This window comes from Anomaloglossus baeobatrachus, chromosome 4, assembly GCF_048569485.1.
Source record: "Anomaloglossus baeobatrachus isolate aAnoBae1 chromosome 4, aAnoBae1.hap1, whole genome shotgun sequence".
Taxonomy (NCBI): Eukaryota; Metazoa; Chordata; class Amphibia; order Anura; family Aromobatidae; genus Anomaloglossus; species Anomaloglossus baeobatrachus.
Genome location: NC_134356.1, coordinates 700,471,520 through 700,543,608, shown reverse-complemented (window position 1 = coordinate 700,543,608; position 72,089 = coordinate 700,471,520). Strand labels below are relative to the sequence as shown.

General features: G+C 47.5%; 1 protein-coding gene across 1 annotated transcript; it reads left to right on the top strand.

Annotated features, from left to right (window-relative positions):
• Positions 1 to 11,987: 11,987 nt before the first annotated feature.
• Positions 11,988 to 61,397, top strand: LOC142302192 (beta-1,3-galactosyltransferase 5-like). Its single transcript, XM_075343279.1, has 3 exons — positions 11,988 to 12,146; positions 26,227 to 26,793; positions 60,481 to 61,397. Exons 2-3 carry the CDS (start codon positions 26,232 to 26,234, stop codon positions 60,960 to 60,962), a joined length of 1,044 nt encoding a protein of 347 aa, XP_075199394.1. The 5' UTR covers positions 11,988 to 12,146; positions 26,227 to 26,231; the 3' UTR covers positions 60,963 to 61,397.
• Positions 61,398 to 72,089: the final 10,692 nt, after the last annotated feature.

Below are 72,089 nucleotides of genomic sequence, written 5' to 3'. Positions count from 1 at the left end.
CAAACTTTATTTTTAAGGTACCTTAAGTACTATTAAACACATATTCAATCAGAATTAGATCCTGAAGTTTCCCCAGAAAAATTACACTTGCAGAGCATGTGATGAATAAAAACATAAAATACCAACCTTATTGAGTGTGACGTGTTCACATACCATGAGCCTGAGAGATTAGCGCAGTTATATCTGTCCTCCTGAAGCTCTGCAATCCAACTGTGGTATGAGGTTTCACAGAGCTGCTAGAGACAGGAGACTACCTGGAGGGAGGGGATTTCCTCACAATCTGGTGAGGAAGGAGAAATGAAAGTAAAAGAGATGTGCATGTCAGGCCTATTGTATGTGACGGAGGGTTAATAAAAGTCGTGATGCCAGTGAGAGTGGAAAAAATGCAGCCATGGCTCGATCTTTTTCCAGACCGTGAGAAGCGTGAGCTGGTTCGGGAAGGTTTTACTCATGGGTTTTATGTTCCGGAGTTTTCTGGTTCGGGTTGTTGTATTTTTGGAAATGTAGCCTCAGTTAAGGAACATCCTTTGATTGTTAAGGAGAACATTTCTAAAGCAGTGGAATCGGTAGAGTTGCCGGCCGTTTAGTTCCCCTCCATTTGGTGATTTTCGCGTTTCCCCGCTAGGTTTAGTACCTAAAAAAGAGAAGGGAAGTTTTTGAGTTCTTCATCACTTGTCGTTTCCTGCAGGAGGGTCTCTTAATGATGAGATTGACTCTTCCAGGACGTCAGTAAAGTTCGCGTCTTTTGACATGGCGGTAGCTCTACTTAGGCGTTTCGGTAAGAATGCGTTATTGGCAAAGGTGGACACTAAAGCGGCTTTCCGGTTATTGCCAGTTAGCCCGTCTGGTTTTAACTCTTTAGGTTTTTGTTTTGAAGAAACATTTTATTATAACGTGTGTTTACCGCTGGGTTTTTTGCTGTCATGCTTGTATTTTGAGGCATTTTCATCTTTTTTACAGTGGGTGCTGCGGTTTGAGGTTCCTGTAGGGGGGGTTATTCATTATTTAGATGATTTTTTTTGTTTATAGGTGATTGAAATTCTTCAGTTTGGATTTGTTGAAGAAATGTGTTGATTTGGCTTGTTTGTTTGGAGTCCCTTTAGCAGACGAGAAGACGGTCTTTCCTTGCTGTAGGTTGGAATTTTTAGGGATTGTGATTGATTTAGAGAAAATGGAGTGTTTATTACCTGGAGAAAAAGTGGCAAAACTTAGGCGGTTGATTGAGGAAATGATGGGTAAAGAAAAAACTTGTTTGAAGGACTTATGTGACGCCCTGGACCCCAGGGGTCACAGGTAATTACATCAGCCACATACACACACACCCCCCACCCCCTGTGAGGTCACACACATGTCACCCGATAGGGAAACCTGATGCCTCCCCCAGGGCCAGTAGGGCACACCAGGTGGGTGGAGTCCGGCGGAAAGACACGCCCACCGAGGAGACTACTGTCCTGGGGCAGGAAGTTCAAACAGTTAATTAAGTTTTGGAGTTTGGAGTGGACAGTGAGTGGTAGTGGAGCAGCTGTCAGGGACCCGGGTAGGAGCCTGGGCCCCTTTGAAAAACGTCAGGCAGGCAGGCGGTGGTGGCCGTCTGCAGGAGTACCGTTACAGCAACCAGCGGAACCGTATGGACCGGGCCTGGGTTGTGGCCCGCCGGTCCCGAACCGGGGAGTCAAACGTGTACCAGAGCACCACACAGAAGGGTACTCAGACCCCGTCCTAGCTTAGAAGCCACTGAATTTAGGCAAATTGACTGATTGCTGGCCGGACCTCACGGGTTCATCCACAACCAAAGTCCTGAAAGAAGGCAAAAGCCCACCGAGACCGGGTGAGCGCCACCACCAAGGGGCAAGCACCCGACGGGCCAGCGCCTGCGGGCAACCGAGGGCTCCTCCGGCAACTCAATGCTGGGGAGCGGGCTACCACTGCTTAGGCAGGGGGGCCGAAACACAAACATCCAGAGGTGCATGGGAAAAGGGGCCACCATCAACCCCACAGGGGACATCAGCAGCCGGCCGCGGGGACCGACCACTACCGAACTTTGGTTTACCAGTGACTCCGTGTGAATTAATCGTGAGTACACCAGTGCCAACCGGGCACGACACACTACACTGCGGCACAGTGGCCTGCACCCCGACTACAACAACCACCAACCCAAACAGTCCCCCACCGGGCCCCGGGACACACCGCCCGTACCCACGGAGGGGCTAACATCTTGGCTGTGGCCGCAACACCGATCCCGGACGAGCCCACCATTACTTCAGGCGCAGCGGTGGTGCTTCTCCCCGTCACCATGACCCGTGGGTGGCGTCACGACCCGTTACACGACCACCATCCACTCATCGCCTACTCCACCTTAACAAGAGTGACGTGGCCCCCGGTCCGGAGCCGCTCGTGCCACCGACAACCCAAGCCCGGACCTCGAGCGGCTCGGCCCAAGCAAGCGGAGGAAGCGGCTGGGCCCCTCTCAGGGCGGTACATGTACAGTCACTATTAGGTTCATTGAATTTTGCATTAAGGATTATCCCGATGGGTAGAGTATTTTCCAGGAGTCTATATGATGCCACAAGAGGACTCAAATCCCCCCGGTCTCATATGAGGCTCACGAGGAATATAAAGGATGATTTATCGGTTTGGTTAGAATTTTTACGGGATTTTAACGGTATTTCTTGCTGGCAAGAAGATTTTAGATCTTCTGAATCTTTGGATTTGCACGTTGATGAGGTTAGTCCAATGGGCTACGGTGTAGTTCTTAATAGCCGTTGGTCTGCCTGTAGTTGGCCGGAGTCTTGGGTACGTAACAATGTCACAAAAAATATTGTAGTTCTGGAACGTTTTCCCATTTTAGTTGCTATTGTAGTCTGGGGTCATCTCTTCGCAAATAAGAGGATAGTCTCTCAGATAGTCAAGGGGTAGTTTTTTGTATCATCACCCTGTCGTCGAAATGTTTTTGGGCATCAAAAATGTTGAGACATCTTGTTTTAATGTCTCTGAGGTTTAACATCTGGTTAAAAGCGTCATTCATTGAGGGAAGGAATAACAGTTTAGCCGGTTCTCTTTCTTGTCAGCAGCGGGAGACGTTTCGGCTTCTGTTACCCGATGCCGACCGGAACAACACCCCTTGCCCTCCTCATGTATGGGACATTCTGTGGGATCATTGACTGGTGTCATGAAGGACTCCTTGGCTGGTAGAGCATGGGCGGGTTATTCAGTCGCATGGAAGAAATGGTACGATTTTTGCTTGTGTAAAAACGTGAATTTTCTTGAAACAAAAAGGGATTCAGCGTTATTATTCGTACAGGAATTATTGAGGGAAAGGATCAGCTATGCTTCTTTGGGAAGAGTTATTGCGGGGGCTTCATTTTTTAGGAGCTATACGGGAACCCCCCACAGAATAGCTTGTTTCCTGTAAAACAGGCTTTAAAGGGGATTAAAGAGGTCTGGCCTCATTCCGATACGAGGTGTCCAATATCTTTTCATTTATTGGGAAAGCTATGGAATGCGTTACCGCTGGTATGTTGTGACCAGTTTGAGACGTGTTTGTTTAGAACGGCTTTTACCCTTATGTTTTTTGCTGCGTTAAGGGTTAGTGAGTTGGTGATCATCAGCAAAAATCAGCCGTCGGGTTTATCTGTGGGTGACGTGGTTTTATCACTCATCAATTACTGATCACTTTAAATAGGTCTAAGACCGATCAACTCGGTAAAGGTTGTGTCATTACGTTGAATAAAATTGTGGATTCGTGCCTGTGTCCATTTAATAATGTTCTCACTTGGCTTCAATATCGCCCTATGGCGCCTGGTTCCTTTTTGGTTCATGCTAATGGGGAGCCAGCTACCATATTTCAATTTAATAGTGTGTTAAAGAAATGTCTTGTTATGTTGAATATTGGTCCGAAGAAAATTTCTTCCCACTCGTTTAGGATTGGAGCTGCCACGGAAGCGGCCATGCTCGGGCTAGGCGATGACACAATAAAGTACATTGGACATTGGGAGTCAAGGAGGTTTAAGTCTTAAATTCGTCCTACTTTATTGTTTTAACCATTCTTCATTTGTAGGACTATTGACGGTCTGGATAGTAGGCCATTCCTTCATTTATTGGGCTCAGAAGAGAGAAGAATCTACCAGAACATTTATCATTTCAACAGGAGTTGCTTCAAATATTTTGGTTTGGGTATAGGGGCTTGCGATGGTTACGTTTGGTGGATGTGTTGAACGAGTTGTTGCTAGCGGCCCCTCCCCCATCATTCACTTGGGAGGTAATGACATTGGTAAATTGAGCACACTACATATGTTATTTCAGATGCGCAGAGACTTTTGGGTTTGTTTTCATGAATAAAATAAGAAAAAGGATTAATAGGGAGTTTGAATATTTTTAGGACCTAAGGCTATGTGTCCACGTTGCTTTTTACCTGCTTTTTACCTGCTTTTTTGCTGCTTTTTCAACTGCAGCGTTTAATGCCGAAATGGATGTGTTCTGCTTTTCAAGCAAAGTCTATGGGAATTTGGGTTTCTTGTCCGCACTTTGCAGTTCAAACTGCAGCCTTTTTCTGGCAGAACTTTGGACAAAAACTCAGCTTTGCAGTGCAAAACCCAAATGGCAAAAACAATTGACATGTCAATTGTTTTTGCCATTTGCGTTTTGAACTGCAAAGCAGAGTTTTTGCCCAAATTTCTGCCAGAAAAAGGCTGCAGTTTGAACTGCATAATGGGCACAAGAAACCCAAATTCCCATAGACTTTGCTTGAAAAGCAGAACACATCCATTTTGGCATTAAACGCTGCAGTTGAAAAAGCAGGTAAAAAGCAGGTAAAAAGCAGGTAAAAAGCAGGTAAAAAGCAACGTGGACACATAGCCTTAGATGGTTTTCCATATCGTCATGTGGACCTGGAAGATTTTACTCCTGGTTTATCCAGGCAGGACGGGATTCATCTGTCGGAAATAGGTTTGGATATGTTTAATTTAGCTTTGCAGTCTGTGATTGAGAAGTGAAAAATACAACTAACCATATGAAAAATGGAAAAAAAAAATTGGTAATATTGCATAACTGCTGAGGATTATTATGAAAAAAAGAGATATTTAGCTAATGTATTGATCAATTCATTACTGCCCCATAACCACTTCACGGTAATTTCTTATTTATGGGGTCCCTAACCAAATGTTACCTCTATGTGCGGTTAAAACCTGCTTGTGTGCATGGGTACCTAACCAAATGTTACCTCTATGTGCGGCTGAAACCTGCTGTGTATGGGAAGCCAGGGACCTGGCTATATAGGAAGTTGAATAATCATGGCTAAAGGGCGGGACTGGGTTCTCAGACAGAAAAAAACCTGCATAACAATCAAAATGACTGCTGGAACTCCACTGTAAATGTGAACAGGGTGCTAGCCAAAAAATACATAATCTATATGAAGTGAAAGCTGCACACCAAATTCAGAGTAATGTGAACAAGCATAACTGCTTTATGATACATAAAGAATGAAAAATACAACTAGCCATATGAAAAATGGGAAAAAAAAATTTTGGTGATATTGCATAACTGCTGAGGATTATTATGAAAAAATGAGACAGAAAAAACCCCCCCTGCATAACAATCAAAATGACTGCTGGAACACCGCATATAGAGGTAACATTTGGTTAGGGACCCCATAAATAAGAGATTATTATTATTATTATTATTATTTATTATTATATTACCGTGAAGTGGTTATGGGGCAGCAATGAATTGATCAATACATTAGCTAAATATCTTTTTTTTTCATAATAATCCTCAGCAGTTATGCAATATCACCAAAAAAAAGTTTTCCATTTTTCATATGGCTAGTTGTATTTTTCATTCTTTATGTATCATAAAGCAGTTATGCTTGTTCATATTACTCTGAATTTGGGGTGCAGCTTTCACTTCATATAGATTGTGTATTTTTTGGCTAGCACCCTGTTCACATTCACAATGGAGTTCCAGCAGTCATTTTGATTGTGATTGAGAAGTGGCTGTTTGGTGTGTGTGTGGGGGGGGAGGGGGAAGTGTCACAACTGTTTAGTCGTGCCCTGGTGGAAAAATCACCCAGGTCTTTTGGGTGGATTTGGTTGACGTTTTTAGTTGGTTTTATAATGGACTATTATTATATGTGTCAGTTTAAAGAATTTTCTAAATGTTATTGGTATGTTTGGTATTAATTATAATCTATTGGTAACTCTTAATAAACCATCGCTGCCTATGTGTCATTATTTATTTTAGGGTAAGTGTTTATTTTTAAGTATGCCTTGTGCTACCATGATCTACCATGTGTGCCTGCAGCATTGAGAAGCAAACACTGCACACACCATAGATCAGGACACAAACACACGGGAGTCAGAGAAACAGCTGGAGGAGCACAGGCTCCGGGGCGGGGAGGGAATCAGCGCCGGGGAGATTCATTTTTCATACCTCAGCAGCAGCACAGACAGAGACTAGTTTCGGGCAGCGCGCTCCGCTCTGTAATGCTCACGTCACGTGTTAGGATGGTAGGAGGGAAAAGCAGCGAGGTGGGGAGAGAGTGGGTGGGCGGAGCCACGGGATACAGACCTCCCGCCCGGGGCAACAGGACAAACTCTACAAATCGTGATAGTCCCACTGTATCCGGGACGGTTGGGAGGTATGGCTACCCCAATACTCAGGAGAGTGATACACTTTGGGTGACTTCCAGGAGAGACTGAATAGTTTGTTCAGGGTGTACCCCCTGACTGAGAATCAGAAAGCAAACCTCTTAATCGGCCAGCTAACGGGTGCAGCCCAGCGGGAGGTCAAATCCTGGCCAGAGGCTGACAATGGAATGGGGAAACAGATCCTGACAAAGCTAATAGCCACCTTTGACACCCGCACTGCAGTCGAGATAAAGATGAGTTCTTTGGGTGCAAACAGAGGGTACAGGACAGTGTACGGGACTATGCCCTGAACCTCCAGGAGGCAATGTGGGCCGTTAAGTAGTTGGATCCCGGCGGTGTGCGCGATGAGGACCGGCTGCTAACCGACCAATTTATCGAGGGGCTCCAGTCAGATGCCCACCAAACACCGCTGCGTATAATGGCCCTGCAAAACCCTGGCCTTAGCTTTGCACAATTTAAGGATTGGGTTATCCGGGTGTTGCAAGACCCAGCTCCAAGTACTCCGGCCCCCTCACAGCACTCGGCAGTCCCATGTATGGAGGTGATGTCGTCCTCTCGCACCATGGTGGGAGCCAGCGAGCAAACCCTGGGTAGCGAGCCCTTGACGGACCTTCAGTTCCAGATCCAACAGCTGACGAAAGATTGCCGTCCTCGCCAAGGTTGTGCAGAAGTCCCAAGTGACCCCACAGCCAGTGGCTATCGAGCTGGCTTCCAGCCCAGATGATGTTCCGTAGCGACGGGGAACCCCGTTGGCCCAAAGTAAAGTTTCTGACCGCTATGACTCCAAGGGGCAACCGATTTGTGACAAAGCGGGACATTATTCCTGAGGCTGTCCATTGAGCGGGCAGAATAATCTGGGGCCAGGAGCCAGCCCTGAGAAAGAAGATAAGAAGTAGTAAGGCAGTTTTGAGTAAATGTAAATAAGCTGATCTGATAAGTTTTGATAATGTATAGTATGTGAGTTAAATGGACAGCTGGGTCACTGGATCCTGGGTGACCAGGACTTCCTGTGTAAATAGTTGCGCTTATTATAGCGCCCTTTATCACAAGTTGCAGATCACAGGAGATAAAACCCGTCTGGTGTGGCAGAAGCAATGAAGCGTGATCAGGAACGCTCTGTCGCCCACCCAGAGCCTACGTTGGGGGTTTTTGTTGTGGCAGGTCACCCCACTTTGTTTATTTGCTGCTACAAGTTTGCACATTATAGGAGCAGTGCAAGGATACTTGGCATTGTGCTCTTCAGCAAAAATGTTATTATGCAAAAGCTGATGTTTTCTACTGTCAAGTTTTTATAGTAAAGTGTAAGAGTTTATCGTGTTGGTAACGTTCAAGAGAGTGCCTCCATAAAGGGAAGAAATGTTTAGAATGTTTACAGTGTGGCGCCCCTGAGGCTTCCGTCGCCACAGGTCATTGCACCCCATCCAGCGGTGTGATGCCCCATTCTGGGTGAGGAAAGGAGTGAACACCGGTCCCCTGGTAAATCTACACTACACCCATTGCTAGGAACACACTGGGACCAGGGATAGTGGCAGAAAACCCTCCCATGCTGCATGCTGGGAGGAGCCGTAAGACCCATCCCTGCTCCTATAAGGTAGAACAGAGCAACTGGGGAGGTGGGAGGAGCCACAAGAGTGCAGACACATAGAGGAAGGTCTAGTGGAGTGAGTTGAAGAGAGAGTGGGGAAGGAGGAGGAGGTCTGCTGGAGGCAGGCAAGGAGGAGAAAAGGAAGGAAAGAAAGCTCCAAGTCAGTCAGGAGCTGAAAGGAAAGAAAGAGACGCTTCCTGGTGAAGATCCTGGGACTCAGAGGGTCCAGGTGACACCAAGCAGAGAATAGAAGGGATCCCAGGGCCACGGGTAGCTGTGGAGCTGTGGTGGCCTGTTCCACAGGAACATCGGTGGAGGGATCAAGCTGCAGCAGGGGACGGTCCCTAGAAACCGGAGGAGTGCAAAATCATCTCCAGACAGTAAAAACCGAGGCCCAGGGAATGTTGTAAACTCCCCGGGCCCTAGCCCACAGCAGTACCTCTAGAAAAGGGGTAATCAGCCGACAGGTGACCCCCCAGCCTGGAGGCTGTTGTGGAGGCCAAGCCAGGTTCAACCTATAAAGGCAAGGCTAAGGAAGACAGCTGAAGACAGAGACACTTAAGAGAAGGGTACCGGCTTTTACTCCAAGAATCACCCAGAAACGGCGGAGGTCCCTGACAGTGGTCCCAGCAGTCCAAGGGTTCCTGCAGGACTGTGACAAGAATTGTGAGTAAAGAACTTGAAACTGTACCCTTGGAGTTGCCTCTGTTATTTCATCTGCATAGACACTCACAAGCACCAACTGTGCACCGGGGCATTGCTCCACCTGTAGGGAGTAGTACCACCATTGCTGCCATATCATCCCCCGGAGGCCTCATAAAGCAGCGGCGGCTTATTAGCCGCATACCACAGGTGGCGTCACGAACACAAACTTTATTCATCAAGCCACATATTCTACTGACACCCACCAGGGCCACGGAGCCGGGCCCAGCCACCACTGACTACCACCGAGCTAGTCCGGCCCGGCACCGGGTGTCCCACAGCCCTGGGGTGGGCGAGTCAACAGCATACAAAAAAATTTTGCATGTCTTCACATCACTGTATTCTTGTTTTGTTCCAGCCCGAGGACATGCTGTGATTTGCTGTGGGGAAGTGTGGCGCCCCTGAGACTTCAGTCGCCACAGAGGTACTGCACCTCATCCAGAGGTGTGGTATTCCATCCTGGGTATGGAGGAGGTCATCACGGGTTCACACAAAAGCACAACACCCAGACTCAGAAACACCTCATCAGACATGGCAAGGGCGTGATTATTACCGAAGCCAGGCTGGGGGGTGGAGTCCTAGGAGTGGGAACACAATAGTACAAGTGGGAACACAGTGTGAGTGAGAAGGAGAAGTGGAAGAGGAAAGACCTGTGGTCTGGAGCTGGAGCAGCTCGACCCAGGCACAAGACGGAAGGGGTCCTAGAGACCACACAAGATAACCTCTCGTGGCCTTGTTCCACATATAATCTTTGGCTGGAAGCACTAGGCCGCAACATGGGGACTAGTCCCTAGGCTAGAGAAGAAGAACCTACGTACTCCACTAGCAAAACCAGCGGCTGAGGTGACTTCAAGCACCGAAGCCATATCTACACATGAATTCGCTGGAAGGGGACCCAAAAGGACCAAGGGATAGAGCTTCACGCCACCCAACAGGGTCCACGGGCACTCATACAGGGTTCAGTGAGCGAGGGCGCAAGGCAGGAGGGAGAAACAAGAGCAGGATGGCGAAGCCTATCACAGTAAAGCCCCTGCACTCCAAAGGCGATCACTGGCGTCGTGTGACCCTGGAATTTGCTACACTGAGTAAAAACCTTGAGACTGCATCCAGGTGTCGCTCCGTTATTCGCCTGCGCCCGCCGTCATAGACTACTACCCCCATCCGCCCTGGGGCCCAGCTCTGCCTGTGGAGAGCTACACCAACCAAGCTGCATCACCGTCTGCCCCAGAGGCTCCATCCCGAAACGTCGGCACCTAACTTGCCGCATACCACAGGTGGCGGCACGAATAAACTGTCATCATCCCCTTCCTATTCCTTAAACGACACCGCCAGGGTCACGGAGCCGGGCCTCACCACCGCAGTGTCCCAGGAGCAGAACCGCGGCCTGGTAACGAGTCACCCCACGGCCCCAGTGCGGGTGTGGCGCCCTGGACAAGCCAGGTCGTCACAGGTACTGCACCAACACACCCCACACCCCGGTTAGGCACATCAGCCGCACACACAAATCCTTGTTGCCTCCCTCCAGGGGCTGATGTCCACACCAGGTGGCGCGGGGCCAGGCGGTTGTCCCTGCCCATCGAGGAGTTCACAGTCCTGGAGGCGGGAAAAGGAGTCAGAACAGAGAGTAGTTTTGGAGTTGAGGGAAGTGGTAGTAGAGGAGCAGACTGACCGTGTCCGGGTACGTGGCCCGGGCACTTACAGCAAGGTTGGCAGACGGTGGTGGCCGTCTGCAGGAGAGGCCTATCGACGCGGAACCGTAGGGCCGGGGTTGGGCGGTGGCCCACCAGTACCGAACCGGGGAGCGAAGAGAAGCCAGCACCAATCCGGCAGGGCTTGCGGACCCCGACCAGGCTGGGAGTCGCTGTTAAACCGGTCAAATCCGTTAGCGACGGGAACCTCCGGGGTTTCCTAGCATCAAAGACCCGATTGAAGGCAACCGTCCAAACCGTACAGGGAGATAAAGCTACCGCCAGAGCTAGAGCTCCCAGGGCCAGAGCCTGCGGGCAAAAGAGGCTCCTCCAGCACCTATCCAAGCTGGGGAGCGGGTTACCGGTGGGAAGCCATAGGGACCGAAGACACACACCAGGTGCAGGGAAAGGCAGCCATCACTAACCGTCCGGGAGTCACTACTGCAGCCGGCTGCGGGACCCGTCCATCCAGCCGTTTGTTTTACCGGAGACTCTGTGTCCATTATTGACTGAGTGAGTACCACCGTGCCGTGCGGCAGTGCGCTGCCCCCGCGACCCTGCACCTCTCCTGCCCTGCATTCCTCCCTTCACCTCACCGGGCCCCGGGACCACCAACCCCTACTCACGGAGGGGAAAAACAACCCAGCTGCTCCCCACCAACGCTCCGGGATTCCCGTCCAGAGCAGCGGTGGTGCCCCAACCTCACCACGACCCGTGGCTGGCGTCACGAACTAAACCCCCAACCCAAACCAACCCCTTTCACTCACGGGCGAGGAGCGCCGCTCGAGTCCCCGGATCCGGCCCACCGCTCAAGCCACCGAGCAGCAGCAGCAGCGGCCGGACCCGAGCAGCGAGCGAGCAGGCGAGCAGCGCACCCCCCGCCCGTGACACGGGCGTCTCAGTAACATCAGCTGGAGACCTGGCAGCAATTGAGGGGGTACAGCGCCTGATCCCCCGCGATTGTGACACTAAAAAAGCACAAAAAGAAGCAGGAAGAAACGCAAATCGAAAAAACACACCAACGTAATAAAACGTGCGTTTTTTTCAGCTGCTTTTTTCCGGCTAAAACCTGGCAGAAAAGACGCACAGAAGGAAGCAGCGTGTGCACAAAGCCTTAGAGAGGCCCGGATAAGTGTAAATGTGTACACGCACTAACAGTTTCCATGGCTGGTCACGACTCTGGTCCCAGCGGATACCAGGATATTGGAGGGAATGGGTGCGCTTACTTTCTTGGCAGCCTCTTTAATGACTTTCGCCACGCGTCGGCAGATTTTATTTCCTCTTTTGATCAGTTTGCGCTTCTGTAGATATTGCAGAACTCCACACTACACATATCATATCTTCCTGCCCACACCCAGTAGAGTGCCTCTTATCTCACAGCCGCTTCTAGAAAATGTGACCACTTGTAAGATACGGACGAGATTCACAGATCTGGAGAGACATGGTATGGTGAGGACATTGTGCCAACCGGGGCAAGAACTGGGGAGAAGCGCGGATACAGGGGTCACTACAGCTGGACAGCAAGAGGTACGTAGAAACGTGGACGGGAGATGTAAATATACAGTATATACAGACCTGGTGTATCCACCATGAGGCTACAGAGAGCTGTGGATATACAGTATATACAGACCTGGTGTATCCACCATGAGACTACAGAGAGCTGTGGATATATAGTATATACAGACCTGGTGTATCCACCATGAGACTACAGAGAGCTGTGGATATATAGTATATACAGACCTGGTGTATCCACCATGAGGCTACAGAGAGCTGTGGATATATAGTATATACAGACCTGGTGTATCCACCATGAGACTACAGAGAGCTGTGGATATACAGTATATACAGACCTGGTGTATCCACCATGAGGCTACAGAGAGCTGTGGATATACAGTATATACAGACCTGGTGTATCCACCATGAGGCTACAGAGAGCTGTGGATATACAGTATATACAGACCTGGTGTATCCACCATAAGGCTACAGAGAGCTGTGGATATATAGTATATACAGACCTGGTGTATCCACCATGAGACTACAGAGAGCTGTGGATATATAGTATATACAGACCTGGTGTATCCACCATGAGACTACAGAGAGCTGTGGATATATAGTATATACAGACCTGGTGTATCCACCATGAGGCTACAGAGAACTGTGGATATATAGTATATACAGACCTGGAGTATCCACCATGAGGCTACAGAGAGCTGTGGATATATAGTATATACAGACCTGGTGTATCCACCATGAGGCTACAGAGAGCTGTGGATATATAGTATATACAGACCTGGTGTATCCACCATGAGGCTACAGAGAACTGTGGATATATAGTATATACAGACCTGGAGTATCCACCATGAGGCTACAGAGAGCTGTGGATATATAGTATATACAGACCTGGTGTATCCACCATGAGGCTACAGAGAGCTGTGGATATATAATATATACAGACCTGGAGTATCCACCATGAGGCTACAGAGAGCTGTGGATATATAGTATATACAGACCTAGTGTATCCACCATGAGGCTACAGAGAGCTGAGGATATATAGTATATACAGACCTGGTATATCCACCATGAGGCTACAGAGAGCTGTGGATATTTAGTATATACAGACCTGGAGTATCCACCATGAGGCTACAGAGAGCTGTGGATATATAGTATATACAGACCTAGTGTATCCACCATGAGGCTACAGAGAACTGTGGATATATAGTATATACAGACCTATTGTATCCACCATGAGGCTACAGAGAGCTGTGGATATATAGTATATACAGACCTGGTGTATCCACCATGAGACTAGAGAGAGCTGTGGATATATAGTATATACAGACCTAGTGTATCCACCATGAGGCTACAGAGAGCTGTGGATATATAGTATATACAGACCTAGTGTATCCACCATGAGGCTACAGAGAGCTGTGGATATATAGTATATATAGACCTAGTGTATCTATCATGAGGCTACAGAGAGCTGTGGATATATAATATATACAGACCTGGAGTATCCACCATGAGGCTACAGAGAGCAGTGGATATACAGTATATACAGACCTGGTGTATCCACCATGAGGCTACAGAGAGCAGTGGATATATAGTATATACAGACCTGGTGTATCTACCATGAGACTACAGAGAGCTGTGGATATATAATATATACAGACCTGGAGTATCCACCATGAGGCTACAGAGAGCTGTGCATATATAGTATATACAGACCTGGTATATCCACCATGAGGCTACAGAGAACTGTGGATATATAGTATATACAGACCTGGAGTATCCACCATGAGGCTACAGAGAGCTGTGGATATATAGTATATACAGACCTGGTGTATCCACCATGAGGCTACAGAGAGCTGTGGATATACAGTATATACAGACCTGGTGTATCCACCATGAGGCTACAGAGAGCTGTGGATATACAGTATATACAGACCTGGTGTATCCACCATGAGGCTACAGAGAACTGTGGATATATAGTATATACAGACCTGGTGTATCCACCATGAGGCTACAGAGAGCTGTGGATATATAGTATATACAGACCTGGTGTATCCACCATGAGGCTACAGAGAGCTGTGGATATATAGTATATACAGACCTGGTGTATCCACCATGAGGCTACAGAGAGCTGTGGATATACAGTATATACAGACCTGGAGTATCCACCATGAGGCTACAGAGAGCTGTGGATATATAGTATATACAGACCTGGTGTATCCACCATGAGGCTACAGAGAGCTGTGGATATATAGTATATACAGACCTGGTGTATCCACCATGAGGCTACAGAGAGCTGTGGATATACAGTATATACAGACCTGGTGTATCCATCATGAGGCTACAGAGAGCTGTGGATATACAGTATATACAGACCTGGTGTATCCATCATGAGGCTACAGAGAGCTGTGGATATACAGTATATACAGACCTGGTGTATCCATCATGAGGCTACAGAGAGAAGTGGATATATAGTATATACAGACCTGGTGTATCCACCATGAGGCTACAGAGAGCTGTGGATATATAGTATATACAGACCTGGTGTATCCACCATGAGGCTACAGAGAGCTGTGGATATATAGTATATACAGACCTGGTGTATCCACCATGAGGCTACAGAGAGCTGTGGATATATAGTATATACAGACCTGGTGTATCCACCATGAGGCTACAGAGAGCTGTGGATATACAGTATATACAGACCTGGTGTATCCATCATGAGGCTACAGAGAGCTGTGGATATACAGTATATACAGACCTGGTGTATCCATCATGAGGCTACAGAGAGCTGTGGATATACAGTATATACAGACCTGGTGTATCCATCATGAGGCTACAGAGAGCTGTGGATATATAGTATATACAGACCTGGTGTATCCATCATGAGGCTACAGAGAGCTGTGGATATACAGTATATACAGACCTGGTGTATCCATCATGAGGCTAGAGAGAGCAGTGGATATACAGTATATACAGACCTGGAGTATCCATCATGAGGCTACAGAGAGCTGTGCATATATAGTATATACAGACCTAGTGTATCCACCATGAGGCTACAGAGAGCTGTGGATATACAGTATATACAGACCTGGTGTATCCACCATGAGGCTACAGAGAGCAGTGGATATACAGTATATACAGACCTGGTGTATCTATCATGAGGCTACAGAGAGCTGTGGATATATAATATATACAGACCCAGTGTATCCACCATGAGGCTACAGAGAGCTGTGGATATACAGTATATACAGACCTGGTGTATCCACCATGAGGCTACAGAGAGCTGTGGATATATAGTATATACAGACCTGGTGTATCCACCATGAGGCTACAGAGAGCTGTGGATATACAGTATATACAGACCTGGTGTATCCACCATGAGGCTACAGAGAACTGTGGATATATAGTATATACAGACCTGGTGTATCCACCATGAGGCTACAGAGAGCTGTGGATATATAGTATATACAGACCTGGTGTATCCACCATGAGGCTACAGAGAGCTGTGGATATACAGTATATACAGACCTGGAGTATCCACCATGAGGCTACAGAGAGCTGTGCATATATAGTATATACAGACCTGGTATATCCACCATGAGACTACAGAGAGCTGTGGATATATAGCATATACAGACCCAGTGTATCCACCATGAGGCTACAGAGAGCTGTGGATATATAGTATATACAGACCTGGAGTATCCACCATGAGGCTACAGAGAGCTGTGCATATATAGTATATACAGACCTGGTATATCCACCATGAGACTACAGAGAGCTGTGGATATACAGTATATACAGACCTGGAGTATCCACCATGAGACTACAGAGAGCTGTGGATATACAGTATATACAGACCTGGTGTATCCACCATGAGGCTACAGAGAGCTGTGGATATACAGTATATACAGACCTGGTGTATCCACCATGAGGCTACAGAGAGCTGTGGATATACAGTATATACAGACCTGGAGTATCCACCATGAGACTACAGAGAGCTGTGGATATATAGTATATACAGACCTGGTGTATCCACCATGAGGCTACAGAGAGCTGTGGATATACAGTATATACAGACCTGGAGTATCCACCATGAGACTACAGAGAGCTGTGGATATACAGTATATACAGACCTGGTGTATCCACCATGAGGCTACAGAGAGCAGTGGATATATAGTATATACAGACCTGGTGTATCTACCATGAGGCTACAGAGAGCTGTGGATATATAATATATACAGAACTGGAGTATCCACCATGAGGCTACAGAGAGCTGTGCATATATAGTATATACAGACCTAGTATATCCACCATGAGGCTACAGAGAGCTGTGGATATATAGCATATACAGACCCAGTGTATCCACCATGAGGCTACAGAGAGCTGTGGCTATATAATATATACAGACCTGGAGTATCCACCATGAGGCTACAGAGAGAAGTGGATATATAATATATACAGACCTGGTGTATCCATCATGAGACTACAGAGAGCTGTGGATATATAGTATATACTGACCAGGTGTATCCACCATGAGGCTACAGAGAGCTGTGGATATATAATATATACTGACCAGGTGTATCCACCATGAGGCTACAGAGAACAGTGGATATATAGCATATACAGACCTAGTGTATCTAACCATGAGGCTTAGAGAGCAGTTGATATATAGCATATACATACCTAGTGTATCTAACCATGAGGCTACAGACAGCAGTTGATATATAGTATATACAGACCTGGTGTATCTATCATGAGGCTACAGAGAGCTGTGGATATATAGTGTCAAGGGAGGAATTTGCGTTGAAGACTGCTAATGGAGTCCTCATTTGGGATATCTAGAGACGATGCCGTATTAGCTGTATATCAGTGCCAATATATATATATATATATATATATATATCAATGTACAGTGCCTACAAGTAGTCTTCAACCCCCTTCAGATTTAGCAGGTTTGATGAGATGCAAATAAGTTAGAGCCTGCAAACTTCAAACAAGAGCAGGATTTATTAACAGATGCATAAATCTTACAAACCAACAAGTTTTGTTGCTCAGTTAAATTTTAATAAATTTTCAACATAAAAGTGTGGGTCAATTATTATTCAACCCCTAGGTTTAATATTTTGTGGAATAACCCTTGTTTGCAATTACAGCTAATAATGGTCTTTTATAAGACCTGATCAGGCCGGCACAGGTCTCTGGAGTTATCTTGGCCCACTCCTCCATGCAGATCTTCTCCAAGTTATCTAGGTTCTTTGGGTGTCTCATGTGGACTTTAATCTTGAGCTCCTTCCACAAGTTTTCAATTGGGTTAAGGTCAGGAGACTGAATAGGCAACTGCAACACCTTGATTTTTTCCCTCTTGAACCAGGCCTTGGTTTTCTTGGCTGTGTGCTTTGGGTCGTTGTCTTGTTGGAAGATGAAATGACGACCCATCTTAAGATCCTTGATAGAGGAGCAGAGGTTATTGGCCAAAATCTCCAGGTAGGCCGTGCTATCCATCTTCCCATGGATGCGGACCAGACTGCCAGGCCCCTTGGCTGAGAAACAGCCCCACAGCATGATGCTGCCACGACCATGCTTGACTGTAGGGATGGTATTCTTGGGGTCGTATGCAGTGCCATCCAGTCTCCAAACGTCACGTGTGTGGTTGGCACCAAAGATCTCGATCTTGGTCTCATCAGACCAGAGAACCTTGAACCAGTCTGTCTCAGAGTCCTCCAAGTGATCATGAGCAAACTGTAGACGAGCCTTGACATGACGCTTTGAAAGTAAAAGGTACCTTACGGGCTCGTCTGGAACGGAGACCATTGCGGTGGAGTACGTTACTTATGGTATTGACTGAAACCAATGTCCCCACTGCCTTGAGATCTTCCCAGAGCTCCTTCCTTGTTGTCCTTGGGTTAGCCTTGACTCTTCGGACAAGCCTGGCCTCGGCACGGGAGGAAACTTTCAAAGGCTGTCCAGGCCATGGAAGGCTAACAGTAGTTCCATAAGCCTTCCACTTCCGGATGATGCTCCCAACAGTGGAGACAGGTAGGCCCAACTCCTTGGAAAGGGTTTTGTACCCCTTACCAGCCTTGTGACCCTCCACGATCTTGTCTCTGATGGCCTTGGAATGCTCTTTTGTCTTTCCCATGTTGACCATGTATGAGTGCTATTCACAAGTTTGGGGAGGGTCTTAATTAGTCAGAAAAGGCTGGAAAAAGAGATAATGAATCCAAACATGTGAAGCTCATTGTTCTTTGTGCCTGAAATACTTCTTAATACTTTAGGGGAACCAAACAGAATTCTTGTGGTTTGAGGGGTTGAATAATAAATGACCCTCTGAATAAACTTTTCTCAATTTAAAAAAAAAAATAAAAAAGAAATAACATTCTTTTTTGCTGCATTTCACACTTCCAGGCTGATCTACAGTCCAAATGTCACAATGCCAAGTTAATTCCGAATGTGTAAACCTGCTAAATCTGCAGGGGGTTGCTTACTACTTGTAGGCACTGTATATAAGACAAAGAACACAGACATGCTCTCTTTTCAGCCAGCGTCACCAACTGAACTAGTTTAATTCGATAGATCCAATTATACCGTAAGCATGAATAACCTTGAAGCTAACAAGGAGTGCTTTTCACTCCCCTATTTTTCACATCACATTGCCTGCCCTCCCGTACATTCCTTCTATGTGAACATTACTGATAAGACTTTGCAGCTTCACATTCTGGCTTCATCATCTTTGGTTAACTCCTTCATGACTATACAACTTTGAATTATACTATAGGTCTGTGCAATTGCTACATAGACAGACAGATAATTTTGCATCTACATCTACATTTTGATTAGTTATATACACAGATATTCTTATTACGTTTAAACAAACATACTACAGCTCAGGTGACCTCCACAGTCCCCCCTTAATAAAATATCTGTGAATATTATTAACTTTAAATTTAAAAATTTTCCCCATTTAGATATATTTTATTATTTGGGACTTTAATTATATCCATATCTATATATGTGGGCTTTCTATGGGATTGTTGTTTAATTTAACACTATAGGCTTTAGCTCCCCCCTTAAGTACTTATTTTTATTTATTAAACATAACTCTATGATTTATAGAGGCTATTAGAATTGGCGCTATTACTCTTATTAGGGCACATTATCCTGATTAAGAGAAATTGAATCTAAACCTTATTTAAAAATTAGCACATAATTAAAAAACAAAAAACAAAAAAACATTTGCTACAAATTGTCCATGGTTTTTCTTTCTTCACTCTCCCCCATGATGAAGCGGCAAGCGACTTTTTCTTAAAGCCGCGAAACGTACGTCGGGCCTCCTTGCACCACCGGACTCAGGTATAATGTATTCCGCACTTATTACTCCTTTGGGGATTATTTGATCATTTAATTATTTTGATCCAACTTCAGGAATCCGCCTGTATGGATTCTTAGCCCCCCTTACATTCTCTACGGGACTAATTGATTGGGCTTTAGGAATCCCGCCTATATTTCCTCTTTTAGGCTAAATACCCTGCTTCTCTGTTGTAGTGTGTTGTTGGATATTAGTGTATCACGGCATAACCCCCCTCATTTTAACCTTTGAAAGCCTTATACAATTTGTAAAAACTTTTTGATGGGGTTGCATGAGTTATACATGTATATTCATTATACAACACTACTGTAGCTATTTTTATGTATACAGGCCCCCTTTTTTCTGTTTTTTCTACATACTAATCCCTTCTGCTTACTGGCCAGTGATTAGGGTCCTTTACCTCTGCTGGGGATTCTCTCGGTTCACAATTGGTACATCTAATATTATATAGGCCTGTGACTGGTACCGTTTTCAGGTGAATTTTACTTTTCCTCATTGTCTGCATCTGGCCAATGCAGACTTGGGGTTAAGTATTTTCCCTCCTACGGTTATAATACCCACGTGTCTTTTTTGAGATTTGATTGTCTATTTAAAATTCCCTCTTTTTTACATGTTGGTGATTTGAGATATACATCCCTATCAGAGATAAGGTACTCTCTATCCAATTTGATGCTTATGTGCCAGTGATTTTGGCTATACGGTTTGTGAATACTTCCTCTATTTGCCAGTTATTTTGGCTATATTGTATGTGAAATATTATTATTTACCCATCTTGATGCTTATTTGCCAGTGATTTTGGCCATACTGTTTTTGAATACTACTATTTATTCATCTTGATGCTTTGTTTGCCAGTGATTTGGCTATACTGTGTGTGAATACTACTATTTTCCTGTTGTCCGCACCAGACCATTGTTCTGTTCTTTACCATCTGTCTCTCCCCTCCTCCCCAAAATTTGTATATAATCATTGTGATTTTTTGCACTTGCACTTTAAAATCCTATTTAATAAAATTTATGAACTTTTCTCAGCAATTTTGCTCGTGTTCTCCTCTTTTTGAAATGCTCTTTGAGCTGCTGTGAACCTGGGGTGGCTCCTCCACCTGGTTCTCAATTTTTTCTATGCCTTTTGTGGAATATATGATTGTTCCATGTTGACCATGTATGAGTGCTATTCACAAGTTTGGGGAGGGTCTTAATTAGTCAGAAAAGGCTGGAAAAAGAGATAATGAATCCAAACATGTGAAGCTCATTGTTCTTTGTGCCTGAAATACTTCTTAATACTTTAGGGGAACCAAACAGAATTCTTGTGGTTTGAGGGGTTGAATAATAAATGACCTCTGAATAAACTTTTCTCAATTTAAAAAAAAAAAAATAAAAAAGAAATAACATTCTTTTTTGCTGCATTTCACACTTCCAGGCTGATCTACAGTCCAAATATCACAATGCCAAGTTAATTCCGAATGTGTAAACCTGCTAAATCTGCAGGGGGTTGCTTACTACTTGTAGGCACTGTATATAAGACAAAGAACACAGACATGCTCTCTTTTCAGCCAGCGTCACCAACTGAACTAGTTTAATTCGATAGATCCAATTATACCGTAAGCATGAATAACCTTGAAGCTAACAAGGAGTGCTTTTCACTCCCCTATTTTTCACATCACATTGCCTGCCCTCCCGTACATTCCTTCTATGTGAACATTACTGATAAGACTTTGCAGCTTCACATTCTGGCTTCATCATCTTTGGTTAACTCCTTCATGACTATACAACTTTGAATTATACTATAGGTCTGTGCAATTGCTACATAGACAGACAGATAATTTTGCATCTACATCTACATTTTGATTAGTTATATACACAGATATTCTTATTACGTTTAAACAAACATACTACAGCTCAGGTGACCTCCACAGTCCCCCCTTAATAAAATATCTGTGAATATTATTAACCTTAAATTTAAAAATTTTCCCCATTTAGATATATTTTATTATTTGGGACTTTAATTATATCCATATCTATATATGTGGGCTTTCTATGGGATTGTTGTTTAATTTAACACTATAGGCTTTAGCTCCCCCCTTAAGTACTTATTTTTATTTATTAAACATAACTCTATGATTTATAGAGGCTTTTAGAATTGGCGCTATTACTCTTATTAGGGCACATTATCCTGATTAAGAGAAATTGAATCTAAACCTTATTTAAAAATTAGCACATAATTAAAAAACAAAAAACAAAAAAACATTTGCTACAAATTGTCCATGGTTTTTCTTTCCGGATATAAAACAAAAAGAAAATGCTTGGTCAGTGCTGGTCCACTTAGGGCCACTTTGTGAACCTGGATAATCTGCTCTTGATAAAAAAACAACAAAACATGATGAGGCTTCATGTGAACAGTTTGTGGCACAGACTTGGAAAAACCTTCTGGGATAATGGGTAGAATAGCGGCCTCTTTCTGCTTCAGTTGTGTCGGGTCCATTGGTTTCTGAGATGTGACGTCAACTCACGTGTCACTGCCAGTGCTCAGCAGACTAGGCCGGAGAGACATCAGCCTGATGGGATAGACTCTTCCGAAACTTTTCCCGAGATGAGAGAATCCATAGCTAACATTTTATATTAAGGAAAATCACTGTATATATTTATATGAGTTAGTAGGAGACAAAAACATTTGTAAATGGTTAGATTACATTAACCAAACCACATTTTTGGGTCTATGAAATGGCTGAATTAAGTATTTTTGACTACTCAACAGTCCCCCCTTGACTTACTTCTGCCATTTCCAAATACTAAGGGTACAGTGTTCCCTTAGGAAAAGAAGAAGAAAGATCTTTTGGGAAATCCTGCCTGACTGAACGTTGAGGCATGGGTGGAGAAGGGAATGGGATTTCTTCACCGGTTTGAGACCAAGGACCCCTAGGCGAGTCCTCACCCTTTGTAGTTGGACTTTCCCATGTCTCAAGGTTCTCTAAGTCCTCTCTTCTAACTGTTTCGGCAATGATGGTTTGGGACTGTACAGGTCTTTTTGTAAAGGATAAATATGAGCAGGACGCTTAGTGAAGCTCCGGTGGATCGACCCTTCTGCAATGCGGGGCATGAATCCATGTTGTCCTGCCGTTGAGCTTTATCGAAATTTCTGTGTCCTTTTAGGATTAATCAGTCTCCTGACCGAAAACCATATACTACTAACTCTGATTTAGGATCTGAAATTAGAAAATACACTTGTTTATTTCTCTAATTAGTCAATCATATGAAATACATCTCAGGGCTGGGATCGTGCTCTGAGCCCCAGCGGGCACTACCCCTGAGTCACAATCAGGTACCTTTTAACACCGATATGGACACACAGCCCGTCACTCCCTCCTCTCCAAAACCAACCACAACGGTAGTGAATACACAGTATGTAACACTTACCCGTGGGGTCAGAGGTGATCAGCCTGGTTGGAGCGGAGGGAGGTCTCAGTCCGTGACATCCAAACGATCAGTATTTGCAGGTCAGTAGTGTGTCCTTGAAGGAGCTCCACGTTGGGTGCGCCAAACTGTCAAGGGAGGAATTTGCGTTGAAGACTGCTAATGGAGTCCTCATTTGGGATATCCAGAGACGATGCCGTATTAGCTGTATATCAGTGCCAATATATATATATATATATCAATGTATATAAGACAAAGAACACAGACATGCTCTCTTTTCAGCCAGCGTCACCAACTGAACTAGTTTAATTCGATAGATCCAATTATACCGCAAGCATGAATAACCTTGAAGCTAACAAGGAGTGCTTTTCACTCCCCTATTTTTCACATCCTATTGCCTGCCCTCCCGTACATTCCTTCTATGTGAACATTACTGATAAGACTTTGCAGCTTCCCATTCTGGCTTCATCATCTTTGGTTAACTCCTTCATGACTATACAACTTTGAATTATACTATAGGTCTGTGCAATTGCTACATAGACAGACAGATAATTTTGCATCTACATCTACATTTTGATTAGTTATATACACAGATATTCTTATTACGTTTAAACAAACATACTACAGCTCAGGTGACCTCCACAATAGTATATACTGACCAGGTGTATCCACCATGAGGCTACAGAGAGCTGTGGATATATAGTATATACAGACCTGGTGTATCCATCATGAGACTACAGAGAGCTGTGGATATATAGTATATACAGACCTGGTATATCTACCATGAGGCTACAGAGAGCTGTGGATATATAGTATACACAGACCTAGTGTATCTACCATGAGGCTAGAGAGAGCAGTGGATATATAGTATATACAGACCTGGTGTATCTACCATGAGGCTAGAGAGAGCTGTGGATATATAGTATATACAGACCTGGTGTATCTACCATGAGACTACAGAGAGCTCTGGATATATAGTATATATATCCACCCTCAACCCTATTCATTCGGAGTGTCCGCGGGATCCCCCGGGTCTGGAGACCCTCGAGCCACCGACCTGAAGGCCCGGACCCGAGCAGCGGCAAGCTGCCGGCACGGGGGCGTCACAAAAGCGTCTTCCACTTCCAGCCATCTCCGACATGCCTGGGACATCTTATGGGCATACATCCTAAACGATCCCCCCGTGGTGCATGGGGGGTCTCGGAACTGTGCCCTATGTGAGTCTGGGGTGATGGCATGGTAATCCAGGATAGTCCGCTTTACAATGTTGTAATCCCGGTTCTACTGTGAGTTAATGGTGCGATAAGCCTCTGCCAGGCTTCCGTTCAGGAGTCCCACTAACAAATGCACCCAGCCAGAGTGGGGAACCTCCATCACCGCACACCGCTGCTCAAAGTCCTTGAAGGATCCCTCCACATCTCCAGAAGCCTCATAAAATGGCTTGAAGTCCGCCCGGGTGATCCGCACAGGCCCCCGGGTCGCTGGGTTTACTCCAACTCACATTACTCCCTCTGCCGGACTCCATTGCTTCTTGTCTCCTCTGTGCTCGGTGAGCAGCCTCCTCCTTATACTCATGCGATACACCTGGGCCTAAATCCACCATCTCTTCTTCGAACCACACCAACCACTGGCTTTTTGGGGTAGGGATCCTGATCTCCAGTACTTGTTCGTTAGACATCTGGGAGGAGGGGGACTGGCTCACACCCACCAGTAGATCAATTAAGGCCTCTTTACTCAGTCCCTGGTAGTTTAGGCCCAGATCTCTGTCTCTCTCCTGTAGACTGGATACAGTCCAGTCTCTGTACTCCCTCTGTGGGTGGATCTCCATTGGACTGTGCTCTATTGATCCCACCACTGCCACTAGTTGTCACGAGGTCCTTCTCCAATATCACACAATCATCAGAGCGAGAGATGGATGAACAATCTAAAGAACATTTATTCCAAGCAAATCAGAAGGTCCATAAAAATAATCCTCCACACAGAGGATAAAGTAGTCCAGTAATGGCATAAATGTCCCGGGGATCAGTCACAATCCTCCAGCAGTCCTTTTCCAGGGAAATCTGGGTTTCTCAACCCCTCTCCGGGGTGCTGCCTGTAGCCACAGCTTCTCCTCCAGAGGATGAATCTTCCTGCTTGTCTCTTGTCCTTCCCAGCCTGACTGAATAATCTCCCAGGTAAGAAGAGAGTTTGGGTGGATCCCAGGCCCACCTCCCCCAGACTTAAGGTCCAGTCACACTAAGCAACTTACCAGCGATCCCAACAACGATAGGGATCGCTGGTAAGTTGCTAGGAGGTTGCTGGTGAGCTGTCACACTGCGACGCTCCAGCGATCCCACCAGCAACCTGACCTGGCAGGGATCGCTGGAGCGTGGCTACACGAGTTGCTGGTGAGCTCACCAGCAACCAGTGACCAGCCCCCAGTCTCCTAGTTACAGCACACATCAGGTTAATTAACCCGATGTGTGCTGCAGCTAAATGTGCACAGAGCAGGGAGCAGCGCACAATGCTTAGCGCTGGCTCCTTGCTCTCCTAGTTACAGCACACATCGGGTTAATTGCCTGATGTGTGCTGCAGCTAAATGTGCACAGAGCAGGGAGCAGCGCACACTGCTTAGTGCTGGCTCCTTGCTCTCCTAGTTACAGCACACATCGGGTTAATTGCCTGATGTGTGCTGCAGCTACATGTGCACAGAGCAGGAGCCGGCAGCACAGGCAGTGAGAGCGGAGGAGTCTGGTATCAAAGGTAAATATCGGGTAACCAAGGACAGGGCTTCTTGGTTACCCGATGTTTACATTAGTTACCAGCCTCAGCAGAAGCCGGCTCCTGCTCACTGCACATTAGTTGTTGCTGTCACACACAGCGATCTGTGCTTCACAGCAGGACAGCAACAACTAAAAAATGGCCCAGGACATTCAGCAACAACCAACGACCTCACAGCAGGGGCCAGGTCATTGCTGGATGTCACACTAAGCAACATCGCTAGCAACGTCACAAAAGTTGTTCGTTACCAGCGATGTTGCTAGCGATGTTGCTTAGTGTGACGGGGCCTTTAGGGACAAAAGCCCAGCAGGTGGTGATTAACCTACAAACAGAACAATGTACACACAAAGAATACACAGAATAGACAGAGCACGACGCCTAAAATACAAACCTACACAAAATTATACACAACATATTCCACCATCACAGAGGATATAGGACGGTGGTCAGTAGGGGTCATGTATGAGTATAACGGATATAGGATGGTGGTCAGTATGGGTCATGTATGAGTATGGGGGTCACTGTACCTGTCTCACCCATCTCCCTTTGTGTTTTTTTGTAGATATCATGGGTCTCTGGATTGGGATTCGGCCGCACATTCTTCTCTCTTTGGGGGTCTTCGTTCTCTTTATTATTATAAGTCTGAATATTTCATTAGAAAACCCTGTGACTCTTCCAATGTTTCCTGCGGTGAGAAGACAGTCTGTGACGCTGGATGACGGGGTCCACGTTTACCATCTGAACCTCTCACGTTTCCAGGAAGAGTTTCCATTCCTTCAGAGTTACCGCTGCTCTCTTCTCTACACCCCTAAACCAGAGATTAGGGGTCTCTCACCAGTACTGCTGCTGGCTATCAAATCTCACCCAAGGTCCAAGAGTAGAAGAGCGGCCCTAAGAGAAACCTGGGCCAAACGAGCGGATGTGATGGGTTACAGGGTGAGGCCCGTCTTCCTGATGGGGCTGAGTGCTCGTCAGCAGCACATGGAGCTGGTGAAGGTGGAGCAGGAGGAGTATCGGGACGTCTTACTGTGGGACTTCACCGAAGGACACCACAACCTGTCCCTCAAGGAGCGATGCTTCCTGGAGTGGCTGCACGACAACCCTCAACAGGCCGACTTCATATTCAAAGGTCTGTGATTCTAAGGGCATAAGATAAATACACCAAACCGTGCAATGACCCACCGCGACCCCCCATCTGCTTATGTACCCCCAATCCTGTGACAGCACGGGCAGACCGGCAGAGTCAATGCAAAAATGTCTGCAAATGTGCAGACCCCCGAGAGGGCTGAGAAAATCCCAAAAATTATTGTAGACCCTAGTCCAGACCCCAAAATAACATCAGACCCCAGACCAGAGCCCATAATAACATCAAACCACAACAGACTCTAGAAGATATTCAGACCCAAGACCAGACCCCAGAATATATTCAGTCCCCAGGATATATTCAGACCCCAGGATATATTCACACCCCAGAATATATTCAGAGCCAAGACCAGACCCCAGAATATATTCAGTCCCCAGGATATATTCAGACCCCAGACCAGACCCCAGAATATATTCAGTCTCCAGGATATATTCAGTCTCCAGGATATATTAAGACCCCAGGATATATTCAGACCCCAGGATATATTCAGTCCCCAGGATATATTCAGTCCCCAGGATATATTCAGTCCCCAGGATATATTCAGACCCCAGGATATATTCAGTCTCCAGGATATATTCAGACCCCAGGATATATTCAGTCCCCAGGATATATTCAGACCCCAGGATATATTCAGTCTCCAGGATATATTCAGTCCCCAGGATATATTCAGTCCCCAGGATATATTCAGTCTCCAGGATATATTCAGACCCCAGGATATATTCAGTCCCCAGGATATATTCAGTCCCCAGGATATATTCAGACCCCAGGATATATTCAGTCTCCAGGATATATTCAGTCCCCAAGATATATTCAGTCCCCAGGATATATTCAGTCCCCAGGATATATTCAGACCCCAGGATATATTCAGTCTCCAGGATATATTCAGACCCCAGGATATATTCAGTCCCCAGGATATATTCAGACCCCAGGATATATTCAGTATCAAAGATATATTCAGTCCCCAGGATATATTCAGTCCCCAGGATATATTCAGTCTCCAGGATATATTCAGACCCCAGGATATATTCAGTCTCCAGGATATATTCAGTCCCCAGGATATATTCAGTCTCCAGGATATATTCAGACCCCAGGATATATTCAGTCTCCAGGATATATTCAGTCCCCAGGATATATTCAGACCCCAGGATATATTCAGTCCCCAGGATATATTCAGACCCCAGGATATATTCAGACCCCAGGATATATTCAGTCTCCAGGATATATTCAGTCCCCAGGATATATTCAGACCCCAGGATATATTCAGTCTCCAGGATATATTCAGTCCCCAGGATATATTCAGTCCCCAGGATATATTCAGTCCCCAGGATATATTCAGACCCCAGGATATATTCAGACCCCAGGATATATTCAGTCCCCAGGATATATTCAGTCCCCAGGATATATTCAGTCTCCAGGATATATTCAGACCCCAGGATATATTCAGTCCCCAGGATATATTCAGTCCCCAGGATATATTCAGACCCCAGGATATATTCAGTCTCCAGGATATATTCAGTCCCCAGGATATATTCAGACCCCAGGATATATTCAGTCCCCAGGATATATTCAGTCCCCAGGATATATTCAGACCCCAGGATATATTCAGTCCCCAGGATATATTCAGTCCCCAGGATATATTCAGTCTCCAGGATATATTCAGTCTCCAGGATATATTCAGTCTCCAGGATATATTCAGTCCCCAGGATATATTCAGTCCCCAGGATATATTCAGTCCCCAGGATATATTCAGTCCCCAGGATATATTCAGTCTCCAGGATATATTCAGTCCCCAGGATATATTCAGTCCCCAGGATATATTCAGTCCCCAGGATATATTCAGTCTCCAGGATATATTCAGTCTCCAGGATATATTCAGTCCCCAGGATATATTCAGTCCCCAGGATATATTCAGTCTCCAGGATATATTCAGTCCCCAGGATATATTCAGTCCCCAGGATATATTCAGTCTCCAGGATATATTCAGTCTCCAGGATATATTCAGTCCCCAGGATATATTCAGTCCCCAGGATATATTCAGTCCCCAGGATATATTCAGTCTCCAGGATATATTCAGTCCCCAGGATATATTCAGTCCCCAGGATATATTCAGTCCCCAGGATATATTCAGTCCCCAGGATATATTCAGTCCCCAGGATATATTCAGTCTCCAGGATATATTCATTCCCCAGGATATATTCAGTCCCCAGGATATATTCAGTCCCCAGGATATATTCAGTCTCCAGGATATATTCAGTCCCCAGGATATATTCAGTCCCCAGGATATATTCAGTCTCCAGGATATATTCAGTCCCCAGGATATATTCAGTCCCCAGGATATATTCAGTCCCCAGGATATATTCAGTCTCCAGGATATATTCAGTCTCCAGGATATATTCAGTCCCCAGGATATATTCAGTCCCCAGGATATATTCAGTCCCCAGGATATATTCAGTCCCCAGGATATATTCAGACCCCAGGATATATTCAGTCCCCAGGATATATTCAGACCCCAGGATATATTCAGACCCCAGGATATATTCAGTCCCCAGGATATATTCAGTCTCCAGGATATATTCAGTCCCCAGGATATATTCAGACCCCAGGATATATTCAGTCCCCAGGATATATTCAGACCCCAGGATATATTCAGTCCCCAGGATATATTCAGACCCCAGGATATATTCAGTCTCCAGGATATATTCAGACCCCAGGATATATTCAGACCCCAGGATATATTCAGTCCCCAGGATATATTCAGTCCCCAGGATATATTCAGTCCCCAGGATATATTCAGACCCCAGGATATATTCAGACCCCAGGATATATTCAGTCTCCAGGATATATTCAGACCCCAGGATATATTCAGTCCCCAGGATATATTCAGACCCCAGGATATATTCAGTCTCCAGGATATATTCAGACCCCAGGATATATTCAGACCCCAGGATATATTCAGTCTCCAGGATATATTCAGTCTCCAGGATATATATGCACATCGCAGAATATATTCAGACCCCAGGATATATTCAGTCTCCAGGATATATTCAGACCCCAGGATATATTCAGTCTCCAGGATATATTCAGTCCCCAGGATATATTCAGTCCCCAGGATATATTCAGTCCCCAGGATATATTCAGTCCCCAGGATATATTCAGTCCCCAGGATATATTCAGTCTCCAGGATATATTCAGACCCCAGGATATATTCAGTCCCCAGGATATATTCAGTCTCCAGGATATATTCAGACCCCAGGATATATTCAGTCTCCAGGATATATTTAGTCCCCAGGATATATTCAGACCCCAGGATATATTCAGTCTCCAGGATATATTCAGTCCCCAGGATATATTCAGTCCCCAGGATATATTCAGTCTCCAGGATATATTCAGACCCCAGGATATATTCAGTCCCCAGGATATATTCAGTCCCCAGGATATATTCAGTCCCCAGGATATATTCAGTCCCCAGGATATATTCAGTCCCCAGGATATATTCAGACCCCAGTCCACTAAACATGTGTGGATTGCCTGACAATCATGATAATGTTGTAGTCTTGTTGGTTAGTGAAATTGCTGGGATTTTTCGGCCACATTTCGCCATCTGGTGTATAAGGTGGCACACCAGGAAATATAGTGGCGGCTGGGGACCGAGTACCACGGGACGGCCATTGCCATGAGGAAAGCCTCAGTGTCCACGCTCCTAAATGACACAGACACAGATTCTATGCTAGGGATGGGCTGCATCTTAATGGGGAGGGTGCAGCTCTGCTGGGGCAGAAAATGGCTAGAAGGTTGGAGGAGTGTTTAAACTAGGAATGGGGGGCGAGGATATTCACTTTATAGAAGGGGAATGTAGTGCAGATAGTGACCAGGGCACAAGTAATGAAATTGGGGGTGGTACGGGGGGAAGGGTTAGGACAGTCAATACAGTAAGCAGGAATACAGGTACAGAGTCATACGTAACGTGCATGTACACTAATGCCCGAAGCCTCACAAATAAGGTGGAGGAATTAGAATTAATATTGTTGGAAGAAAATGATGCTATAGTGGGGATATCAGAGACATGGCTGGATGAGAGCTATGACTGGGCTGTTAATTTACAGGGTTATAGCCTATTCAGGAATGACCGTACAAATAAGCGAGGGGGAGGTGTGTGTCTATATGTAACATCATCCTTACAACCCATCCTGCGTGACAACATATGTGAGGGTGCTGAGAATGTAGAGTCCCTATGGGTGGAGATAAGGGGGGGAGAATGAATAATAAAATACTGATAGGGGTGTGTTATAAGACGCCGAATATTATGGAAGAGGTAGAGAATCTCCTCATAAAGCAAATTGATAAAGCAGCGAGTCTCGGAGAGGTACTTATTATGGGGGACTTTAACTATCCTGATATAAATTGGGGAACAGAAACTTGCAGTTCCAGCAAAGGAAATAGATTTCTGATAACAATGAAAGATAATTACCTTTCACAAATGGTACAGGACCCCACAAGAGGGGGAGCACTACTAGACCTTGTACTAACCAATAGGCCAGACCGCATATCAAATATACAAGTTGGGGGTTACTTGGGGAATAGTGATCACAAAATAATAAGTTTTCATGTATTCTTTAGTAAGATGTCTAGTAGAGGGGCTACAAGGACACTAAACTTCAGGAAAGCAAATTTTAAACGGTTGAGAGATGATCTTAGTGCAATAAACTGGGATGATGTACTAAGTAATAAAAGTACACAAAGCAAATGGGAGACTTTTATGAGCATCCTGAATAGGGCTTGTGCAGAAAATATACCCTATGGGAACAAACATGCTAGAAATAGGAGGAAACCCCTATGGCTAAATAGAGCTGTAAGGGAAGCAATAAAAGAAAAACAGAAAGCCTTAAAAGAATTAAAGAGGGTAGGTAGTGATGAGGCATTATATAATTATAGAAAATTAAATAAAATATGTAAAAAGCAAATTAAGTTAGCTAAGTTTGAGACCGAGAGACTCATTGCGAGAGAAAGTAAAAATAATCCTAAAATATTCTTTAACTACATAAACAGTAAAAAACTGAAAAGCGATAGTGTTGGCCCCCTTAAAAATAGTCTTGGTGAAATGGTGGAAGGGGATGAGGGTAAAGCAACCTGCTGAATGACTTTTTTTCTACAGTTTTTATACAAGAAAATGCCATGGCAGATGACATGACCAGTGATACCATAAATTCACCCTTGAATATTACCTGCTTAACCCAGCAGGAAGTACGCCGCCGCCTCGAAATCACTAAGGGTGACAAATCTCCGGGCCCGGATGGCTACACCCCAGAGTACTACAGGAATTGAATTCTGTGATAGATAGACCATTATTTTTAATCTTCTCAGATTCCTTAATAACAGGGTCGGTACCGCAGGACTGGCGCATAGCAAATGTGGTGCCAATATTCAAAAAGGGGACAAAAACTGAGCCGGGAAATTATAGGCCGGTAAGTTTAACCTCTACGGTTGGTAAAATCCTTGAGGGTTTCTTGAGAGATGCTATACTGGAGTATCTCAAGAAAAATAACCTTATGACAGAGTATCAACATGGGTTTATGAGGGATCGATCCTGTCAAACTGATCAGCTTCTATGAAGAGGTAAGTTCAAGCCTGGACCAGGGAAATGCAGTGAATGTTGTGTATATGGACTTTTCAAAAGCTTTTGATCCGGTGCCACACAAAAGGTTGGTACATAAAATGAGAATAATGGGGATAGGGGAAAATATGTGTAACTGGGTTACAAACTGGCTCAGTGATAGGAAACAAAGGGTGGTTATTAATGGTACGTACTCGGACTGGGTCTCAGTTCATAGTGGGGTACCACAGGGGTCAGTATTGGGCCCGCTTCTTTTCAACATATTTATAAATGACCTTGTTGGGGGCATGCGGAGTAGAATTTCAATATTTGCAGATGATACTAAACTCTGCAGGGTAATCAATACAGAGGAGGATAATTTTATATTACAGGGAGATTTATGTAAATTGGAGGATTGGGCTGAGAAGTGGCAATTGAAGTTTAATGTAGATAAATGTAAGGTCATGCACTTGGGTAGAGGAAATAACATTTATGATTATGTACTTAATTGTAGAACACTGGGTAAAACAGACACAGAAAAAGACTTGGGTGTATGGGTGGATGGTAAACTTCACTTTAGTGGACAGTGTCAGGCAGCTGCTGCCAGGGCTAATAAAATAATGGGATGTATTAAAAGAGGTAGAAGTGTTCATGAAAAAAATATACTTCTACCTCTGTACAAGTCACTAGTGCGACCGCACTTAGGGGCACTTTGCACACTACGACATCGCAAGCCGATGCTGCGATGCCGAGCGCGATAGTCCCCGCCCCTGTTGCAGCTGCGATATCATTGTGATTGCTGCTGTAGTGAACATTATCGTTACGGCAGCTTCACATGCACTCACCTGCCCTGCGACGTCGCTCTGGATGGCGACCCGCCTCCTTATTAAGGGGGCGAGTTGTGCGACGTCATAGCGACGTCACACGGCAGGCAGCCAATAGAAGCGGAGGGGTGGAGATGAGCGGGACGTAAACATCCCGCCCACCTCCGTCCTTCCGCATAGCCGGCGTGAGCCGCGGTGATGCAGGTAGGAGATGTTCCTCGCTCCTGCGGCTTCACACACAGCGATGTGTGCTGCCGCAGGAACGAGGAACAACATCGTAACATCGGTACTTCCGAAATTATGGAAATTACCAATGCTACACCGATGATACGATAACGACGCTTTTGCACTTGTTAATCGTATCAAAAATGCTTTACACACTACGATATCGACTGCGAAACCGGATGTGCGTCACTTTCAATTTGACCCCACCGACATCGCACCTGCCATGTCGTAGTGTGCAAAGCCCGCCTTAGAATACTGTGTACAATTCTGGTCACCGATATACAGTTAGGTCCAGAAATCTTTGGCCAGTGACACAATTTTGGCGAGTTGGGCTCTGCATGCCACCACATTGGATTTGAAATGAAACCTCTACAACAGAATTCAAGTGCAGATTGTAACGTTTAATTTGAAGGTTTGAACAAAAATATCTGATAGAAATTGTAGGAATTGTCACATTTCTTTACAAACACTCCACATTTTAGGAGGTCAAAAGTAATTGGACAAATAAACCAAACCCAAAAAAAATATTTTTATTTTCAATATTTTGTTGCGAATCCTTTGGAGGCAATCACTGCCTTAAGTCTGGAACCCATGGACATCACCAAACGCTGGGTTTCCTCCTTCTTAATGCTTTGCCAGGCCTTTACAGCCGCAGCCTTCAGGTCTTGCTTGTTTGTGGGTCTTTCCGTCTTAAGTCTGGATTTGAGCAAGTGAAATGCATGCTCAATTGGGTTAAGATCTGGTGATTGACTTGGCCATTGCAGAAGGTTCCACTTTTTTGCACTCATGAACTCCTGGGTAGCTTTGGCTGTATGCTTGGGGTCATTGTCCATCTGTACTATGAAGCGCCGTCCGATCAACTTTGCGGCATTTGGCTGAATCTGGGCTGAAAGTATATCCCGGTACACTTCAGAATTCATCCGGCTACTCTTGTCTGCTGTTATGTCATCAATAAACACAAGTGACCCAGTGCCATTGAAAGCCATGCATGCCCATGCCATCACGTTGCCTCCACCATGTTTTACAGAGGATGTGGTGTGCCTTGGATCATGTGCCGTTCCCTTTCTTCTCCACACTTTTTTCTTCCCATCATTCTGGTACAGGTTGATCTTGGTCTCATCTGTCCATAGAATACTTTTCCAGAACTGAGCTGGCTTCATGAGGTGTTTTTCAGCAAATGTAACTCTGGCCTGTCTATTTTTGGAATTGATGAATGGTTTGCATCTAGATGTGAACCCTTTGTATTTACTTTCATGGAGTCTTCTCTTTACTGGTGACTTAGAGACAGATACACCTACTTCACTGAGAGTGTTCTGGACTTCAGTTGATGTTGTGAACGGGTTCTTCTTCACCAAAGAAAGTATGCGGCGATCATCCACCACTGTTGTCATCCGTGGACGCCCAGGCCTTTTTGAGTTCCCAAGCTCACCAGTCAATTCCTTTTTTCTCAGAATGTACCCGACTGTTGATTTTGCTACTCCAAGCATGTCTGCTATCTCTCTGATGGATTTTTTCTTTTTTTTCAGCCTCAGGATGTTCTGCTTCACCTCAATTGAGAGTTCCTTAGACCGCATGTTGTCTGGTCACAGCAACAACTTCCAAATGCAAAACCACACACCTGTAATCAACCCCAGACCTTTTAACTACTTCATTGATGACAGGTTAACGAGGGAGACGCCTTCAGAGTTAATTGCAGCCCTTAGAGTCCCTTGTCCAATTACTTTTGGTCCTTTTAAAAAGAGGAGGCTATGCATTACAGAGCTATGATTCCTAAACCCTTTCTCTGATTTGGATGTGAAAACTCTCATATTGCAGCTGGGAGTGTGCACTTTCAGCCCATATTATATATAGAATTGTATTTCTGAACATGTTTTTGTAAACAGCTAAAATAACAAAACTTGTGTCACTGTCCAAATATTTCTGGACCTAACTGTATAAGAAGGACACAGCTGAACTGGAGAGGGTGCAGAGAAGACCACCAAGATTATTAGAGGAATGGGTGGGCTGCAATACCAAGACAGGACAAACGAAGGCTTAGGGGGGATCTAATCACAATGTATAAATATATGAGGGGACAGTACAGAGACCTTTCCAAAGATCTCTTTACACCTAGGCCTGCGACTGGATCACGGGGGCATCCGCTACGTCTTGAGGAAAGAAGGTTTAATCATAATCACAGAGGAGGATTCTTTACTGTACGAGCAGTGAGACTATGGAACTCTCTGCCGCATGATGTTGTAATGAGTGTGTCACTACTAACATTAAGCAGAGCCTGGACGCCTTTCCTGAAAAATGTAATATTACCAGTTATGTATATTAGATTTTATGACAGGGTATTGATCCAGGGAACTAGTCTGATTGCCGGATGTGGACGAAGGAAGGACATTTTTCCCCATTGGAGCTTGTTTGACACATTGGGGGTTTTTTTGCCTTCCTCTGGATCAACATGTTAGGCTACGGGGTGAACTAGATGGACTTAGAGTCTCCCTTCAACCTTAAAAACTATGATACTATGAAATGGCAACATCTCCAGGACAAGCAGTCAGGATAAGCAAGCACGTATCCTCACGTCCCCCAATCATCAACAGTAAAAGCCCCCCAGTATATACTGTATGTCTGCGTGTCTGTGTATGTCTATATGTATGTGAATGTCTTCAAATATGTATATGTTTCTATGTGACTATATCTGTGTACATGTCTGTGTATATGTGTACACATCTCTGTACTGTGTGTGAATGTGTCGCCCTGGACAAGCCAGGGGCCACAGAGCACAACACCACCACACCCCACACTCCCTGTAGGCACATCAAGGTCAGACACAAAACCCTTGTTGCCCTCCCCAGGGGCTGATGTCCACACCAGGGGGTGGAGCCAGGCGGTTGGTCTCCACCCACCAAGGAGTTCACAGTCCTGGAGGAGGGAAAACAGGCAGTCTAGTTTGGGAGGAGGAAGTGAGAGGAGTGAAGATAGAGTTTGGAGGAGGAAGTGGAAGGAGGAAAGGAGAAAAGTGACAGAAAAAGAGCCTGAAGTTGGTCCGGGTGTGTGGCCCGGACAGATCAGCAAGGTTGGCAGACGGTGGTGACCGTCTGCAGTGGAGGCCGATTGGAGTCTGCCGTAAGGACCGTGGACGGGTGGTGACCCGGCGGTACCGGACCGGTATACAAAGAGAGGCCAGCACCAGTGGCAGGGGCTTTTCGGACCCCGACAAGGCTTGGAGTCGCCGTGAATTTGCCAAATCCGTTAGTGAAGGGGACCTCCGGGTTTCCAAACAGTCAAGTCCCGACAGAAGGCAACCGTCCAACCGTGAAGGGGAGACACTGCCACCGCCAAGGGCAACCGTTTCCCAGGGCCAGCGCCTGCGGGCAAAAGGGGCTCCTCCGGCCCACATCCAGGTCGGGGAGCGGGTTACCGGTGGGAACCCATCAGAATCAACATAGAACATAGGTGCAGGGAGAGACAGTCATCACCAACCTACGGGGAAGAAGCAACCGCAGCCGTCCGAGGGACCCGTCCATCCAGCCACTTGTTTTACCGTGAACTGTGTCATCATCATTGGGCTGAGTGAGTACCTCCGTGCCGTGCGGCACAGCGCTGCCCCTGCGACCCTGCACCTCATCAGGCCCCGCAGCCAGCCTGTCATCCACCCCTACCCCATCACTGGACCCCGGGACAACCAACCCCCTACCCACGGAGGGGAGAAATAACAACAAAGCTGCTCCCTGTCACCGCTCCCGGGATTCCCGTCCAGAGCAGCGGTGGTGTCCACCAAAATCACCAGAACCGTGGGTGGCGTCACGGACAATATCCCTTAAACCAAAAACCACCCCTTTTCACTCACGGGCAAGGAGCGCTGCTCGAGTCCCCGGGATCTGGCCCATCGCTCGAGCCACCGAGCAGCAGCGGCCGCAGCAGCAGCGGCAGCCGGACCCGAGCAGTGGGAGAGCGCAGCGTCCCCTCCTCCGCCCGCGACAACTTGGCGTCATGAACAGGATCTTACCGCTCTGCCGTCTGGTAGAGGTGCGCCTTGTTACCGCCGGAGGTGTCCGGCCGAAAAATTTCAGAAGCCGCCATCTTTGGCGCGAAAAGTTCCCGCTCGAGCGTCTCCTCGAGTAGTGGAGGCGCGAAGTCCAAAACCCCGCCCCTGTAGAGGAGGAGCCGGAAAGAGGCTAAAGGGGACGCGGATGGAGGAATGGCGGCGTCCTTGAACTGGAGCACGGGAGTACCCGCCACCGGGGCGTCTAAGCTCTGGGGGAACCGAGGAGGAGTAGCTTTTGAAGACTGCGGCCCGGGTGAGCTCCCCGCCGGGACCGCGGCGTGGCTGGAACGGGAACTGGGCCGGTTCTGCTTGAAAGTGAGGGCGCAGAGCCTGCAGCAGTTGCTGGACTGGAAGGCGGAGATGCGCAGAATAGTTGCCGTAGTATGGGCCCGTGAGCAAGGGGCCGCCGCAACCGTGCAGCACCGCGACCAGGCCACCCAAACTCCAGAACCACCCCTGATTGAGTGAGAGCCGGGGACCGGCATCGCGGTTGGAGGCCCAGAAAGAATGCCGTTGATGGAGGAGGGGGTCCCGAGTACGCTGCCCCCGCCACCGTTCCTAACGGCCGTCAGTGGTTCTGGGCTGAATTGCCAATGGAAAGAGAACCTAATGTACCGCCCGGTCCCTGAGTGGGCCGACCCCCTGCGGTGGTAGCCGCCTCAAGGTCAGCGGTTCCCGGTTACCTTGCTGTTGGTCCCCATTGGGACCCTGCTGACATTCCAGACGGCCCTCAAGGCTCAGGAGTCCGGTTGGAGGAGCAGTCGTACCCGCATCATCGGCAGCTGAAAATGGAGTCCTGTGGGACAGTGTCACCCCTGTGTGTGGGTGGCGTTGGGGGCTCGTGCTGTTTGATGGTGGACTGTGGGAAAGCTGCAGGAGGAAGTTGTACCGGAGCCAGGTGTTGTGGATGGCCCCTGGGACACAGCTGACGGTCCCCGTCGGGACCCTACGGCAAGTCTCCGTTGGAATCCTACAGTTTTGTTTGTGTTAGCCCGTTGGCTACGAAGCACTGTTGCTTACCTGATTGAAACCCTGATTTGCACCGGTTGTTGCCGGCAACTGGTCCCCGTTGGGACCCCCTTAGCCTTGCATAGAAACTTCTATGAACATGCCTGAGAACTTGCAAGGCAACCACAAACTTAGTGGCTTGTAAATAAAAATGTTTATGGCTTTACCGTTACCGCCTCCGGAGAGGCAGATTGGAGGAAGGGCCCGCAGTGGAGTAGGCTGGGGCCCAGCCACCACCTGAACCGGTGGCAATCCTCTGGGGGTTTCAGGGGCTCCCCATGGACGTGGGTCCCCTGAAAAGGACAGATCCCGCTCAGGTGACTTGTGCTGGACTGGGGTCAAGGGGTGCTGCCTGTTTTCTTAGGGGCAGCATCAGGGACAGGTTGCATGGGTGGGTGAGAGCGGAAGCCGTACCGTTTACAGCAACGTTTAAGTAAAAGTGCCTCCCGTTGTGGGATGATGTTATTATAATTGTATGTCTGTTACTGTTTTTCTTATCTTTTTGCAGTTTAAAAAGAAAAATAAAACCGGTGATGGACGGGCAGCCCGAGGACGGTCTGCATTTTGCTAAGGGGGAATGTGTCGCCCTGGACAAGCCAGGGGCCACAGAGCACAACACCACCACACCCCACACTCCCTGTAGGCACATCAAGGTCAGACACAAAACCCTTGTTGCCCTCCCCAGGGGCTGATGTCCACACCAGGGGGTGGAGCCAGGCGGTTGGTCTCCACCCACCAAGGAGTTCACAGTCCTGGAGGAGGGAAAACACAGGCAGTCTAGTTTGGGAGGAGGAAGTGAGAGGAGTGAAGATAGAGTTTGGAGGAGGAAGTGGAAGGAGGAAAGGAGTAGAGAGGAGAAAAGTGACAGAGAAAGAGCCTGAAGTTGGTCCGGGTGTGTGGTCCGGACAGAGCAGCAAGGTTGGCAGATGGTGGTGACCGTCTGCAGTGGAGGCCGATTGGAGTCTGCCGTAAGGACCGTGGACGGGTGGTGACCCGGCGGTACCGGACCGGTATACAAAGAGAGGCCAGCACCAGTGGCAGGGGCTTTTCGGACCCCGGCAAGGCTTGGAGTCACCGTGAATTTGCCAAATCCGTTAGTGAAGGGGACCTCCGGGTTTCCAAACAGTCAAGTCCCGACAGAAGGCAACCGTCCAACCGTGAAGGGAAGACACCGCCACCGCCAAGGGCAACCGTTTCCCAGGGCCAGCGCCTGCGGGCAAAAGGGGCTCCTCCGGCCCACATCCAGGTCGGGGAGCGGGTTACCGGTGGGAACCCATCGGAATCAACATAGAACATAGGTGCAGGGAGAGACAGTCATCACCAACCTACGAGGAAGAAGCAACCGCAGGCGTCCGAGGGCCCCGTCCATCCAGCCGCTTGTTTTACTGTGAACTGTGTCATCATCATTGGGCTGAGTGAGTACCTCCGTGCCGTGCGGCACAGCGCTGCCCCTGCGACCCTGCACCTCATCAGGCCCCGCAGCCCGCCTGTCATCCATCCCTACCCCATCACTGGACCCCGGGACAACCAGCCACCTACCCACGGAGGGGAGAAATAACAACAAAGCTGCTCCCTGTCACCGCTCCCGGGATCCCCATACAGAGCAGCGGTGGTGTCCACCAAAATCACCACAACCGTGGGTGGCGTCACGGACAATATCCCCAAAACCTAAACGACCCCTTTTCACTCACGGACGAGGAGCGCCGCTCGAGTCCCTGGGATCCGGCCCATCGCTCGAGCCACCGAGCAGCAGCGGCCGCAGCAGCAGCGGCAGCCGGACCCAAGCAGTGGGAGAGCGCAGCGTCCCCTCCTCCGCCCGCGACATGTACATGTCTGTATATGTGTACACATCTCTGTACTGTGTGTGTACATGTCTGTATATGTGTACACATCTCTGTACTGTGTGTGTACATGTCTGTATATGTGTACACATCTCTGTACTGTGTGTGTACATGTCTGTATATGTGTACACATCTCTGTACTGTGTGTGTACATGTCTGTATATGTGTACACATCTCTGTACTGTGTGTACATGTCTGTATATGTGGACACATCTCTGTACTGTGTGTGTACATGTCTGTATATGTGTACACATCTCTGTACTGTGTGTACATGTCTGTATATGTGGACACATCTCTGTACTGTGTGTGTACATGTCTGTATATGTGTACACATCTCTGTACTGTGTGTGTACATGTCCATGTTTCTGGGGTTCTATGCATGTGTGTAGGATGCATGTATGTACGGCGACATACCCAACGTAAGGGTTTACAGCGTTTTGGATGCAGCGTGTTTTTTGCTGCGTCATAACCTGACCTGCGGTGTGGCTTCCTGAGCCGCAGCATGTTACTTTATTGCTGCGGAGCTGCGAGTGTTCTCCGCAAGGAAAACAGAGAGACCGCAGCAGCCCAAACCCTGATCATGAGCACAGGCAGCTGCGGTCCCTGCGAATAGCACTAGGTGCAGTCCCGGGGGGCAATGCACCTAGGATTTCACTGTGTTGAGCGCCCTCGCTGGCTGCTGGCAGTGTTTTCTCTGGCTGGTCTCCCCGAGATCAGTGATTGTTTTGTCTTGTTGGTCTACTAGGCATTGCTCCCACCTAGCCAGAATCCTACTCCACACTGATGAGGGGCAATACCCCGAAACAGCTGTCTGTGGATGGATACCTGGCCTTGGTATTTCCCTTGTCATATCTTTAAACTCGTCAAGAGTTGGATATTGACTAAAAGGACTACTTAATATGGTGGCTATGGTGGTCTCCTAAAAAGAGCCACTCCTTAGCTAGGTCCTTCTTGGAGGGATATCTGGCTATTTTCCTTGTCGAGACTCCTAACAGAGGCTCCACGGACCTTTTTGATTTGCATACTTCCAAGGGGGCAATGCACCTAGGATTTCACTGTGTTGAGCGCCTTCTCTGGCTGGTCTCCCCAAGATCAGTGATTGTTTTGTCTTGCTGGTCTTCTAGACATTGCTCCCACCTGGCCAAAATCCTACTCCACACTGTTGAGGGGCAATAACCCGAAACAGCTGTCTGTGGATGGATACCTGGCCTTTGAATTTCTCTTGTCATATCTTTAAACTCGTCAAGAGCTAGATATTGACTAAAAGGGCCACTTAATATGGTGGCTATGGTGGTCCCCTAAAAAGAGCCACTCCTTGCCTAGGTCCTTCCCGGAGGGATATCTGGCTATTTTTTCAATGTCGAGACTCCTAACAGAGGCTCCACGGACCTTTTTGATTTGATTGTGTGATATGGATGAAGGACCCCGTCACACTTCCTCACAGTCTGGACGCAGCATACTTTCTCTGGTGGAGATGCTAGTCTCCTGGACAGGAGATCGCGCTGTCCGTGCACACCATCAGGCTTCCTCATGGTGTGAATGCAGCGTACTTTCTCTTGTGGAGATGATAGTCTCCTGAGCAGGAGATTGCACTGTCCGTGCACATCATCAGGCTTCCTCATGGTCTGAATGCAGCAAACGTTTTCTGGCAGAGCTTAATCTGCCCAATTCCAGGCTTGCTGAAGCATCCCCAGATCATCACCGATCCTCCATCAAATTTCACAGTGGGTGTAAGACGCTGTTCCTTGTACGCCTCTACAGGTCTCCAACTAACCATCAGATGACCAGGTGTTGGTCAAAGCCGAAAATTAGACTCATCAGAGAAGATTACCTTACTCTAGAAATTGGGCAGATTAAACTTTGCGAAGGACGTATGAATCAAGCTGCATACAAGGTTATCCTGGAAAAACAGTTGCTTCCTTCTACTCAGGCAATGTTCCCCAACTCTGAGGACTGGTTTTCCCAGCAGGACAATGCACCATGCCACACAGCTGGGTCATCAATGTGTGGATGAAGGACCATCATATCAAAACCCTGTCATGGTCAGCCCAATCTCCAGACCTGAACCCCATTGAAAACCTCTGGAATGTAATCAAGAAGAAAATGGATAGTCACAAGCCATCAAACAAAGAAGAACTGCTTACATTTCTGCACCAGGAGTAGCATACGATCACCCAAAAGCAATGTGAAGATTGGTGGAAAGCGGCCAAGACGCAGGAAAGCTGGGATTAATAATCATGGTTATTCCACAAAATATTGATTTCTGAATCTTCATTATTATATTGTTGTGTGTAAATGATGATGATCTTGTTTTCTTTGCATTATTTGAGGTGAAAGCCATGCATTGTTCTGTTATCACCATTTCTCATTTTCAGAAAATAAATACAAAATGTATTGCTTGGAAATTCGGAGACGTCGTCAGTAGATTATAAAATAAAACAATAATTTACATTTTGCCCAAAAAGAGAAAAATTAGAAAAACTGACAATTGTGCAGCGGTCTCTGAATTTTTGCCAGTCTGAACATAAAGCCAGTTACCTCAGTTGCTTTAATGCAGCGGCTAGAGCTGAACAGGCCAAAGGTGGTCCACCACAAATTGAGGGCCACTGCCTCCTGATTGCCCCCAGGAGGCTAAAATGTGCCAGCCCGATCTTGGTTGATTCCTCGACACTTATGGAGAATCTCACAGATATCAGACACCCATGGCCACCCGCACTTTCTGATGGAGGGTGCCCAGATATCGACAGACATGTTGTGGCTGGTATTCAGCTGCTGTCTTCTGCTGCTCACAAAGCCTGGCTAACATGTAATGTGGGGTTCCAGTGCGTGGTAATGTCGCACATCAGTCAGTGAGGTGGCACTGTTGCAGCACTGACAGACCGGCGGCAGATGTCGGTGACTTGCCGACATGGGCGCACACACAGCATACCTTCAGAAGCAACTCAGGTAGGTTTTCAGAAACTGCTGAACCATTAAGTTAAGTATGTCTGCCAGGCCTGGTTCGTGTGTCAGCTTCCCAATCTTCAGAGCCGCCACCAGGTTACGGCCATTATCACACGCGACCATTCCTGGTTGGAGGTTCAGCGGCGAGAGCCACAGATCTGTCTGGTCTGTTAGACCTTACAACAGCTCTGCTATGTGCTGCCGTTTGTCACTTAAAGATATGAGTGTCAGCAGAGACTGTTGCCACCTCACGGAGTCCGTGCTGCAGAGCTTCCAGCCTGTGACTGATACGGACGATGTGCTCCAAGATGACAATTCAGAGATGGAGGAGGAGGTGAAGCAACTGCTGTAGGAGAGGGAAACCCTGATGGAACTAAGGCCCACAATCCTTGGCATTGGTAGCACATGTGCCATCCCAGGGTCCAACTCGGTTCCGGTCTCCACAAGATACACCAAGTGTGCCGTCAGGGAAACGTAATGTTCTTGACCACAAGCACCTGTCCATGTGATGGTGGTTATGTGGACCTTCCCAATGACTGTGTGACGCCCTGGGCAAGCCAGGGGTCACAGGTAATGACACCACCACACCCTACACCCCGGTTAGGTACACCTAAGCTAGACCAGAAATCCTTGTTGCCTTCCCCAGGGGCTGATGTCCACACCAGGGGGTGGAGCCAGGCGGTTGGTCTCGACCCACCAAGAAGTTCACAGTCCTGGAGGAAGGAAAACACAGGCAGTTAGAGTAAAGCGAGGGAAGTGAGAGGAGATAGAGTTTGGAGGAGGAAGTGGAAAGGAGTGGAGAGGAGAAAAGTGACAGTTTTGAAAGCCTGAAGTTGGTCCGGGTGTGTGCCCCGGACTGAGACAGCAAGGTTAGCAGACGGCGGTGACCGTCTGCAGTGGAGGCTGATCGGAGGTTGCCGAAAGGACCGTGGACGGGTGGTGGCCCGGCGGTACCGGACCGGTATACAAAGAGAAGCCAGCACCATTGGCAGGGGCCTTTCGGATTCCAGCAAGGCTAGGAGTCGCCGTGAATTTGCCAAATCCGTCAGTGAAGGGGACCTCCGGGTCTTCAAACAACTAAGTCCCGATTGAAGGCAACAGTCCAACCGTATGAGAGAGACACCGCCACCGCCAAGGCACCAGTTTCTCAGGGCCAGCGCCTGCGGGCAAAGAGGGGCTCCTCCGGCCCATATCCAAGTCGGGGAGCGGGTTACCGGTGGGAACCCATCGCTACCAACGTTACACAAGGTGCAGGGAAAGAGACAGTCACCGCTAACTACCGGGGAAAAGCAACAGCAGCCGTCCGTGGGAACCGTCTTTCCAGCCGTGTGTTTTACCGAGAACTGTGTCACCGTCTCAGGCTGAGTGAGTACCACCGTGCTTTACGGCACAGCGCTGCCCCCGCGACCCTGCACCTCACCAGGCCCCGTAACCTGCCTGCCATCCCTCATCCTCCTCCCCATCACTGGGCCCCGGGACAACCAACCCCTACCCACGGAGGGGAGAACTAACAACTCTGCTGCTCCCTGTCACCGCTCCCGGGATCCCCATACAGAGCAGCGGTGGTGTCCACACAATCACCACAACCGTGGGTGGCGTCACGGACAATAAATCCCCAAAACCAAACCCCTTTTCACTCACGAGCGAGGAGCGCCGCTCGAGTCCCCGGGATCCGGCCCATCGCTCGAGCCACCGAGCAGCAGCGGCCGCAGCGGCAGCCGGACCCGAGCAGTGGGAGAGCGCGTCGTCCCCTCCTCCACCCGCGACAACTTGGCGTCACAAACAGGATCTTACCGCTCTGCCGTTGGGTAGAGGTGCGCCTTGTTACCGCCGGAGGTGTCCGGCCAGAAAATTTCAGAAGCCGCCATCTTTGGCGCGAAAAGTTCCCGCTCGAGTGTCTCCTCGAGTAGTGGAGGCGCGAAGGCCAAAATCCCGCCCCGATAGAGGAGGAGCCGAAAAGAGGCTAAGGGGGACGAAATGGCGACTGGTCGCATGTAGCCGCGGCTATAAAGGCAGGGACGCCAGGACTCTGCAGCCATCTTGTTCCTGGGAGAGGCCGCCAGCAACATGTGGATGCCGTCCCGAAGCACCGTAGCCCCCGCGCCTGGAACCGTGGCGTAGGTGGAGATCCGGACCGCGCAGCTCTACCAGAGGCTGCAGGTCAAATTGCAGCTCCTCATGGAGGAGTGGGAGACCGACATGGCGGAGGTCATAGCGGCCGTGCGGAGACGCGAGGAGGAAGCTGTGGAAGGGAGGGTGAGTGACCAACGCCCCGATGCCCTTGAAGGGCCGGTCATCGCGGCTGCGGGATCCGGTCTAAACCCTCTCACCCTGCTGCCTCCCTCGCCACCCGTCCCGGAAGCCGTGACCCCGCCACTAGGCCCACAGCCACCGCAACCGGTAGCGATACCCAGCATGCCCGCCCCGGCGGGCCGACCTGTAGCCGGAGCCCGTAGCCAACTGGAGGTGCTGCCATGGAAAGCCCCGAAGCCTGAACCGGAGGCGCTCACCGAGAAAGTCCCCGAGCCGGAGCCGATAGCCCGCTCCGTGCCGAAGGCCCAGCAGAGGAAAGCCCCTGTGCCCATCCCCCACACCTCGGCTGAGGTTGCGCTGGGTTGCTGCTGCAAGGTGGCGTCCAAGGCCAAGTCACCGCGGGACCTGTCGCCCAGATCACCAGCAGTGGGCAGTGTCCAACAGGTCTCGCGGGGCCGTGCGCTGGAGCTCGCAGCAGCGCCGTACTGGGACAGGGAGCCGGTACCGCTGGGCATGGAAATCGAGGAGAGGGAAAGAAGGAAGGCGGAGATGGTGGCCTGCACGATACGGGAGAAGGAGAGCCTGAGACAAGCGACCTTCCATGTCCGGGGCCCGCTGTATGAGGGGCAGGTGAGGCGGTTTGATGTCCGCTGGGGCTATGGATTCATCTATGAACCGGGCCTGGAGGCCGAAGTGTTTATAGCCCGGCGGGATGTTAATGCTCACCTGCCAGAAGAGCACCCCGGTCGTAACCTGATGCCGGGCGACTTGGTTCAGTACACCTGGCACTGTGGGGAGAGGGGGTGGTTTGCGCTGGATGCGAAGCTGAGGGGCAGCCAGGAGGCCCGTGTGAGCACCGCGCCCCTTCCCCAAAGTGATGCTGAGGACTCTGAGTAGGGCAGCGGAGCACCGTTGTCACAGTTCCCCGTTGGGACCACCAGTATGTGTGTTAAAAGTTTTAAAGTTTTGAAAAGTTTTTGAAAATGAAAATGATTACCGAAGCCTCATCTGATTGAACCGTGATTGAACCGGCCGTTGCCGGCACTGTTGTCCCCGTGGGGACCGTTTAAAGTTGCGTAAGGGACTCCTTACGGACAAGCCCATGAACTTGCAGGGCAACCACAAACGTTAGTGGCTTGTAAATAATGTTTTGTTGCAGCTTACCGTTACCGCCTCCGGAGAGGCAGATTGGAGGGAGGGCCCGCAGTGGAGCAGGCTGGGGCCCAGCCACCACCGGAACCGGTGGCTACCCTCTGGAGGGGAAGGACAGATCCCGCTCGGGTAATTTGGTGCTGGACTGGGGTCAAGGGGTGCTGCCTGTTTTCTTAGGGGCAGCATCAGGGCCAGGTTACTTGGGTGGGTGAGAGCGGAAGCCGTAACCGTTTAAAACCGTTTGCAACGTTTAAGAAAAGTGCCTCCCGTTGTGGGATGATGTTCTTCTACTTGTATGTATTTTTTATCTTTTTCAGAAAAATAAAACCGGTGTTGGACGGGCAGCCCGCGGAAGGTCTGCATTTTGCTAAGGGGGAATGTGACGCCCTGGGCAAGCCAGGGGTCACAGGTAATGACACCACCACACCCTACACCCCGGTTAGGTACACCTAAGCTAGACCAGAAATCCTTGTTGCCTTCCCCAGGGGCTGATGTCCACACCAGGGGGTGGAGCCAGGTGGTTGGTCTCCACCCACCAAGGAGTTTACAGTCCTGGAGGAAGGAAAACACAGGCAGATAGAGTAAAGTGAGGGAAGTGAGAGGAGATAGAGTTTGGAGGAGGAAGTGGAAAGGAGTGGAGAGGAGAAAAGTGACAGTTTTGAAAGCCTGAAGTTGGTCCGGGTGTGTGCCCCGGACTGAGACAGCAAGGTTAGCAGACGGCGGTGACCGTCTGCAGTGGAGGCTGATCGGAGGTTGCCGAAAGGACCGTGGACGGGTGGTGGCCCGGCGGTACCGGACCGGTATACAAAGAGAAGCCAGCACCATTGGCAGGAGCCTTTCGGATCCCGGCAAGGCTAGGAGTCGCCGTGAATTTGCCAAATCCGTCAGTGAAGGGGACCTCCGGGTCTCCAAACAACTAAGTCCCGATTGAAGGCAACAGTCCAACCGTATGAGAGAGACACCGCCACCGCCAAGGCACCAGTTTCTCAGGGCCAGCGCCTGTGGGCAAAGAGGGGCTCCTCCGGCCCATATCCAAGTCAGGGAGCGGGTTACCGGTGGGAACCCATCGCTACCAACGTTACACAAGGTGCAGGGAAAGAGACAGTCACCGCTAACTACCGGGGAAAAGCAACAGCAGCCGTCCGTGGGAACCGTCTTTCCAGCCGTGTGTTTTACCGAGAACTGTGTCACCGTCTCAGGCTGAGTGAGTACCACCGTGCCGTACGGCACAGCGCTGCCACCCCGACCCTGCACCTCACCAGGCCCCACACCCGGCCTGCCATCCATCCCTACCCCATCACCGGGCCCGGGACAACCAACCCCCTACCCACGGAGGGGAGAACTAACAACAAAGCTGCTCCCTGTCACCGCTCCCGGGATCCCCATACAGAGCAGCGGTGGTGTCCACACAATCACCACAACCGTGGGTGGCATCACGGACAATAAATCCCCAAAACCAAACCCCTTTTCACTCACGGGCGAGGAGCGCCGCTCGAGTCCCCGGGATCCGGCCCATCGCTCGAGCCACCGAGCAGCAGCGGCCGCAGCAGCAGCGGCAGCCGGACCCGAGCAGTGGGAGAGCGCAGCGTCCCCTCCTCCACCCGCGACAACTGTACTACTGAGGGAATGGGTGGTCATGAGGCACATGCTGGTGTAAGGCAGGAATGACAAAGAGAGGAAAAATATTGACGGCTGGGGACCAAGTACCAAGGGACGCTGCAGCCATCAAGTTGCAGAAAGCCTCAGTGTCCACAATCCTAAACAGCAACATTTGCAGGGAAAGCAGTCTGGCAATGTGTCCGTTTAGTGTTTGGCCTGTGGGTGGGTGGATATTTCTGCTGGCATTCAAGACCTAGGACAAAAAATTGGAGAACGTTGCTGATGATGTTTGCGAATATACAATGACAGGTTCAGGATTGGAGGCATCCATGCCTGGGTCCTGAAAAGAGGATTGTCCAGCACAGTGGGGTCACCCACAGACAAAGACTGTGGATCCAGGTCCACCTAGTCCGGTGCTTGGATGACTGGTACCTGGGCATGCTGGTGAGGACCGCCTGATGACCCTCCAAACATGGTGGAAGAGGAAAAGAAGAAATCATGAACCAATTACTATTTTTGGGGTGGGAAGGAGTGCATGGGAATACGCCAGTACATAAGAAAACCTTTGAAATGGCTTCTGTCATCTGCTGGGGTTGAGTAGTCTGAGTCAAATCCAGGCCTCGTTCATTTTGATAACAGTTCTCCTGTCCTCATTGTCAGTTTTCAGGAGGACACAAGCACCTATCAGGTATAATGCCCCAAGCAGCAGGAAAAAATAGCTCAAACAAATCGCTAGCGGGAGGACAGGCTGCGCATCCAGGGTGTAGCGACAGTCCATGCCATATGTCCAGCTTGGATACACAATAGGTGTACAGCAGAGAGGAATCATGGAGGACGGTGGGACGGTCAGCTAGGTAATCCTTCACCTTCTTACAAGACGTTTCCCTCCTTATCAAACTACCAAGAGCATCAGGACCTGGGCGCTGGAAGGAACTAATGAAACTGTCCCAGACCGCTGATGGTGTCCCCTGCCTCTGTTGCTTCTGATTCTTCTCTCTCTTCTTATTGATTGCCCAAGGAACCATCATCTCAGCCACCAGAATTCTCAGATGAGACCTCCCTGTCCCGACCAGGAGGATGACTGTCCATCTCCTCCTCCTCCTCCTCCTCGCTCTCCTGCTCATCCTCTTCATGTCACCTAAACTGAACAGAGGGAATAAAGCTGAGCTGGTGTGGGTAGTGCCTTCTGTAGAGCAGGTAACCGTCTCCCCCTCCTCCTCGCTCTCCTGCTCATCCTCTTCATGTCACCTAAACTGAACAGAGGGAATAAAGCTGAGCTGGTGTGGGTAGTGCCTTCTGTAGAGCAGGTAACCATCTCCTCCTCCTCCTCGCTCTCCTGCGCCTCCTCTTCATGTCACCTAGACTGAACAGAGGGAATAAAGCTGAGCTGGTGTGGGTAGTGCCTTCTGTGGAGCAGGTAACCATCTCCTCCTCCTCCTCGCTCTCCTGCTCCTCCTCTTCATGTCACCTAGACTGAACAGAGGGAATAAAGCTGAGCTGGTGTGGGTAGTGCCTTCTGTAGAGCAGGTAACCATCTCCTCCTCCTCCTCGCTCTCCTGCTCCTCCTCCTCATGTCACCTAGACTGAACACAGGGAATAAAGCTGAGCTGGTGTGGGTAGTGCCTTCTGTAGAGCAGGTAACCATCTCCTCCACCTCCTCGCTCTCCTGCTCCTCCTCCTCATGTCACCTAGGCTGAACAGAGGGAATAAAGCTGAGCTGGTGTGGGTAGTGCCTTCTGTAGAGCAGGTAACCATCTCCTCCTCCTCCTCCCTCTCCTGCTCCTCCTCCTCATGTCACCTAGACTGAACAGAGGGAATAAAGCTGAGCTGGTGTGGGTAGTACCTTCTGTAGAGCAGGTAACCATCTCCTCCTCCTCCTCCCTCTCCTGCTCCTCCTCCTCATGTCACCTAGGCTGAACAGAGGGAATAAAGCTGAGCTGGTGTGGGTAGTGCCTTCTGTGGAGCAGGTAACCATCTCCTCCTCCTCCTCCTTGCTCTCCTGCTCCTCCTCCTCATGTCACCTAGGCTGAACACAGGGAATAAAGCTGAGCTGGTGTGGGTAGTGCCTTCTGTAGAGCAGGTAACCATCTCCTCCTCCTCCTCGCTCTCCTGCTCCTCCTCCTCATGTCACCTAGGCTGAACAGAGGGAATAAAGCTGAGCTGGTGTGGGTAGTGCCTTCTGTAGAGCAGGTAACCATCTCCTCCTCCTCCTCGCTCTCCTGCTCCTCCTCCTCATGTCACCTAGACTGAACAGAGGGAATAAAGCTGAGCTGGTGTGGGTAGTGCCTTCTGTAGAGCAGGTAACCATCTCCTCCTCCTCCTCGCTCTCCTGCTCCTCCTCCTCATGTCACCTAGACTGAACAGAGGGAATAAAGCTGAGCTGGTGTGGGTAGTGCCTTCTGTAGAGCAGGTAACCATCTCCTCCTCCTCCTCGCTCTCCTGCTCCTCCTCCTCATGTCACCTAGGCTGAACAGAGGGAATAAAGCTGAGCTGGTGTGGGTAGTGTCTTCTGTGGAGCAGGTAACCATCTCCTCCTCCTCCTCGCTCTCCTGCTCCTCCTCCTCATGTCACCTAGACTGAACAGAGGGAATAAAGCTGAGCTGGTGTGGATAGTGCCTTCTGTGGAGCAGGTAACCATCTCCTCCTCCTCCTCCCTCTCCTGCTCCTCCTCCTCATGTCACCTAGGCTGAACAGAGGGAATAAAGCTGAGCTGGTGTGGGTATTGTCTTCTGTGGAGCAGGTAACCATCTCCCCCTCCTCCTCGCTCTCCTGCTCCTCCTCCTCATGTCACCTAGACTGAACAGAGGGAATAAAGCTGAGCTGGTGTGGGTAGTGCCTTCTGTGGAGCAGGTAACCATCTCCTCCTCCTCCTCGCTCTCCTGCTCCTCCTCCTCATGTCACCTAGACTGAACAGAGGGAATAAAGCTGAGCTGGTGTGGGTAGTCCCTTCTGTGGAGCAGGTAACCATCTCCTCCACCTCCTCATCATTATCACCCAATCCGCGCTGTGAAGATGCGCTCAGGCTGGGTGGTATCACCCTGTGAACGTTCCTCCTCCATCTCCACCTGGTCAGCACGCAACGCTTCCTCTTTCATTGTGTTCCTACTGGTGGTTACTGATGGTTTAAATGAAGTCTTTGAAAGAAAAAACTTTTTTCCAGCCTTAACTTACAAAAGCTCTAAAGACAAATATCCTTTGTTTGCAAACATATTGTATTTTATGCAATTAAAAGAATCAGATTAGAACAACACTAAATCAGATAAAAAATAACCTGTAAAGGTAAAACAGACAAGACTCATCCAGCTTCAAATCATCACTGCAAGGGTTAAAAAAGAAATACTGCAGATCGATGAGGACAATACAAAAAAAAAACATTCCAAAAGCTACAAAAGCATCAAGAGAGCTGCGCTACAGCCCATAAACATGAAGAAAACAGTGCTCAATTGCTAATAACGATGTCTGTGTGTTGTCTTCTTGGTGATGACCATGTCTGTGTGTCCTTGTCTTCTTGGTGATGACGATGTTTGTGTGTCGTCTTCTTGGTGATGACCATGTCTGTGTGTTCTCTTCTTGGTGATGATGATGTCTGTGTGTCGTCTTCTTGGTGATGATGATGTCTGTGTGTCGTCTTCTTGGTGATGACGATGTCTGTGTGTTGTCTTCTTGGTGAAGACGATGTCTGTGTGTCGTCTTCTTGGTGATGACGATGTTTGTGTGTCGTCTTCTTGGTGATGACGATGTCTGTGTGTCGTCTTCTTGGTGATGACCATGTCTGTGTGTTGTCTTCTTGGTGATGACGATGTCTGTGTGTCGTCTTCTTGGTGATGATGATGTCTGTGTGTCATCCTCTTGGTGAAGACGATGTCTGTGTGTTGTCTTCTTGGTGATGATGATGTCTGTGTGTCGTCTTCTTGGTGATGACGATGTCTGTGTGTCGTCTTCTTGGTGATGATGATGTCTGTGTGTCATCTTCTTGGTGATGACGATGTCTGTGTGTCGTCTTCTTGGTGAAGACGATGTCTGTGTCGTCTTCTTGGTGATGACGTTGTCTGTGTGTCATTTTCTTCGTGATGACGATGTCTGTGTGTCGTCTTCTTGGTGATGGAGAAGTCTGTGTGTCGTCTTCTTGGTGATGACGATGTCTGTGTGTTGTCTTCTTGGTGATGACGATGTCTGTGTGTCGTCTTCTTGGTGATGACGATGTCTGTGTGTCGTCTTCTTGGTGATAACCATGTCTGTGTGTCGTCTTCTTCGAGAAGACAATGTCTGTGTGTCGTCTTCTTGGTGATGACGATGTCTGTGTGTCGTCTTCTTGGTGATGACGATGTCTGTGTGTCGTCTTCTTGGTGATGACGATGTCTGTGTGTCGTCTTCTTGGTGATGACGATGTCTGTGTGTCGTCTTCTTGGTGATGATGATGTCTGTGTGTCGTCTTCTTGATGATGACCATGTCTGTGTGTCGTCTTCTTGGTGATGACGATGTCTGTGTGTCGTCTTCTTGGTGATGACAATGTCTGTGTATTGTTGTCTTCTTGGTGATGACCATGTCTGTGTGTCGTCTTCTTGGTGATGACAATGTCTGTGTATTGTTGTCTTCTTGGTGATGATGATGTCTGTGTGTCGTCTTCTTGGTGATGACAATGTCTGTGTGTCGTCTTCTTGGTGATGACGATGTCTGTGTGTCGTCTTCTTGGTGATGACGATGTCTGTGTGTCGTCTTCTTGGTGATAACCATGTCTGTGTGTCGTCTTCTTCGAGAAGACAATGTCTGTGTGTCGTCATCGTGGTGATGACGATGTCTGTGTGTCGTCTTCTTGGTGATGATGATGTCTGTTTGTCGTCTTCTTGGTGATGATGATGTCTGTGTGTCGTCTTCTTGGTGATGACGATGTCTGTGTGTCGTCTTCTTGGTGATTAGATACAATACAACGCGTTTCAGCAATACATCAATGCTTTCCTCAGGTATATCATATATTGGTGATGACCATGTCTGTGTGTCGTCTTCTTGGTGATGACAATGTCTGTGTATTGTTGTCTTCTTGGTGATGACGATGTCTGTTTGTCGTCTTCTTGGTGATGACGATGTCTGTTTGTCGTCTTCTTGGTGATGATGATGTCTGTTTGTCGTCTTCTTGGTGATGACGATATCTGTCTGTCGTCTTCTTGGTGATGACGATGTCTGTGTGTCGTCTTTTTGGTGATGATGATGTCTGTGTGTCATCTTCTTGGTGATGATGATGTCTGTGTGTCATCTTCTTGGTGATGATGATGTCTGTGTGTCGTCTTCTTGGTGATGATGATGTCTGTGTGTCATCTTTTTGGTGATGATGATGTCTGTGTGTCATCTTCTTGGTGATGATGATGTCTGTGTGTCGTCTTCTTGGTGATGATGATGTCTGTGTGTCATCTTTTTGGTGATGATGATGTCTGTGTGTCGTCTTCTTGGTGATGACGTCTGTGTGTCTTCTTCTTGGTGATGACGATGTTTGTGTGTCGTCTTCTTGGTGATGACGATGTCTGTGTGTCGTCTTCTTGGTGATGATGATGTCTGTGTGTCGTCTTCTTGGTGATGACGATGTCTGTGTATTGTTGTCTTCTTGGTGATGACGATGTCTGTTTGTCGTCTTCTTGGTGATGACGATGTCTGTTTGTCGTCTTCTTGGTGATGACGATATCTGTCTGTCGTCTTCTTGGTGATGACGATGTCTGTGTGTCGTCTTTTTGCTGATGATGATGTCTGTGTGTCGTCTTCTTGGTGATGATGATGTCTGTGTGTCATCTTCTTGGCGATGATGATGTCTGTGTGTCGTCTTCTTGGTGATGATGATGTCTGTGTGTCATCTTTTTGGTGATGATGATGTCTGTGTGTCGTCTTCTTGGTGATGACGATATCTGTGTGTCTTCTTCTTGGTGATGACGATGTCTGTCTGTCGTCTTCTTGGTGATGATGATGTCTGTGTGTCGTCTTCTTGGTGATGACGATATCTGTGTGTCATCCTCTTGGTGATTTTGATGTCTGTGTGTCGTCTTCTTGGTGATGATGATGTCTGTGTGTTGTCTTCTTGGTGATGACCATGTCTGTGTGTTGTCTTCTTGGTGATGACGTTGTCTGTGTGTCGTCTTCTTGGTGATGACGTTGTCTGTGTGTCGTCTTCTTGGTGATGACGATGTCTGTATGTCGTCTTCTTGGTGATGACGATGCCTGTGTGTCGTCTTCTTGGTGATGATCATGTCTGTGTGTTGTCTTCTTGGTGATGACGTTGTCTGTGTGTCGTCTTCTTGGTGATGACGATGTCTGTGTGTCGTCTTCTTGGTGATAACCATGTCTGTGTGTCGTCTTCTTCGAGAAGACAATGTCTGTGTGTCGTCATCGTGGTGATGACGATGTCTGTGTGTCGTCTTCTTGGTGATGATGATGTCTGTTTGTCGTCTTCTTGGTGATGATGATGTCTGTGTGTCGTCTTCTTGGTGATGACGATGTCTGTGTGTCGTCTTCTTGGTGATTAGATACAATACAACGCGTTTCAGCAATACATCAATGCTTTCCTCAGGTATATCATATATTGGTGATGACCATGTCTGTGTGTCGTCTTCTTGGTGATGACAATGTCTGTGTATTGTTGTCTTCTTGGTGATGACGATGTCTGTTTGTCGTCTTCTTGGTGATGACGATGTCTGTTTGTCGTCTTCTTGGTGATGATGATGTCTGTTTGTCGTCTTCTTGGTGATGACGATATCTGTCTGTCGTCTTCTTGGTGATGACGATGTCTGTGTGTCGTCTTTTTGGTGATGATGATGTCTGTGTGTCATCTTCTTGGTGATGATGATGTCTGTGTGTCATCTTCTTGGTGATGATGATGTCTGTGTGTCGTCTTCTTGGTGATGATGATGTCTGTGTGTCATCTTTTTGGTGATGATGATGTCTGTGTGTCATCTTCTTGGTGATGATGATGTCTGTGTGTCGTCTTCTTGGTGATGATGATGTCTGTGTGTCATCTTTTTGGTGATGATGATGTCTGTGTGTCGTCTTCTTGGTGATGACGTCTGTGTGTCTTCTTCTTGGTGATGACGATGTTTGTGTGTCGTCTTCTTGGTGATGACGATGTCTGTGTGTCGTCTTCTTGGTGATGATGATGTCTGTGTGTCGTCTTCTTGGTGATGACGATGTCTGTGTATTGTTGTCTTCTTGGTGATGACGATGTCTGTTTGTCGTCTTCTTGGTGATGACGATGTCTGTTTGTCGTCTTCTTGGTGATGACGATATCTGTCTGTCGTCTTCTTGGTGATGACGATGTCTGTGTGTCGTCTTTTTGCTGATGATGATGTCTGTGTGTCGTCTTCTTGGTGATGATGATGTCTGTGTGTCATCTTCTTGGCGATGATGATGTCTGTGTGTCGTCTTCTTGGTGATGATGATGTCTGTGTGTCATCTTTTTGGTGATGATGATGTCTGTGTGTCGTCTTCTTGGTGATGACGATATCTGTGTGTCTTCTTCTTGGTGATGACGATGTCTGTCTGTCGTCTTCTTGGTGATGATGATGTCTGTGTGTCGTCTTCTTGGTGATGACGATATCTGTGTGTCATCCTCTTGGTGATTTTGATGTCTGTGTGTCGTCTTCTTGGTGATGATGATGTCTGTGTGTTGTCTTCTTGGTGATGACCATGTCTGTGTGTTGTCTTCTTGGTGATGACGTTGTCTGTGTGTCGTCTTCTTGGTGATGACGTTGTCTGTGTGTCGTCTTCTTGGTGATGACGATGTCTGTATGTCGTCTTCTTGGTGATGACGATGCCTGTGTGTCGTCTTCTTGGTGATGATCATGTCTGTGTGTTGTCTTCTTGGTGATGACGTTGTCTGTGTGTCGTCTTCTTGGTGATGACGTTGTCTGTGTGTCGTCTTCTTGGTGATGATGATGTCTGTGTGTCGTCTTCTTGGTGATGACGTTGTCTGTGTGTCGTCTTCTTGGTGATGACGTTGTCTGTGTGTCTTCTTCTTGGTGATGACGTTGTCTGTGTGTCGTCTTCTTGGTGATTATGATGTCTGTGTGTCGTCTTCTTGGTGATGACCATGTCTGTGTGTTGTCTTCTTGGTGATGACGATATCTGTGTGTCATCCTCTTGGTGATTTTGATGTCTGTGTGTCGTCTTCTTGGTGATGATGATGTCTGTGTGTTGTCTTCTTGGTGATGACCATGTCTGTGTGTTGTCTTCTTGGTGATGACGTTGTCTGTGTGTCGTCTTCTTGGTGATGACGTTGTCTGTGTGTCGTCTTCTTGGTGATGACGATGTCTGTATGTCGTCTTCTTGGTGATGACGATGCCTGTGTGTCGTCTTCTTGGTGATGATCATGTCTGTGTGTTGTCTTCTTGGTGATGACGTTGTCTGTGTGTCGTCTTCTTGGTGATGACGTTGTCTGTGTGTCGTCTTCTTGGTGATGATGATGTCTGTGTGTCGTCTTCTTGGTGATGACGTTGTCTGTGTGTCGTCTTCTTGGTGATGACGTTGTCTGTGTGTCTTCTTCTTGGTGATGACGTTGTCTGTGTGTCGTCTTCTTGGTGATTATGATGTCTGTGTGTCGTCTTCTTGGTGATGACCATGTCTGTGTGTTGTCTTCTTGGTGATGACGATGTCTGTGTGTCATCCTCTTGGTGATTATGATGTCTGTTTGTCGTCTTCTTAGTGATGACATTGTCTGTGTGTCGTCTTCTTGGTGATTATGATGTCTGTGTGTCATCCTCTTGGTGATGACGTTGTCTGTGTGTCGTCTTCTTGGTGATGATGATGTCTGTGTGTCGTCTTCTTGGTGATGACGATGCCTGTGTGTCGTCTTCTTGGTGATGATGATGTCTGTGTGTTGTCTTCTTGGTGATGACCATGTCTGTGTGTCGTCTTCTTGGTGATGACGATGTCTGTGTGTCGTATTCTTGGTGATGACGATGTCTGTGTGTCGTCTTCTTGGTGATAACCATGTCTGTGTGTCGTCTTCTTCGAGAAGACAATGTCTGTGTGTCGTCTTCTTGGTGATGACGATGTCTGTGTGTCGTCTTCTTGGTGATGACGATGTCTGTGTGTCGTCTTCTTGGTGATGACGATGTCTGTGTGTCGTCTTCTTGGTGATGACGATGTCTGTGTGTCGTCTTCTTGGTGATGATGATGTCTGTGTGTCGTCTTCTTGATGATGACCATGTCTGTGTGTCGTCTTCTTGGTGATGACGATGTCTGTGTGTCGTCTTCTTGGTGATGACAATGTCTGTGTATTGTTGTCTTCTTGGTGATGACCATGTCTGTGTGTCGTCTTCTTGGTGATGACAATGTCTGTGTATTGTTGTCTTCTTGGTGATGATGATGTCTGTGTGTCGTCTTCTTGGTGATGACAATGTCTGTGTGTCGTCTTCTTGGTGATGACGATGTCTGTGTGTCGTCTTCTTGGTGATGACGATGTCTGTGTGTCGTCTTCTTGGTGATAACCATGTCTGTGTGTCGTCTTCTTCGAGAAGACAATGTCTGTGTGTCGTCATCGTGGTGATGACGATGTCTGTGTGTCGTCTTCTTGGTGATGATGATGTCTGTTTGTCGTCTTCTTGGTGATGATGATGTCTGTGTGTCGTCTTCTTGGTGATGACGATGTCTGTGTGTCGTCTTCTTGGTGATTAGATACAATACAACGCGTTTCAGCAATACATCAATGCTTTCCTCAGGTATATCATATATTGGTGATGACCATGTCTGTGTGTCGTCTTCTTGGTGATGACAATGTCTGTGTATTGTTGTCTTCTTGGTGATGACGATGTCTGTTTGTCGTCTTCTTGGTGATGACGATGTCTGTTTGTCGTCTTCTTGGTGATGATGATGTCTGTTTGTCGTCTTCTTGGTGATGACGATATCTGTCTGTCGTCTTCTTGGTGATGACGATGTCTGTGTGTCGTCTTTTTGGTGATGATGATGTCTGTGTGTCATCTTCTTGGTGATGATGATGTCTGTGTGTCATCTTCTTGGTGATGATGATGTCTGTGTGTCGTCTTCTTGGTGATGATGATGTCTGTGTGTCATCTTTTTGGTGATGATGATGTCTGTGTGTCATCTTCTTGGTGATGATGATGTCTGTGTGTCGTCTTCTTGGTGATGATGATGTCTGTGTGTCATCTTTTTGGTGATGATGATGTCTGTGTGTCGTCTTCTTGGTGATGACGTCTGTGTGTCTTCTTCTTGGTGATGACGATGTTTGTGTGTCGTCTTCTTGGTGATGACGATGTCTGTGTGTCGTCTTCTTGGTGATGATGATGTCTGTGTGTCGTCTTCTTGGTGATGACGATGTCTGTGTATTGTTGTCTTCTTGGTGATGACGATGTCTGTTTGTCGTCTTCTTGGTGATGACGATGTCTGTTTGTCGTCTTCTTGGTGATGACGATATCTGTCTGTCGTCTTCTTGGTGATGACGATGTCTGTGTGTCGTCTTTTTGCTGATGATGATGTCTGTGTGTCGTCTTCTTGGTGATGATGATGTCTGTGTGTCATCTTCTTGGCGATGATGATGTCTGTGTGTCGTCTTCTTGGTGATGATGATGTCTGTGTGTCATCTTTTTGGTGATGATGATGTCTGTGTGTCGTCTTCTTGGTGATGACGATATCTGTGTGTCTTCTTCTTGGTGATGACGATGTCTGTCTGTCGTCTTCTTGGTGATGATGATGTCTGTGTGTCGTCTTCTTGGTGATGACGATATCTGTGTGTCATCCTCTTGGTGATTTTGATGTCTGTGTGTCGTCTTCTTGGTGATGATGATGTCTGTGTGTTGTCTTCTTGGTGATGACCATGTCTGTGTGTTGTCTTCTTGGTGATGACGTTGTCTGTGTGTCGTCTTCTTGGTGATGACGTTGTCTGTGTGTCGTCTTCTTGGTGATGACGATGTCTGTATGTCGTCTTCTTGGTGATGACGATGCCTGTGTGTCGTCTTCTTGGTGATGATCATGTCTGTGTGTTGTCTTCTTGGTGATGACGTTGTCTGTGTGTCGTCTTCTTGGTGATGACGTTGTCTGTGTGTCGTCTTCTTGGTGATGATGATGTCTGTGTGTCGTCTTCTTGGTGATGACGTTGTCTGTGTGTCGTCTTCTTGGTGATGACGTTGTCTGTGTGTCTTCTTCTTGGTGATGACGTTGTCTGTGTGTCGTCTTCTTGGTGATTATGATGTCTGTGTGTCGTCTTCTTGGTGATGACCATGTCTGTGTGTTGTCTTCTTGGTGATGACGATATCTGTGTGTCATCCTCTTGGTGATTTTGATGTCTGTGTGTCGTCTTCTTGGTGATGATGATGTCTGTGTGTTGTCTTCTTGGTGATGACCATGTCTGTGTGTTGTCTTCTTGGTGATGACGTTGTCTGTGTGTCGTCTTCTTGGTGATGACGTTGTCTGTGTGTCGTCTTCTTGGTGATGACGATGTCTGTATGTCGTCTTCTTGGTGATGACGATGCCTGTGTGTCGTCTTCTTGGTGATGATCATGTCTGTGTGTTGTCTTCTTGGTGATGACGTTGTCTGTGTGTCGTCTTCTTGGTGATGACGTTGTCTGTGTGTCGTCTTCTTGGTGATGATGATGTCTGTGTGTCGTCTTCTTGGTGATGACGTTGTCTGTGTGTCGTCTTCTTGGTGATGACGTTGTCTGTGTGTCTTCTTCTTGGTGATGACGTTGTCTGTGTGTCGTCTTCTTGGTGATTATGATGTCTGTGTGTCGTCTTCTTGGTGATGACCATGTCTGTGTGTTGTCTTCTTGGTGATGACGATGTCTGTGTGTCATCCTCTTGGTGATTATGATGTCTGTTTGTCGTCTTCTTAGTGATGACATTGTCTGTGTGTCGTCTTCTTGGTGATTATGATGTCTGTGTGTCATCCTCTTGGTGATGACGTTGTCTGTGTGTCGTCTTCTTGGTGATGATGATGTCTGTGTGTCGTCTTCTTGGTGATGACGATGCCTGTGTGTCGTCTTCTTGGTGATGATGATGTCTGTGTGTTGTCTTCTTGGTGATGACCATGTCTGTGTGTCGTCTTCTTGGTGATGACGATGTCTGTGTGTCGTATTCTTGGTGATGATGATGTCTGTCTGTTGTCTTCTTGGTGATGACAATGTCTGTCTGTCGTCTTCTTGGTGATGACAATGTCTATGCATCGTGTTCTTGATGAATAATCTTGATCATAACTATGTTTTATCTTGTAGGTGACGATGATGTGTTTGTGAATCCATCCTCCTTGGTTCGATATATAAAGAAGAATGCCTTGTCTCCGTTCCAGCTGCATGGGGCGCTGCAGAGACACTCCGTTGTTCTTCGCTACTCTAAATACAAAATCTCTTATACCTTGTTCCCAAATGTTAAGTATCCTTACTTCCTTTCTGGTGGAGGCTTCCTCTTCCCGGCAGCTTCGGTCCCGTCGCTGTATCGCACCTCCCTGCGGATTCCTGTCTTTCCATTGGATGATGTTTATTTAGGTTTCTTGTGTTTGGCTGCAAATCTCACTCTCTGCCATGACAGTCGCTTTTATGTTTTTGGACTGAGATTTGACCCTTGTCAGTACCAGCGAGCTCTGGTGGTGCACAGAGTAGAGCCCGACGATCTACTACAAGTCTGGAGTCAGGTCCAAGACGCCAAGTGCAGCACTGGACCCAAGATCAAGTCATCAATCGGAAATGTAGCGGGATAGTCACAGGATGATCTGCCTCTCGGGGCTGCACAGACCTGTCGTTGGGAGTTTTGTGCTAAGCCTGGAAGCTTGGAAACATCATTAAAGAACCGGGGTTTTATCTGTAGGAACCGTTACATTTTATCGGCAAAATATTCATTCAACACGAAGAAGCTTTATTCACTCAGATCTCCATTTCCATCGCATTGCGTTGCGTTCCGTATCGTGGATTCAGGGACTTATTTGATGAACTGATGTTTTTACATTCTGGACTTTTGCAGCAGCAGCTGACTGACACTGAGTGCTCGAGTTACCGGGTGATCGTCTTATGTCTGAAGAACTTACATGACACTAATGAATGTGATCAACGTGGGATTAGGTGGAGAAATTCACCCTCTCGGCAGGATTATATTGTGTGTTTATAGATATATGACCAATAAAAAAAATTCCAAGCTTCCAGAGAAACTTTGATATTTCAGTAACTACCCTATAATTTCTGTAATAATATGGACATAAGATGCTACGGAAAAGGTTACTGTGGATAATTCATATCGACCAAGAGAATGAGGGAAGAGCAGAGTGCAAGGCAAAGAGGAACATAGACAGGTGCGGCTGCGTAGAGATGACCCGACCGGTGCGGTAAAGGTTCGCCAATTTCAATTCACTACGAGCCTTAGCTTGTTCACTCAGGCTTGGTAACCCCGAGCCCTTTCCCCAAAAGTCGGCGATCTTATAGGTATTGCTAGAGTATTCATATACTGATAATGTTTGTGATGATGTATTCTTGTGCTGATAATGGTTGTAATGCTGTATTTCAGTTTTGTTGGGTGTTCTTGTGAAGTATTGCTGTACTGATGGTGGTTCTGGTGATGTACTCCTGTACTGATGGATATTCTGGTGATGTATTCCTGTACTGATAATGATTGTGACGCTTTATGTCAGTACTAATGGTGTTTCTATTGACGTAGTCATTCACTGCTGGTGGTTCTAGTGATGTATTAATGTACTGTAATGATTGTGACGCTCTATTTCTGTACTAATGGTTCTTCTATTGATGTATTCATTCACTGCTGATGGTACTAGTGATATATTCATGTACTTATAGTGGTTCTGGTGATATGTTCATCTACTGAAGATGGTTCTGACAATGTTTTCATATGCTGATAATAGTTGTAATGCTGTATTTTAGTTTTGATGGGGGTTTTGGTGATGCATTTCTGTACTGATGATGGCTCTGGTTTTGGGTGTCCATGCCAGGAACCCCTTTGGTCGCTCCTCTCATCCACCCCACTAGCTTGGTTGCTATTTATTTATGGGACGATGGATGTAGGTCGGCTTCTGTGCTGCTTTTAGCCTGGTTGCTGCATTTACCTGCCCCATACATTTCTTTGGTGGCCTTAAGCATCCGGGACTCTGGCTATGTGTGGTGGTAAAATACGGGTATATATACTATGCAGATAGAATTACTGACCTAATGTTGTTATGTACTATATGGGCTCTTTTTCAGGATACACTAGGATACTGTGGTTATAGAGTCACTGTGTGTTGATAGGGACCCGCATGTACTTTGTTGCTAGATCTATTTACTGATTTATATTACTTCACGTACATAGTGAAGATCCCTTATATCTGTGCAATTTAAGTGTCTCTATACTATAACCTATTACATGTTACCATCCACACAGTATTGGAGATTTTTTGTATCTGTATAGGTTTAAGTGCCTCTCTATAAAAGCCCATGCCGTCCATATATAATTGGAGATTCCTTGTATCTGTATAGTGTTTCCACATAATAACCTATTACATGTTGCTAACTACACATTATTGGGATCCGTTGTATTTGTGTAGTTTCAAGCGTCTCTATATAATAACGTATTACATGTTACCATCTATACCCACCAGCGTATCTTATCGCATTTATTCTTTCATGCCAGATACGGGCCCTGTGCAATATTGATTGGAGTGTCCCTGTTATATTTATTCATCGTTATATAATTGGTTCCTGGCGGACATGTTTTTTACGCCTATGGCTTTTTAAGTGTTTTTATCCTGTGTCACTGTGTGTTTTCTAGTAATTTTTTCAGTGTGGAGACATGTGTCTCGTGTTTTGGTTATCTAATGACCTAATAAAATTTAATTTTCATCATTTAATACTGTGGTGATCCCGCGCTTGGTATACTTCTTTTTCTTTGTTTCCCATTATTCGTCTGTATACCTGGAGATCCCACTGGGTGGTGCCCTTCCCATCCTTTTGATGATGGCTCTGGTGATATACTTCTGTACTGATGGAGATTATGGTGATGTATTCCTGTACTTATGATGGTTCTAGTGATGTATTCATGTATTGATAATGATTGTAAGGCTTTACTTCAGTACTAATGGTGCTTCTAATTATGTATTTATTCACTGCTGGTGGTTCTAGTGATGTATTCATGTACTTATCGCGGTTCTGGTGATATGCTTATATACCGATGATGGTTCTGATGATGTATTCATGTGCTGATAATGGTTGTAATGCTGTATTTCAGTTTTGATGGGGGTTATGGTTATGGTGATGTATTCATGTACTAATAATGATTGTGACACTTTATTTCAGTACTGATGGTGCTTCTATTGAAGTATTCATTCACTGCTGGTGGTTCTAGTGATGTATTCATGTACTTATATTGGTTCTGGTGATATCTTCATATACTAATAATGGTTCTGATGATGTATTCATGTGCTGATAATGGTTGTAATGCTGTATTTCAGTTTTGATGGGTGTTCTGGTGATGTATTCCGGTACTGATGATGCTTCTAGTGGTGTATTCGTGTACTGATAATGATTGTGAGGCTTTATTTTGGTACTAATAGTGCTTTAAGTGACGTCTTCCCACAGTGATGTTGGTTCTGGTGTTGTATTCATTTACTGATGGATGTGTGTGATGCTTTATTTCAGTACTGATGATGGTACTGGTGATGTATCTTGTACTTCTAGTGGTTCTAGTGATTTTTTATTCATATACAGATGTGGTTCTGGTGATGAATTCCTGTACTGATGGTGGTTCTGATGATGTACTTATGTACTGGTGGTGGTTTTGTTAATGTATCCCTGTACTTATAGTGGTTCTAGTTATGTACTGATAATGGTTCTGGTAATGTATTTATGTGCTAATAATTATTGTAATGCTGTATTTTAGTTGTGATGGTTGTTCTTGTGTTTTATTCATGTACTGATGGTAGCTCTGGTGCTGTATTTATTTACTGATGGTAGTTGTGATACTTTATTTCAGTACTGCTTGTGATCCTGGTGATATATTCCTGTAATTATAGTGGTTCAGGTGATTTATTTTTGCACAGATCGTGGTTCTGGTAATTTATTCATGTACTGATGGTGGTTCTGGCGATGTATTCATGCACTGATGGTGTTTCTGCTGATGTATTCCTGTACTAATGGTGGTTTTGGTGATGTATTCCTGTCAGAATTTGGTTCTGCTTGCCACATCCAGCTATCATCACATGAACACTTGTATCCAATTTTCATACTTTTAGTCTTGTGCTTGTTAGCTTCTCTTCCAAACTCTATCAATGAAGGAGGGATTGTAGTTTTTCACTGAAGATTGAGTGAATTAGGAAGAGCAGCTTGTTGACTGCAAGTGTAAAAAGCGCATATAAGCGGTCACATGACAACTATTCGAACAGCTTAAAATGGTTCTTCAAGACGGAGATAAAATGGCATCACTGATATAATTCAAACTGCAGCCCATTCTTGTCAATTGTCAGTACAGGCTGCAGACTGAAAACTTACAGGGTTTCAAATGACAAGAGCTATATCACAAATACCTCAGTTACTGACTGTGCTCAACTGGAAGACAAAAACATTGAGGAGGATGAAACTGGAACACTATTTTATCTGGAAAAATATAAAACATTATAATAAATATATAACACCATAACATATAAAAAAACAAAAAACATAAACTTAGCAGTTATCAAAAAGAAACAACACAGCCAAAGCCCGACAAAGCAGTCCAAAAGAAAGCCTCTTCAACTCAAAACGTGACACCTTGTCCATCTTTTTATCCCATACTCTTCCTTAAATCTTTTTCTTTTCTTCTTGGTCCTCTTTCTTTTATCTCTTCAGAATGAAGGATGAAGCCGGAGATAACCCTCCTGTTGTGGTCAGCGAGGAATAGATATATATCTTCACATATGTGAGCCCTGTTCCCAACTAGCTGAGGTATGTGTGATACAGCTCTTGTGAGTTGAAACCCATGTTTCGGCAGCTGTATATCTTCGGCTTGTAGACTGTACACATATCTAGGATGGGCTGCAGTTTGAATTATATCAGCAATGCTTTTTTAGCTTATTCTCTGACAACCTGTTTAAGCTGTGTATATGAGGAAGCGGCAAACTGAATTTTTCCCCCAAATTTTGTAAAACCTAGATTTACCACTGGGGTCAAGAGCTGAGCTCTCTCTGCACGCGGTCCATGCCTCCTGTGCTACATAGTTGCTTTACCCAACATAAGCGGTGCCGGTTCTCTCCGGTTTTGACTTCTCACTTTCCAGAACAAGCTGAAGTGAAGGCTCAAAGAATGATAAGAGCTAAGATCGAGCCAAGGTCAAGACACAACAGAGAAGACGTACAAGGAAATAACCTGCTCCGACACGGTCCTCATAGTCCTCAATGTGCTGCCGGTGTCATCTCAAGAGCATTGTACCAGGAAGGTGCGCTGCAAACGTGTAGAGTCACCAGGGACATAGAACAGTTCACTACCCCACTGGTCCCAGCTGGTGTAATGGGTCGGACAGTGCGGGGTCTGTATACTGTGCAGTCCAACACTGTGCTGTAGGGTGAGGACCATCAACCCTCGCCTGCACTAAATCAGCAGCAATCTGCCCTACAATCCCGTCATTGCTCTAGACCACCAGGGATCTAACCCTCAATCACTTCACTGCTCTAGACCACCAGAGATCTAACCCTCAATCACTTCACTGCTCTAGACCACCAGGGATCTAACCCTCAATCCCTTCACTGCTCTAGACCACCAGAGATCTAACCCTCAATCACTTCACTGCTCTAGACCACCAGGGATCTAACCCTCAATCCCGTCATTGCTCTAGACCACCAGGAATTAAAAAACAATCTCTTAACTGCTCTAGACCACCAGGGATCTAACCCTCAACCCCTTCACTGCTCTAGACCACCAGGGATCTAACCCTCAACCCCTTCACTGCTCTAGACCACCAGGGATCTAACCCTCAACCCCTTCACTGCTCTAGACCACCAGGGATCTAACCCTCAATCCTTTCACTGCTCTAGACCACCAGAGATCTAACCCTCAACCTCATCACTGCTCTAGACCACCAGGGATCTAACCCTCAACCCCTTCACTGCTCTAGACCACCAGGGATCTAACCCTCAATCCCTTCACTGCTCTAGACCACCAGAGATCTAACCCTCAATCACTTCACTGCTCTAGACCACCAGGGATCTAACCCTCAATCCCGTCATTGCTCTAGACCACCAGGAATTAAAAAACAATCTCTTAACTGCTCTAGACCACCAGGGATCTAACCCTCAACCCCTTCACTGCTCTAGACCACCAGGGATCTAACCCTCAACCCCTTCACTGCTCTAGACCACCAGGGATCTAACCCTCAATCCTTTCACTGCTCTAGACCACCAGAGATCTAACCCTCAACCTCATCACTGCTCTAGACCACCAGGGATCTAACCCTCAACCCCTTCACTGCTCTAGACCACCAGGGATCTAACCCTCAATCCTTTCACTGCTCTAGACCACCAGAGATCTAACCCTCAACCTCATCACTGCTCTAGACCACCAGGGATCTAACCCTCAACCCCTTCACTGCTCAAGACCACCAGAGATCTAACCCTCAACCCCATCACTGCTCTAGACCACCAGGGATCCAACTCTCAATCCCTTCACTGCTCTAGACCACCAGGGATCTAACCCTCAATTCTTTCACTGCTCTAGACCACCAGGGATCTAACCCTCAATCCCGTCATTGCTCTAGACCACCAGGAATTAAAAAAACAATTTCTTAACTGCTCTAGACCACCAGGGATCTAACCCTCAACCCCTTCACTGCTCTACACCACCAGGGATGTAACCCTCAACCCCATCACTGCTCTAGACCACCAGGGATCTAACCCTCAACCCCTTCACTGCTCTAGATCACCAGGGATCTAACCCTCAATCCTTTCACTGCTCTACACCACCAGGGATGTAACCCTCAATCCCTTCACTGCTCTAGACCACCAGGGATGTAACCCTCAATCCCTTCACTGCTCTACACCACCAGGGATGTAACCCTCAATCCCTTCACTGCTCTAGACCACCAGGGATGTAACCCTCAATCACTTCACTGCTCTAGACCACCAGGGATCTAACCCTCAATCCCTTCACTGCTCTAGACCACCAGGGATCTAACCCTCAATCCCTTCACTGCTCTAGACCACCAGGGATCCAACCCTCAACCCCATCACTGCTCTAGACCACCAGGGATCCAACCCTCAATCCCTTCACTGCTCTAGACCACCAGGGATGTAACCCTCAATCCCTTCACTGCTCTAGACCACCAGGGATCTAACCCTCAATCCCTTCACTGCTCTAGACCACCAGGCATCCAACCCTCAATCCCTTCACTGCTCTAGACCACCAGGGATCTAACCCTCAATCCTTTCACTGCTCTAGACCACCAAAGAGCTAACCTTTAATTTCTTTCATTGCTGTTGACCACCAGGTATCTAACCCTTGATTGCTCTAGACCACCAGGGAATTAACCCTCAACCCCTTCACTGCTCTAGTCCACCAGGGATCTAATCCTCATTTTCTTCACAGCTCTTGACCATCAGGGATCTAACCCTAAATCCCTTCATTGCTCTAGACCACCAGGGATCTAAAACTCACAGACTAATGGCAGAAGATGTAAACTGCCCAGGCCAAAAAGACTAATGCACTGGCAGGATGCAGCAAGACCTCCATTACATGCAGACATCACAGGTGCAAAGGGAGATGGTAGTAAAATAGCACACTTGTGGCTTGCATAGGTCACTGTTCACACATGCAGGTGCACAGTATCTGGTATGCAGCCTATTGGTTACGCCCATCACAATCGATGCAAGCGAGCAATGCCAGTACTATATATGTGCACCATGCAGGGACAGTGAGTGTAATATGCACGGCCTAACATAAAGAGGCTGCATCCTGTATAAAATATTCTGTGCAAAAGAATATATAAATATATACCACCAGGGTCCCAACCCTCAATCCTTTCACTGCTCTAGACCACCAGGGTCCCAACCCTCAATCCTTTCACTGCTCTAGACCACCAGGGTCCCAACCCTCAATCCTTTCACTGCTCTAGACCACCAGGGTCCCAACCCTCAATCCTTTCACTGCTCTAGACCACCAGGGTCCCAACCCTCAATCCTTTCACTGCTCTAGACCACCAAAGAGCTAACCGCTAATTTATTTCATTGCTGTTGACCACCAGATATCTAACCCTTGATTTCTGTAGACCACCAGGGATCTAACCATCAATCTATTCACTGCTCTAGTCCACCAGGGATCTAATCCTCAATTTAATCACAGCTCTTGATCACCAGGGATCCAACCCTCAATCCCTTCATTTCCCTAGACCACTATGAATATAACCCTCAAAACTGCCACTGCTCTAGACCACCAGGGATCTAACAATCAATACATTCAGTGATTCCTGGGGGTCCTGGGGATGGAACCTCCATTAGTCCTCAGGGTTACAGGCCAGCGAAGCAAAGAGAAGGAGCCAAATATGAATCATTCCCACACTGAGCCAGATTCCCGCGGTTCAGACCCCGATGCTGCCGCGACCTCCTGTGGACAGTGGCCCCCTCTGCACACCAGCAGTGAGTTGGATGTCAGCTCTGTGGCCCCTGTGGGGAGCTCATCGCAGCATTACTTTGGCACTATATGGCAGCACTTTGTGGACCTGCAGAATGCTGCAGATGATCGGGGATTTGGGCACATTTCCTGCAATGACTCAGGTGTCTCAGGTGACAGAGTGTACTACGTTCTGACTATTGTGTAGATAAAACTGCAACAACCCGAGAAAGTCCCAAACAAAGAAAGCATGAAGAGTATGAGGAAGAGACAGGACAAAGGACGCACAAAGTCTCCGAAAAGAAGAACAGAGGGCAGAGAGCCACCCCTGACCCAAAAGAAACGGGACAGAGGACGCACAAAGGCTCCGAAAAGAAGAACAGAGGACAGAGAGCCAACCCCTGACCCAAAAGAAACGGGACAGAGGACGCACAAAGGCTCCGAAAAGAAGAACAGAGGACAGAGAGCCAACCCCTGACCCAAAAAAACGGGACAGAAGACGCACAAAGGCTCCGAAAAGAAGAACAGAGGACAGAGAGCCAACCCCTGACCCAAAAGAAACGGGACAGAGGACGCACAAAGGCTCCGAAAAGAAGAACAGAGGACAGAGAGCCAACCCCTGACCCAAAAAAACGGGACAGAAGACGCACAAAGGCTCCGAAAAGAAGAACAGAGGGAAAAGAGCCACCCCTGACCCAAAAGAAACGGGACAGAGGACGCACAAAGGCTCCGAAAAGAAGAACAGAGGACAGAGAGCCAAGCCCTGACCCAAAAGAAACGGGACAGAGGACGCACAAAGGCTCCGAAAAGAAGAACAGAGGGCAGAGAGCCAAGCCCTGACCCAAAAGAAACGGGACATAGGACGCACAAAGGCTCCGAAAAGAAGAACAGAGGGCAGAGAGCCACCCCTGACCCAAAAGAAACGGGACAGAGGACGCACAAAGGCTCCGAAAAGAAGAACAGAGGGAAAAGAGCCAAGCCCTGACCCAAAAGAAACGGGACAGAGGACGCACAAAGGCTCCGAAAAGAAGAACAGAGGGAAAAGAGCCAAGCCCTGACCCAAAAGAAACGGGACAGAGGACGCACAAAGGCTCCGAAAAGAAGAACAGAGGGAAAAGAGCCAAGCCCTGACCCAAAAGAAACGGGACAGAGGACGCACAAAGGCTCCGAAAAGAAGAACAGAGGACAGAGAGCCAACCCCTGACCCAAAAGAAACGGGACAGAAGACGCACAAAGGCTCCGAAAAGAAGAACAGAGGACAGAGAGCCACCCCTGACCCAAAAGAAACGGGACAGAAGACGCACAAAGGCTCCGAAAAGAAGAACAGAGGACAGAGAGCCAACCCCTGACCCAAAAGAAACGGGACAGAGGACGCACAAAGGCTCCGAAAAGAAGAACAGAGGGCAGAGAGCCAAGCCCTGACCCAAAAGAAACGGGACAGAGGACGCACAAAGGCTCCGAAAAGAAGAACAGAGGGAAAAGAGCCAAGCCCTGACCCAAAAGAAACGGGACAGAGGACGCACAAAGGCTCCGAAAAGAAGAACAGAGGACAGAGAGCCAACCCCTGACCCAAAAGAAACGGGACAGAGGACGCACAAAGGCTCCGAAAAGAAGAACAGAGGACAGAGAGCCAAGCCCTGACCCAAAAGAAACGGGACAGAGGACGCACAAAGGCTCCGAAAAGAAGAACAGAGGACAGAGAGCCAAGCCCTGACCCAAAAGAAACGGGACAGAGGACGCACAAAGGCTCTGAAAAGAAGAACAGAGGACAGAGAGCCAAGCCCTGACCCAAAAGAAACGGGACAGAAGACGCACAAAGTCTCCGAAAAGAAGAACAGAGGACAGAGAGCCAAGCCCTGACCCAAAAGAAACGGGACAGAAGACGCACAAAGGCTCCGAAAAGAAGAACAGAGGGAAAAGAGCCAACCCCTGACCCAAAAGAAACGGGACAGAGGACGCACAAAGGCTCCGAAAAGAAGAACAGAGGACAGAGAGCCAACCCCTGACCCAAAAGAAACGGGACAGAGGACGCACAAAGGCTCCGAAAAGAAGAACAGAGGACAGAGAGCCAACCCCTGACCCAAAAGAAACGGGACAGAGGACGCACAAAGGCTCCGAAAAGAAGAACAGAGGACAGAGAGCCAACCCCTGACCCAAAAAAACGGGACAGAAGACGCACAAAGGCTCCGAAAAGAAGAACAGAGGGAAAAGAGCCACCCCTGACCCAAAAGAAACGGGACAGAGGACGCACAAAGGCTCCGAAAAGAAGAACAGAGGACAGAGAGCCAACCCCTGACCCAAAAGAAACGGGACAGAAGACGCACAAAGGCTCCGAAAAGAAGAACAGAGGGCAGAGAGCCAAGCCCTGACCCAAAAGAAACGGGACAGAGGACGCACAAAGGCTCCGAAAAGAAGAACAGAGGGAAAAGAGCCAAGCCCTGACCCAAAAGAAACGGGACAGAGGACGCACAAAGGCTCCGAAAAGAAGAACAGAGGACAGAGAGCCAACCCCTGACCCAAAAGAAACGGGACAGAGGACGCACAAAGGCTCCGAAAAGAAGAACAGAGGACAGAGAGCCAAGCCCTGACCCAAAAGAAACGGGACAGAGGACGCACAAAGGCTCTGAAAAGAAGAACAGAGGACAGAGAGCCAACCCCTGACCCAAAAGAAACGGGACAGAGGACGCACAAAGGCTCCGAAAAGAAGAACAGAGGACAGAGAGCCAAGCCCTGACCCAAAAGAAACGGGACAGAGGACGCACAAAGGCTCTGAAAAGAAGAACAGAGGACAAAGAGCCAAGCCCTGACCCAAAAGAAACGGGACAGAAGACGCACAAAGGCTCCGAAAAGAAGAACAGAGGGAAAAGAGCCAAGCCCTGACCCAAAAGAAACGGGACAGAGGACGCACAAAGGCTCCGAAAAGAAGAACAGAGGACAGAGAGCCAACCCCTGACCCAAAAGAAACGGGACAGAGGACGCACAAAGGCTCCGAAAAGAAGAACAGAGGACAGAGAGCCAAGCCCTGACCCAAAAGAAACGGGACAGAGGACGCACAAAGGCTCTGAAAAGAAGAACAGAGGACAGAGAGCCAAGCCCTGACCCAAAAGAAACGGGACAGAAGACGCACAAAGTCTCCGAAAAGAAGAACAGAGGACAGAGAGCCAAGCCCTGACCCAAAAGAAACGGGACAGAAGACGCACAAAGGCTCCGAAAAGAAGAACAGAGGGAAAAGAGCCAACCCCTGACCCAAAAGAAACGGGACAGAGGACGCACAAAGG

Bases quoted from the DNA above. Each gene is read 5' to 3' on its own strand.
- LOC142302192 (XM_075343279.1), top strand. From the start codon at position 26,232: ATGGGTCTCTGGATTGGGATTCGGCCGCACATTCTTCTCTCTTTGGGG. The intron at 26,794-60,480 runs GTCTGTGATTCT...TTTATCTTGTAG, and splicing joins GGCCGACTTCATATTCAAAG to GTGACGATGATGTGTTTGTG.